This window comes from Parasteatoda tepidariorum, chromosome 2 (assembly GCF_043381705.1).
Source record: "Parasteatoda tepidariorum isolate YZ-2023 chromosome 2, CAS_Ptep_4.0, whole genome shotgun sequence".
In the NCBI taxonomy this organism is placed as follows: domain Eukaryota; kingdom Metazoa; phylum Arthropoda; class Arachnida; order Araneae; family Theridiidae; genus Parasteatoda; species Parasteatoda tepidariorum.
In genome coordinates this window covers 89,528,065-89,600,153 of record NC_092205.1, presented here as the reverse complement: position 1 = coordinate 89,600,153, position 72,089 = coordinate 89,528,065, and the positions used below count along the sequence as shown (strand labels likewise).

Here is a 72,089-nt window from a genome sequence, read left to right as displayed (position 1 = left end):
GGAGTTAATAAAATTCATTTGATTACTACAAAAACTTTATTTATTTAAGAGCCATTCTCTACATAGCATCAATTTTTTTCAGTGTGTTGAAATCTTAAAATTATTCTAAAACTTTTTGAGCCTGTTTTAATTAATTCTTTAATAAGTCTGTAAAACATGAAAAAAAATTTGCAATTTAGATAGATTGCTTGATTGCTTTCAATTTTAATAAGTGTGATTTGGATTTTGTACTCACTATAAATAAAATCTTAAAATGCATTATTTGTTCTGCACTTTTTTTAATCTCTGAACACTTAGTGTAAATTATAATTTGTTATTCATTATATAAAAATTTAATACACTGTTTTTTTTTTATTTGTTCTTGCACTTGTTTTGGTATTTCCATGCCGGCTAAGTCTTTATTTTTTAAAAGAGTTTTTATCTTAAAACGTGCCAGTTCTAATCGGAATAAACGAGAATTTTTCTTTAAATAAAAAAAAAAGACGTTTAGAAAGGATTCTTTTTTTTCTACTTTGTTTTTTACCTCTTTGCTTTTAATTTAAAAAAAAATGGCTGACCCTTTTTTTAATTGTTCAAGCCCTTTTCTTTATTTTCTCTAAGAATTAAAATGCTGTAAAAATTAAAACAAAAAGAGTGAAGTTGTTTTCAAAACCATTTTTAACAGGGATTTAAGATTAAAATCAATCGGCTTATTTGGGTGGAATAGTTATTGTTTGATGTTTTAGCTAATAGAAATAAAGCAATGCCTAAAACAGTGTATAATTTGATTTTACTTCAAGTTCTTGATCATTCTTATTTTTCATATCGTGCTTAATTAAAACATATAGGCTAATCGTAGGTAGTAATAATTTGATAAGATGAAAGATGATTTCACATTGTTAGTTTTCATTGCCTTTCGTTGTAGAATTTCAAATAAATGGAAATTTTTAAGCTATTTATAGTTATCTATTTATAAGTAACTATATACAAGTTTCACCACAAAAACTGGGAAAACCTTATTCATTGGCAACATTAAAGAGAAAAAACCTTGCTAGATCTAAAATATGCTTGCAACAATGTAGTTTTATTGAGAAACATTATATTAAGTATTTGTTAAAAATGAACAATTAACTAGATTCATTTACAATAAACTAGTTTAAATTTTTATTTTATTTTATAACCGTCGTTGAACAACCTACCCAATTTCTTGGTTTATGACTACTAATGCTCAACTCCATAGCTTTGATATTTGGACACAATCCAGAAGACATGGGAACTCCTGAACCAAGTTTCAGGAGAAATTTGCATTACATGGAGAAGAAAACCACGGAAACCTGCCATGGTTAATCTTTCAGCAAGGGGACTCGTCTTTGACCCATGATCCTTCTACCACTGAGGATATTTTATTTCAGTGCAAGCTGGATGCAGAATTCGTACCAACCAGCCATCGCTGGAATTCAAACCTAGTTCACCTCATTGGAAGGCTGTATCCCCTGAGTCATCACGGCTGAAACTAATTTAATTGTACAATATGTCCTCCTTATTACATGCGAACTTCACTTTAAATAATAGTTTGAAATTAAACTGAAGTTTAATTTTTTCTAAACAGCTGAAGCTTTTTTGAGCAATCAAGTGAAACAATGCTCATTTATATAAACTGTTTCCTTCGAGCAGTCTTAAGTTATTTAAACAATCAATTGAAACTGGAGTGTTTATTAAAATAGTGTCTGTTTAAATAATCTCATGTTTGTATAATGAGTTATTTCTTGTTTGTTTTAGTCATTTGAAGACCTTGATGAAATAATTGCGAGGCATGTGCAACCCATGGCCGGTTATGCAAGAGAATTGCTGAATTTTAAATATTATGTTGATGCTAATGGAGGTAAAAAAGAGGAAATGGAAAAAATATTAACTGCAGAGAAAAGCAAAGCACCTCAAAAAATACCTTATTATGTCTCTGCTTCTGCAGAATATCCAGCAAAGTTTCTACTTTCTTATCTTCCTAGGAATAAGGTAATAAAACCAGATTCTTTGTAAAATATTCTAACAGTTACAATAATTGCCCATAATTTGTTTAAAGAATTTTTTGACTAATTAAATAGATCAAAAATTAATTTTAATTTTACAGTCTATGGAAGAAATTAGTAATTTTTGATTGAATGCATTTCAATTAAGTAAATTCATTGATTTTTCTTATTAACAATTAGTAAAGAATCCAAAATTTTCTGACTCTAGGGACAAAAAAAAAATCTAGCAATTAATGGTTATTATATTGGATATTAGTTATTATAATCTGTATGTAAATATTATTTATATTGTTTACAAGTTCGTGCATGTATTTTTATTATTTCAGAAACTCTACTTGATCTGTTTGTTTTTGTTTTCGAAGCTATAGAAAAAGTTGACAAATTTAAAGAAAAAAATTACAAATAAATTAATTAAAATGTTTTATTTAAGGTTATTTTTTTTCACATTCTAGTTTCACTAGTCTTCCCCAATAAATTTGTCTCTGAAAGTTTCCAGCTGAAAAAGTTTGTTTAATATTGATTTATTTTTGTCTTCTAAATAATAATTTGTTTGGAATGTTTTAGGTTCGCCATGAATTTATAACAGTTATGCCAGAGGGTTTCAGTTATCGAGGTCATGAGTTCCGATCTGTAAATCAACTGTTTGGCTGGTTCAAAAGACACTTCAGAGATGCACCACCAGGTGCTACTCCAAGCTTACGAACACCTGCACGTACACCTATGGGACAGTCCTCTTATATTGGCAATACACCAAGCCGAAATATTGCTGGTACGTGTTCTTTCTTTTTTTTTTTTTCTTTTGATCGAGTTAAGTGCAGTCTATAAATGTTTTTTTTTTCCTCTTCTGATTTTTTTAAATAAAGTTGTTTGTTTTTTCATTCCCTATTTAAGAATTTGTGTATTAAGTTTTAAAATAAATTTTTAGAAATCTTGTGTATTTTCTGTTTGTTGTATTACTACAAAACCAATGTAAAAATTAGATTAATGAGGAAAATATTATGATTTATTTTTCACAAGACATCGCAATATTAAATTTTATTCTTATTAGTTATCTCTTTGATGCAGATGGGACACGGTTATCCCTTTTATGTATATATTTCTGGCGCTCTCATTACGAGCAAAAATATTTTTTGTTATTTTTTAATTATAAAACAATTCAATAGTAACTAACAAATATCTGTTAGATTAAGAGAATTATATTTGTACTAATATATAAAAACCAAGAAAGTAGTCAGAATTTTTTTTTTTTAGTTCATATTTAAAAATTCATTAATAATTTCAATTTTGTAAATTAAGGAAATTTCAATGAAGAATAGCTGTTCCTCTTGGATCTAATAACTGCAAATTTGAAAAATTATTGTTGAGAAGTGTTTACAAGCTTTTGCCTTAAGGCAGAAAAAAACAGGTGTTTCATGCTGTATTTAATAACCATAAATTATTAAAAAGCTAAATGTAACATTTTTCACTTTTTTTTTACCTAACTTAATATGGAATAATGAAAAAAAATCTGAAGAATATGTTTAATAAAAATTCTGTTATGACTTGATATGAAAAGGTGCACCAGCTGGTCGTCAGAGTATATATATTTGTTGTGTAATAAATATTATTATCAAAAGTCAAATCACATTTAATATCTTTCTTTTCTAGCCTTTGATATTCAGTCTATTCAAAGAGTTGCCGCAAACATGCCAAATCAGCTCTACAATACTTTGTCACAAGTTGCTGGTCAAACACCTGCTTTTCAAGGTGCAAGCAACTATACTGCGAATTTTGGTGGTGCTTATAGCTATCAAGTATGTATTTTGAAAATTCAGTCTTTAACCCATCTTTAGATTATCTCAAAAATACTTACAAAAAATATGTTTGTAACTAGTGCTATAATATTTCTAAAGTTGTTGTTCATATTTACTCTCAAATATTTCATTACAGTTGGGAGTGATATGTTGTCTGCATATGTAAACCCTAAAAGCTATTTATAAACGCCTCTGTTCTATTATATTTAATGTTCATATTTGTTAATTTTATATTTTTTTACTAAAGTACATTGTGTTTTTGTAATCTTCTTTCCTCTGTTATTACTGCTTGTGAAAGTGAATGAGTGTTAAATATCAAATAATAATTCTAAAATTCTCATTAGTCCAAACGTGTGAAATAAAATATTTAGGTATTAAGATAGGGTTGAAGCCTTTTTTTCCCAGCCTGTCTTGTAAAGTTTTTACAAACATAAATATTGAGTGAAAAGTTTGTTGGTTTGAGAATCAAAGCTTGAATGATTGAATAACTTTTTTTAATTTTTATTTTTTTAGAAATTGTTTAAAAAGGTGCCGTTTATTATTATTTTACAAATGTTTTTTTTTTATTTCCAATGGCAGACATGAAAGGCAAATTTGTAGCCAAGAACAATATAAAGAAAGAACAAAAAACGGAAACTAGAGCTACAAAAATAAAGAGTCTATAGGTCTGTAATAATGCATCTCGCTCGCCAATATCGTTCCCACAAGGGCCCAGGAGGAAGATTAGGGCAACGTCTTAGATGGTTATCGTCCATTTCTTCTTGTAGGTTACATAATGGACAAAAGGGGCTTGAAAAGATTTTGATTTTATACAGGTGTTTTGATAAACAGTCATGGCCAGTGGCGAGGCAAAAAAGGACCGCAGATTTTTCTCTTGGCCATGACGGAATATCTTTAATTCCTTCCANAGATTTTAATTTTATACAGGTGTTTTGATAAACAGTCATGGCCAGTGGCGAGGCGAAAAAGGGCCACAGATTTTTCTCTTCGCCATGACGGAATATCTTTAATTCCTTCCAACCAGTCCTTATTTTTATTTGCTTCTTAGAGTTTTGCCTCAAATGTTGTTCGAAGAGAGGTTTTTATTAGCCTTTTTGCGGTGTGGAAAGGAACTGGCTTAAGAGATATTTGTAGAATCTTGGCGGCTTTTATTTTTTTGTTTACAAATGTTTGGGTGCGCATAAATATTGCTTTGTTGGTAATTTAAAAATGTAACTAAGTTAAATGATTTTCTAAAATTAATTGTTCATGATACATTTTTTTCATAGCCCTATACTCCTTCTCAGCCTGTTGCTACACCCCTGGTCACCCCATCTTATCATGCTGTACCAACTCCTGCTCACTCTCAAGTACCCACTCCAAGGTACCCACAAACACCCCAACAGAACTGGGCATCTCAAACACCTTCCAGAACCACACCCAAGTAAGTTACGCTTTTTGAAGTATACAGTTTATCTACTGACATTCAATAACTGGGCTGTGCATGTCCTAGCCGTAAGGCTTAGTGTTTACAAATAGAATGTAGTTGACCATGACACTTATGGCGCAGGTGCACATTATTCTGTACCACTAACTCAGGGTACGTAGCATTTTTAAGAAGTTCCAAGTCTTCCCTTCTCCAAAATGAAATATTTTTTATCACATCGATTTTTGTCACGAATTATGCAAAAGCGTTGTTTTCATACTATTCAAAGTTTTCCCAATTCATTCAATCATGATTATATTATTAAGATATGGGCAATAATAAAAATTTTCTTATTGTTGAAAGTTCATACACATATATACATATGACCTTTCAATAATAGGAAGATTTCCGTATCGTGATCTGTGGCGGAATAATCGCTACGTCTTGGCAACTTCCGGGCAGCGGCAAGCGAGAAACTGAAAAAAAAAATCACAGGAAGTGACCAATTAATAGAATTTTGGATGATAGGTTCCACTGATGTAAATAATGCATTATGGAAATTGTAAAATTACCGAGTAACGTTACTAAGTCAGATTAGTGTAAATATTTGAGAATGTGTATGTTGAAATTGTATTTATGTGAACTACTCAAGAAAGTTATGTTGATATGAACTTCTATTAATTTTAAATATTCGCAAAAATTATTGAATATTTAAATATTCACAAAAATTATTGGCATTTTGGCTGGTGGGACACAAGTTAAAAAAGCGCAGTGCTTCAAATAGTTTGTCTTTGCAAAATGAATGCAAGTTTGAATTCCAAATCAAATGTTTTCTGTAACAGATATCTCTCAGCAATGATTTGACAGAGTTTGAAATGAGCTTCTTTAGTTTTTATAACAATAATCCCAGCTCTTTGTTAACTGTCAATATATACATGACTTGTTGAATTGCTTCTCGGTATTTTCAAATCAACTCGGCACTTTTTAAGCTTATTACAATGAGCCCAAATGTTTTTTAGCCTATTAAGCGAATATATCATTCATTACTCAATTCTTGCTGTTTACAGTGTGCTTAGCTAGAGCCTCGATGGCTCAGGGGATAGAGCGCTCGCCTTCCAATGAGACGAATCCCTGCAATAGCTGTTTGATTAGAATTCCGACCACAGTGCTGATGTAAAATATCCTCAGTGGTAGACGGATCATAGGTTAGAATCCCCTTGCCGTCAGGCTAAGTGTGGGAGGTTCTCGTGGTCTTCTTCTCCATGTAACGCAAATGCGGGTTAGTTCCATCAAAAAGTCCTCCACAAAGGAAAATTTCTCCCAATACTTGATCCAGGAGTTCGCTTGTCATCTGGATTAGGTTCAAAATTACAAGGCTACGGAGTTGAACATTAGTAGTCGTAAACCCAAAAATTGGGTCAGTTGTTCAACTACGATTAAAATTTAAAATGAGCTCAGCTATTTTAAAACTAATTAAAAATACATTTTCTTTATTGAACTAGTCTGGTGCACTAGACTTAACTCTTCAAAAGCTGAGCTAAGCAGAAAAAAATATATATTCCAATACTCATTACAATAATTTTAAGTGAATTAGGTAAATCTTTGTACATTTTTTTAATTAGACAAAATGCCCTAGCAACAATTTCACCATGGCTCCAACTGGGCTTAAAATTGGCTGAACATGGGTTCTATATGAACCAAGAGACTAATATTGAGATGTCTAGATTTTTTAATATTCGGCCTATATAGGGCCAATATCGGCTTATATACGGCCCATATTGGTTGTAAATTGGCTGTAAAATATCGAGTGAATCAGACAATCTTATATATGGCCCCAGTATCAGAAAATAATGGCCCTTTAAACCCGTATTGAGCCAAGATTCGTGATTGCTGCCAGAGTAGACTGGCTATAATAAGCCTAAACAAATCTGACATGGTGTATTGCTAAATGAGGTCAACATTTGCAAAGAGTAAGATTTTTTCCGTTATCCTTCAATACACTCACTCAAGTCCTCAAATGTGAGCTTAATGATGTTTTGGGAACTGAAAAACTTACATTTTAAATTTATTTTTAGGGCTCCGCCAGTGAATACAAATCCACCCTCTGTACAAGACTGGAAACGAATGGCAGAACAGTGGGCTAAAAATAGGCAAGAGTCACTTGTGCCTGGTCAAATAACTCCAAGAACTCCCATGCGAGGGTCACCAAGTCCAATGATGATTGAATCTACACCTGCTGATGCGACTCCTCTTATTGATGAATACTAAGAAGGAAAAATAAGTTAACACACTATGACTGTTGAACAGTATTTGTGCTCTACTTTTTTAATGTTTGTGAGAATATATTTTTACACTAAATAAATTTATTAGCACGACACACATGATGAGCAGGTGTAATATTATTGTTTTTACATTTGCAACAATATTGTTTTGTTAAACCCTTGACCGCTGAAGAAAAAACTTTTATGACTTGCTCAAAGATTTCAACTTGGATAATTTTGCCATTCAAGAGATTTTGTATATAGACATTTGTAAATAAATTTGTATTTTTCTTTTCACCTTTAAAACATCTAAATTAAATGTTATAGTACTCTTCTTCTTCATGTTAAACACTTTTCAAAACTTGAAACAATGTTTTGTTTCAGAAAAAAAAAACTATCTTATTATTTCTACTTAGAGCATGTTTATCTTTATTACTTAATTCAAATCGAATAATATCAATAAATTTTTAATTTAAAACCAGAATGGATTATTTTGACATGTATTATGATCACCAACAGCCATCAATTCTAGGGAGTATGTTTACTGATTACACACCATCGATCATCTTGGGGCCGTTCCAGAACAAAACGTTTCTAATGATAGAAAACACCTTTTGCATAACCTTGTCAGGAGTCTGTTCAGAAGAAATTTGGGTCCGTTAATGGACCCTTCACAAAATATTTATCGTTTAATTGGACCCTTCACAAATTTGTTTATCTTCGTTATCGTTCTGTTAATCGAATAAACCCTTTCCGTGGAGGAGAAAGACGGCTCGAAGCAAACTAAGTTTCCCTAAGTTTAAATTCCAAATGTAGTATTCCAAGAAAATATTTCTACTTTTGACTAACATCATGTGCACATTCTTATTAATATTAAATCATAATTTTTTTTGTAAATAAATAATTGATCAATTTATATTTATTCATAAAATTAATTACTAGTATATTATGTAAATAAAAATTAATTTCTGGCAATTTTTTAAATTAAATATTATAAATTTAAGAATTGTTTAAGTTTACTTAATGCGTAACACATTAAAAGTGATACATAACCAAGTTGAGTTAGTTAAAATATGCAATTGAAATTATTAGAAGCGTGAATGATTTTGAATTTTGTTTCCATTATTCGTCTGAAATTAATATTCTGTGTTGAGCAGTATAGGCTAAATACCAAATATTTGTATGTTGCATCTCTAATTTAGTAGTAGCAATTGTTGAGCAGAATCTTGTACCTATTTACAATTTAAAAACTTCTTGAAAAGGTTTTTAGCAATTTTTGCAATAACAGGACCCTATTTGCACAAATTCACAAAAGCAGGACCCTGGTTGAAAGAATGTGACTTAACGCTCATTTTATATTCACAAATTATGAGTAGTTTTTTCACAATTTAACAAAAACAGGACCTTTCACAAAATGTCTGGACAGACCCCTGCTTGAACCATCTCCTTTTTTATGCCAAGCAACATTCTGCTTACTTTTTATTAAATAGCTTTTGCAGAAGCTTCCATAAAATTATTCCGCACTAGCATTTTATTTTATTTGTTTTCTTTAATATAAATACTGTATAAGGATCCCTTTATACATTGATACATAATATTTAGACGAATAAAAGCATTAATTGAATATAGAGAAACCTGTAAAGCTGGATTACAAAGAACAGAATTTATCTTACATAAGGGAGCAAAAACTTCATAGCCTGACCACCTGTCTATCTTGTATGTTAACCACTAAAATAAATTAAATTAATCCAGCATTATAATATAATGCTTTTCTAAAATCTTCCTAAGTTGAAAAATGAAATATTTTTTTCCTAATTTTGTATAACTAATATATTGTTTTAAATTTCACTAAATTGGGGAAATAGTGTAGAAAGCTTGCACACGGGGAAACTAGAAAGGGCTTATCTATTCTTCTGAATGGCTTTTGAGACAGCTGTTTGGACACACTTTCTCCTTATTAAAAACAGATGTCAATTAAAAAGTTCAAGCTGCAATAAGCAAGAGCCATTTTGAACTGCAGACAATGTGAGATAGTTGTATTTTTTTATATTGAAGTAGGTTATGAAAAATGAATATTGTGCGCTGAGATTCAGCCACTTTGACTAGCTCTATATTTATTTTTCATAACCTACTTCTTCATAGAAAAAAAAATTACAACTATCAAAATTTCTGATTTTCAAAATAATGGCTCTTAATAAATGAATTTCTTAAAATATTCTTTAATCTTTTTTTTTTGAAAAGATTATGGTATTACAGTAAAGAATTACTGTTATGCAAGTTATTCGGAGAGCTAGGAAATTTTAAAGACATTTTGTGATAAATAGTTCCAAAAAAACTAGTTGAACTTTCAATTCATAAAAACCTCAAGATACATGAGATAATGGACAAGACAGTGGGGAAAGAAGCCATTGCTCATAACATCGAGAAGACATTTAATCTTTCCAGAAGCATCAAACTGTGTCCAGAATTTAATATGCTATGTGCCCCATAAATAACCCGATATTTCGGAATGTTTGAATTGCAACATAATTGGGTTGTTGTAAATTCAAAGTGACAAACAACAATAAGGAATTATATGTTTGTAAGTGTTACATAATAAATTTTAAAATGAGAAAATTAAATGTCTTTCATATGTTTATGTATACTGATAGATTAAGAAATTATTTATAAGAAACTGAAATTTATTATTCTAATTAATTTCTAAAAATATATGTTAGGATGTCATGTTGAAGTTAATCGCTGAAATAATATATTACAAGTTCCCCTGTATAAAAATACATTTGCTTATAATGTAGTGCAATTGAAAAAATAATGCCAGTGATTTGCAATAGATTTGAAGAAAAGTGGCTTAACTATTTTCTCTTACCTTTGCTGATGTTAACACTAAATTAAGCTTTTAGAAAACTGATTAAAAAAAAAACGATTTTTAAAGAAGAAGAAAATATTTATGTGCAACTTATCAAAGATGTCAAATATATAAAAAAAATTATTTTCTGTCACTTCAGTTGATTTTCTATAACACTGTTAGTATACTAATCATAATTCTATANGTGAAATTTAAAAAAATATATAAGAAAAAATTTCCAGCTTTTCTTTAAAATTTTCAGGTTTTCCAGATTTTTATCCATATTTCCCTGATTTTTCCAGGTTTTTTCCAGTATAAAAAAAATTCCCTGATAATTCCAGGTTTTCAAGGTTTTCCAGGTGGGTGGCCACCCTGGTATACTAATCATAATTCTATAAAAGGGTTGGAAAAAAGCAGATTTTTCATTTTTTAAACCGGGTTATTTTAATTTATTTAAAACATTAACCAAAATCTTTTTTAGCTATATAGAGTAATATTTTGATATGATAAAAAATATATACATAATATCTGAAGATTTTAAATACGCTTATTTATTATTTCACAAATTCACCTAGCATGTGAAAAAGCTTTTAATACCTAGTTACTTTTTCAGTGCTGTTTTATGAAAATTTTTTAATGCTTGAAAATTCGTTCTACAACTGCATGGTTTGGGCTCACAAAAATTAAGAATTAATAACAAAATTTATAAAAATCCTGTTTAAAAAAGTTAAAAATTTTAAATATTGAAAATATTTGTTTATTTTTAAGCCAAACTGTGATGGCATGGGATACCATCACATATGACACAAGACCACCCCTAATAATCCACTGCGCCATACGAGCCTAGCAGTATATTCATGACAGTCTTCATCCATTCATGTCTGGGCTTCCAGCAGCGGTGTGATGGCTCAGGAAATAGAGCGTTCGCCTTCCAGTGAGGTGTATTGGATTCGGATCCCACCGATGGCTGGTCGATACTAATTACATGTCTGGTTTGTACCGACAACAGTGCTGACGTAAAAATATCCTGGATGATAGACAGATCATAGGTTAGTCTCCTTGCCGTCAGGCTAACAGTGAGAGGTTATCCTCTCCATGTAATGCAAATGCGATTTAGTTCCATCAATAGTCCTCCACAAAGACAAATTTCTCCCAATATTTGACCCAGAGCCGCGATGGCTCAGAGGATAGAGCGTTCGCCTTCCAATGCGGCTAACCGGGTTCGAATCCCAGTCGATACGAATTTCGTATCCGGCTTGCACCCACCACAGTGCTGACGTGAAATATCCTCAATGGTAGACGGATCCTGGGTTAGAGTCCCCTTGCCGTCAGGCTAACCGTGGGAGGTTCTCGTAGTCTTCCTCTACATGTAACACAAATGCGGCTAGCTCCATCAAAAATTCCTCAACGAAGGGAAATTTCTCAAAATACTCGATCTAGGAGTTCCCTTGTCTTCTGAATTGGGTTCAAAATTACAAGGCTACGGAGTTGAACATAAGTAGTCGTAAACCCAAAAAAATGGGTCAATGAAGGGGATAAAATTAAATAAAACAAGAAAATTCTCGGACAGACACAAGTGTGTCACATTAATGCCTGTACCACATTACCACCCTTCCCTGGCCTACTTGATCCACAGATGAGCATGTCTAGGACAGCCAAATTGGACAGTTTAGTGGATTAAATGGTGTTTTTAACGCAAATGTGAAACGAGACACTGCAGGAAATCGAAACTTTTAATGACCATTTCACCTCCTGCATTCGCACTACAGGTAGCCCCAAGAGAGTACTATAACTTCCATTTATTTGTATTTTTTCCTTCAATAAATACTTATATCATCTCTGTACTTACATATTTAAAATTCCGTTTCATTCTCTCAACTCTTTCTCAGTGCGCTAACTTTTATGGCAATGAACGTAAATGATGAAATGTGTTATGCATACTGTACATAGTTTGTTTTATAGAAGTGTTGCATTAATTTAGTAAAATTTTTTTTGTTTTTTTTAATCACACACTTCATTTTGTTATTTAATTAGTTCTTTTGTTTTGCTTCAAAAAATTAGAGTAATAGGACTACTGAAATATATTCTACTTAACACATTTTTGTAGCTCTAGTTAAAGTTAAATTTATAATTTTCAGTTGATAAATTAAAAGATCAAATAGGTTTGAAAATTGTAAAGAAATGGATTGGACTAGCAAATTCAACTAGTAAAACGTGGGGAAAAAACTCACAACTAGATTTTTTTTAAGGGGACGAATCCTGATAATAGTTGAAATTACACTTATAACAATTATTTTTTAAATTTCAGGTGAATGTTGACAAATGATGGCCTTTTTTTAGAAGGGGTCCAACCCCAATCATCATAAAAGTAATTTTAATCTCTTTTTGTTTATTTTTTTTTTGCAATAAAACGGTCACCAAAAATCAGACAAGATCTGAAAAACCATACATCCATTAAAACATAAGACCCTACATCTTAAAATGAACCAAATTGGACTTGTGCACAATTCAAACTAGGCTTTCAAATATCATGAATTACTTTTGATTGATCAATTTCAAATGTTGAGTGTTAATATAAAATTGAAATGATATATTCAAGAAGATGAATCAAATAACAAATAGAAGAAATTTATTAACATATCAAGAGATATTTTTAAACTATGTTATTACCAAAACTCGTGAGGAATATTGTCATATTCGTCATAATCATCATAGTCACCGTATTCATCATACTCATCGTACAATTCGAATCCAGGGTAATCATCGATATCGTAATCGTTCTCATCAGCATCGTAGTCCACTTCATAATCACTATATGAAAAGTCACTCTCATCCGCGAAATTTATCAGAATTTTCCTGTTGGAAGCTTCTATGGTCTGATTGAGCATGCAAATGTCATCCAGGCTTATATTTTCGCAATTATCCAAAGACAGACTTTTGAGTGAGTTACAGTTCAAGATAAACTGCTGAAGAAGGTCGACTCCAACGTCAGAGAAGTCGAAGTGCAAGTGTGATAGATTACAATTCAGAGAGAATGTTGAGAGTTTTGCAACAATGTCGGATTCACTGAAATCGCAGTAGAGCAGCGAAAGGCTCTCTAAATTGGGACTAGAATTCAAAAGCATCATCACATTATCCGTGCAGTGATAATCCAAGAAAACAACACTCTCCAACTGCAGGCTCTTCAATCGGTGCAATACTTTGGTCGACTTTTTATCCTTCAGCCCTTGGTATTGAACAGTCTTTAAGGTAAGCGCTTCTAAATTTGGACAGTTCTCCACTAATATCGACACCGATAACGAAAAACTATCTACAGTTAGAATTTTCAGATTCTTTCCTTTACTTATCAGAAAGCTATTCAACTCCATCACATCGTAACATACAATAGTAAGATTTTCGACATTCGAAAAACGAGCAACAAGTTCTAAATCCTCCTCGCTCGAAATTGGCACCGAAAGCTTCTTTATCTTTGGGCATCTTTCGGCACACACAGTCAAAAGTCTAGTTATTTCCAAAGAATCCTCATACGGAATAAAATCAAGACACTGTAAATTGAATTTTTCTGACACAATATTATTATCAATATCTAATAAATGTATAGATTCTATGGCATTGGGCAATTTGGGATAAACAACGTCTTCAAGAGTTGGTAAATTCTTTAAGAGAAAGGCAACATCCTCGACTGACACGTCCTCTATATGAGCCAGATTCATATACTTCAGAGGACATTTAGCTTGAATTTGGCCGTCGGGATTCGAGCAGAGTGCTTTGATTCCTTCACCTGTGACCGTAACTGAATCTTCAATGCTCAGCTCAACGAGGCTCGGACATGAAGAACTTATCAGTTTCAGCAAATCGTTGTCGCAGATGTAAGGAACGTTTATTTTCTTAACATTATTGGAAAGAGGGATTAATTTGGAAAATATAGATATAGAATCATCTGCATTTCTGTGATCATAATCCCAAGACAGTTCAAGTAGGCTCTAAAACAAAATAAAATAAATAAAAAAACAGTTATTTTGTGTTTGGAATTAAACACCATTAACAATGACATTTAAATAATACAATTGGAGTTAAGTTGATTACTATGTTTTTAAAAAAAATCAATTTAACTCTGATGTTAGATCGGAGTTAAATTCTCAATCCATGACAGCGTAGTACTAAGTTGCGGATGCTGGTCAGAAGTCTGCTAAAATAAATCCTGGAGTCTAATACCAATTTTTCAGAACAATGCACTAGTACTAGTGATACGTGGCACCACTCAAAAATTGAGGGCAATTTAGGGCTAAAACTGTCGTGTGTTAAAGCAGTCTCGTAGAGCACAAATAGTGTCACATATCTCATCAAGGTTAATTAATTAAAATTATTTATTTCTCAGCTGTTTTTTTTTTTGCAATAGTGATAGCTAAGTGAATAAAATTATTTTTTTAATAAAAAAAATTTTTTTTTTAATTCTTGAACAGTATTTTTAAATAATGGTCAACTACACCGAAGAGCCATTACATTATGACCACCCTCCATCTATAATATGGGCTCGCCCAGGCTTCTATGGTTTCTCGTCCAGGAACAATGTTTTCATGGGGCACATTAGGACCCATAATCCTCATAGAACAATCCCTGACGTCTGTAAACTACTACTTGAACATAGTTGCAGACCAGGTTCACCCATTCAGGGCAACAGTTTTTCCTGCGGGGGATGGTGTTTACCAACAGGATAATGCACCATGTCATAAGGGTCGAATCATTATGGATTGGTTCGAGGAACATTCCAGTGACTTTCAAGTCATGTCTTGGCCCCCAAATTCACCTGACCTTAATCCAATAGAGCATTTGTGGTCATACTTGTAAAACCAAATTCGTGCTGCCACGCTACCCCCTCGTAATGTGAGGGAGCGCTTGGTGAGCGCTTGGTACCAGATACCTCAGACTACCTATCAGTACCTTGTGGAATCAATGCCACGGCAGGTGCTAGCAGTTTTGAGGGCTTAAGGTGGTCCTACACGTTTTTAGCAGGGTGATCATAATGTAATGACTCTTCGATATATATACAGTACAGAACCCGTTATCCGGAAATCAGAAAACCGGAAAACCAAAAAACCGGAACGAAATTCGAGGAATTTTCCTGCCATTTCATTTTAAAAAAAATTTTTTTTCCTCATAAGATTTTAGGATTTTTCTTTCTTTTTTGAAAGATTTTTACCTTACTCTCATTTTGGAAATAATCATTAGTGTATTACTTCATCGTTTTTATCTTCTTTTTAAGATTATTTCCAAAAAAAATTTTTTTAGTTGGGTTTAACAATAAAAAAAAATGGCTTTTTGTAGCAATTCAGAAAACCGGTAAAATCAGTTATCCGGAATAGCGATGGTTCCGGATAATCGGTTCCCTACTGTAGTAACAGAAAACATTTCCCCCAATTTTAGCTACTAAATCAATTACATAAAATGCAAAACATTTGTTTTAGGCGAAAAACATTTTAATTAATAAAATAAAAATATGCTGTTCTTAAACTACCCCACAGAAGAGGATTTGTATTCATTTAATGCCATAGAAATAACAAAAACTATTCAAGCACACCATGAAATATAATTCAATAGAGGATACGACACCAACCAACCAAAATATGCTGTGACAGACATGACAAAAAAAGGCGAAAATGAATACAGAGAGTCTTAACAATATGTATACGTCTTACAATGCGTGTACCTCTTAGCATTTGAGCTCAAAAGTAATTTTCTGAATGAACTGTTAATTAAAATAAAAAGATATTAGATCAACAAAAAAAATCCAAATCTTATGATAATTCAAACAGGCAATTTAAAAAATAAATAAATAAATTTAACAGGTATTGCAATTTCAATGATTTAAATAAAATGATCAAAAGTAGTAATTTAAATAATCCGATTTTCTGAAAAATAAAAATCATTTCAAAACAGCAATGTAAAAATCAATGTTTTAGATCATTTGTTATTCTTTAGATTTTTAATTGTGAGAACAAAAAATATAATCCTTCTAATGTAGTAAAAAAAGCTTTTAACTTTTTAAGCTAAAGCTTTCTTAAGCTTTTAAACGAACTTAGAAATTTCATGTATATAGCGATTACTAAAAAAGCGAAACTATTTAGAATGCACAAGGAACGGATATGCAAAATTTCTGAGTACTCAAACTTGGGTACCTTATTTGACCAATTATTTTTGTAAGAAGTAAACCTTTAAAAAAATTCTTACATTAAAAAAGGGAAAAAATTTTCAGTTACATTTTTTAAAAGATAAATAAATAACAAAATAAAATTAATAATTGCAGTTAGAAAAAAAAACGCAACGAAGTAACTCTTATCTCTAATAGTTAAAATACTCTCCTCTAAAACACAAAAAATCTTTGTTTTCCATATTAACTTGACACTTACTTATAAAAAGGCCGACGGAAGGAGCAAGCAATCTCCCAGAGCGCCGGATGACGAGAAGCTGAACGAGAGCTCTTAAATTAATTCCCTTCTTTTTAAAAAAAAAAAATATTGAGCTCTGGGAAAAGCGCTCGCCTCTTAATTAGGCGACCCAGGCTCGAATCCCGACATTGGCTGGTTGTTACAAATTTTGCTCCCCGGACAGACAAGATTGACATAAATATCTTCAGAGGTAGATGGATCATGAGTTTCAATCCCCTTGCCGTTGGACTAACCGTGAGAGGTTTTTGTAATTCTCCTCTCCATGTAAGGCAGAATACGGGTTAGTTCTGTTAAAAAGTTCTCCACGAAGGCTAGTTTGCCCCAAAGCCTAATCTAGGAGTGATTTTCTGAGAAACCAAAGACTTCTTTTTCTCTACAAATATTTACCAAAGACCGGGGATGCAATAACTTCTTTTATCGTCTGATTTATTTAAACATTTACTTTGTAATTTCCGTTGCACGTAAGTTTCTATTTATTTTTTGTATATAGTTTCATAAATCTATATTAGTCTGGGTAGAGAATATTCGAGGATAGTCAAATCAGTGAATGAGTTGATAAATGCATAAAAATTTTAACTTATAAATTGTGTTATTAGCAATTTACGCCAACACTTTTTCATTTTTTAACAATAACTTTTAACAAAATAGTGACACGGTATGGTCAAATGGTGACTGCTAAGTACCTTTAAAATAGTATTTAAGCACGTACGATACTTTAAAATTTTATGTTAAGCATTAATGCGATTTGAAACATCTCAAGTGCACCGGAAACCACCAAGTTGAATATAAAAATGCTATGAAATTACCTAAAACGAATAAAAATATATTAAATTATAGATCTTGGAAATGTTGTCTAAAAAGCACTTAAAATTTGTAAAAGCACATTAAATGCACATTTTGTAATGCAAATTAAAATGAGCTGATTTTTTCTCATTTATATGAATTATATTGCGACATGGAGGCACAAAAAATTAATCTGTCTTCGGAGACTGAAAACACGTTTACTTTATTAAATTTGAAAACAAGTATTTGAAAATATCAAAATAAATCTCATCTTAAATTTAAAAACTGCTCTTTTCATGTCAGACTATTTTAACTAGAGCTTCTTTTTTCTTCCAATGCAGGTACATTAATTGAGCTTTATTATTAAGTGAATTACGTTTTCTTTTTATTTAGGATGCTAAGTATTTAGTTTTAGTATATGAAAGTAAACAACTACTTTTATTTACATTTCATTAACATTTCTTATTTAATTTTTAAAAACTTTCAGAAAATAATCTAAAGCTAAGTAAATCTAAACTATTTGAATTTTTGGACTTCAGACTAGGGCTGAGAAATGATCTACTAACGATGAAAAAAATGCTTGGGGCACAAAATATTGAAAATTTCTGTACTAATTGTTATTCGCTTTGTTCATATCTATGTTTATTAAATCAACATTTAGATTTTATTATATTTTTGATAGAAATATTGCAATCAAAAATATCAAAAGTAATTTTCTACAGTGTTAAGACTACAACAGCGAGACAATTCAAAGAAGAAAAAATTTCCCTTTGAAATTTAGATTTATTTTCTAAGATTGAGTTAAGGGCGCCATTTTTTCTGTCTCGCCTGCGGCGTGAAAACGTCTTCAATCAGCACTGCTTATAAAAATAAGATGAATTAAGAAGAAAAGAAACACAAACATTAAATCACATAACATATGTAAATAAGTGAATAGTCCCCAGTTACATTCTTTTCAATAAAATTGTTAATTCAATACATTTATTAAATAGACTTAAATATGCAAAAATTACAAAGTGGGGAAATTTATTACGTACAAAAAAAAAAAAAAAACTTGAATCAAAAAATTTCTTTCCAATTTAAAAAAAAAAAAATCTATATTTTTAGAATAAATGATAGGGTTCAATATTTCATTATCGCTGTTCCTTGTCGCCAAAGAAATCAAAGAAAGGACACAGCTCAGTTACAAGCCGACCTTATACAGGGCACGTAGCCAAATCTGTCAACAAAAATAAGCACCTTTTAAGTATTTTTTAAGCACTCAAAAAATATTTTTAAGCACTATATACATTAAAAAAATGCAAAATAATTTTCAAAGACTTTAGATGATCATGATAAAATAACTATTTTATGACAAAGAACACTTTTCATGACTATATTAGCCACCATAAAAAATCGAGAGATTTTTCAGTTCGATTTCAGTTGGGTGGAAAATAAAGTCTGAAATTGAGAATATCTTGCAAAATGCAGCACATAAGAATGCAAGAATTTCACCAAACTCAGCTCAGTATATGCACATGCAGACCCGCAAGTATTTCTTTAAACATGTAAAATTATTGGCGCTTTCATGTGCCACAGACCCACGGTACGTCGAAATGCATCGTTTGAATGAATTGTAAAAGCGTTGAATGGAACTATGTGAAAACCACGCTTTTGCCTAATACGTGCCGAAAATCGACATGGTAAAGAAGAAAAAAATCTCATTTTCGAAAAGGGAAAATTAAGCATTTTTTAAAAATACTCAAGAAAAAAAGCAACTTTAAGGGCTTTTAAAAAACAAAAATCGAAAATAAGCACTATTTAAAAACGCTATGCACCATGTTATAACATAAAATTAATCAATGAAAACAAACATTCTAATTGATGTTTTTCACCTGTAACAACTTACATGAGCAATTGGAAGAACTTTATCAAGAATTGTTTCATTAGTAGAACAGCTGAGCAAAATCCCAAGATCTAATTTCTTCAGGTTTTCATTTAACAGGAAATCAAAATGCTCTTCCTTGAGTTCTTTATTTTGTTCCAAGTCAAAAAACAAACTGCGTGTATAGATACGTTCTGCAATGAAACAGTTTAGAAATATTAGTCAGATTATAATTGTTAATAAGATTTAGTAATAATGCAAAGTAAAAATCCTTTTTCTAATTTTTTGTTTCTTATTTAATCATTTTTCTAATTTTCTCTTAAAAGCATGAGTTGGGGGTTCATTCTAGGAAAAAAATATCAGAGTTTCTACAAGTTTTTCCATTGGTAATTCAGTAAATAGTTAGGTATGTGAAAAAAAATATTGGTAGTGAAAAAAACAGGGTTGCCACTTATATCTGAAAAAAAATTCCCTGTGTTTTCCCTGCACATATTAGAAACAATATCAGGATGAGTAGCCAAATTATTCAACAAAAAATAAGCACCTTTTAAGCACTTTTCAAGCACTCAAAAAATATTTTTAAGCACTTTAAAAAAATATCATAATTAGGCAGGGTTGGAAACATAAGCTACGTACTGACAATCAGGGTGTAAATGATTTTAATCAAATGATTAAAATCATGATTTAAATCAAATGATTTTTTTAAAAAAATCACTGATTTTAATCAAAAAAAAAAAATTTTGTGTATAGTCTTGAACATTTTTTGTATATTTTTCTAAGTTTCAAACATAAACAAGTAAGTAGACTGTTCTATATATTTCTCAGATCTCACTCATATAATTCAACATTTCTACTTTCAATGTGACTCATTTGCTTTTAAAAACAGTTTACATATTATATTTATAGTTCATTGAACAGTTTACATATGATTACAGCTATGATAGCAGCATGGAACATTACAAAACAAAAACAACAACAAATTATTATTAGAATCTGAAAGATTCTAATAATAATTGCTGCAAAAATTTTTTTACTAAACGATATGAAAAAACGTTAACACCAGCTCATTTCCTAGCTTACCTCTTGGATCCTAATTCTGAAGTACAATGTTTAACACTAAATGAAAAAGATCAAGCTGTAAACTTTGTTAAAGAAAAGTATGGAGAAACCTCCTTATTAAGTATTTTGCTAAAATTCATTGTACGCTCTCCTCCGTTTAATGGAACTTTGTTTGATAAAGAATCTCTAGAATCTTTAAACATCTTGGAATGGTGGAAATCAATTGCGCTTCTAAAGAACTGTGTAGGTCAAAAAGAGTTTGATGCAATACAGTTGTTATGTACTGCAAAAGGAACAACTGCAGGGATAGAGAGGATGTTTTCCACTTTTGGACTTGTACATACTAAACTACGGAATCAATTGGGTGTAGAAAAGGCAGCTAAATTAGTCCTTATGTTTAAATCTTTAAATAAAACTAATTAAATGATTGTTTAAATAATTTGATATTGTAGATGTAGAATTAATAATTATCACATATTGTTTGATAAACAATTTCTTTCTTGATTTGTAGTTTGAAATCACTTTGTTATTGTTTATTTCTTATTTCACCTTTTGCTTTTAAATTATTAAGAAATATTTTGTTGATAATGGTTAGTAATGTTTATTTCCAATGTATACCATAAGTAACAATAGTAATACAATACAACTTTAAATCTATGGTACACAAAATTGATTATATTCCATAGAATTGAAATTATAAAAAAATCATGATTAAAATCAAAAAAATCCGATTAAAATCAAAAAAATCCGATTAAAATCAAAAAAATCCGATTTTTTTGATTTTTTTAAAAAAATCATGATTTTTATACACCCTGCTGACAATACACTAAAATAGATTGGGATTGAATTAATTGTGAAAACGTTGAATAGAACAATGTGAACTGTGTCTAATTCAAAGTGAAAATCAATATAGCAAAGGAAAAATCTCATTTTTAAAAAGGGAAAATTAAGCACTTTTTAAAAACACTCAATGAGCGTGTAAGCTATATTGGGTAAACTATAGTTATCAGTTTTAATTGCTGTAAAAACAGCTAAACATACTTAAATAATGCTATAGTAAATGAAATAGTTAGTATAGCTGAAATATCATGGTTAAATATCCCATAAATTACGTTTTGAGTGGTCATCATTTTTTAAAAGACAAAAATAAGTAACAAAATTCCTTGTATTTTCCCAGTTTGTAAAGAAAAAATCAAAATTTCTTGCATTTTCCCTGATATTTTAGGTGATTTATAAATTCCCTGTCTTTTCCAAGTTTTTCTTGTTTTCCCTGTGGAGTGGCAACCCTGTTGTTTTAGAGGATGGAAAATCTTAAAGAAATAAAAAAAAAACAGCTGAAAACTTAGCTATATTATTGGTATGGAGTAAAGGGAAAAAACACTACAATAGTTATCCATCATAAATATTTTAGATAAATAAAACAACTATTAAAAAAAAAATACTAAACCAAACTAAAGTTGAAAAAAAAATGAAAAATAGAAGCAAAGAATTCTTAAAATGAATCTTTAATGCTAAAAATAATATTTTCTGAAAGAAAAAAAGTATCCATGAAACATTAAAAGAGATATAGTCTATTAGAAAACTCTTCTAAAAATGTCATGCTATTATAAAAATGCCCATAAAAAAATTTTTATACACAAAACAGTAAAAATAAAAATAGATAATTTTTGAATGAAAAGATTAAAATTGAGCATCTGGCTACAATAAAAACAAAATCTAGCATCTATCTACATTCGCAACAATCAAAACAGAAAACAGCTAAAAATTTTAAAAAAGGAAAACAAAAGTATTCTCAATATTTAAAACAAAAAGTGTTGAAAAAATAATGAAATTGGCTAGCATGAAAATAAGCTGTACAAAGAAAATAAGCTGTACAAAATGTGTGGTCCAGTATATAGTAATCTATTTGAAATTCTTCAAATTTCGTTTTTACCATTTGTCTTTCAGAACAAAATTGCAGAATTTCAGAACAATAAGCAAGTTTTAGAACTATTTTTATAATGCATAGTGAAAAATACGACTTCAGACAACTCTTTATTAAATCAATTCAAATTTCGAAAAAAAAAAAACACTGTTGAAAAATACTTTACCGAATATTTGGTCAAACATTCAGCCGAATATCAGGTCAAATATTCAGTCATTTTCAACAATTCATAGCAAAACACCGAATATTCAGCAAAAACACTGAATAGAGGACGAATATTCGTTACATCCCTAATAATTATGGCACAAGTTCGAATCGCTGATTCAAGAAATCACTTACACACTCAGTTTGTGCCAATATCCTCGTTAATCTATACAGTGTTTAAATCTTTCTTTAGACAGCTATTGCTACAAATTCTCCCAAATTTTAACGAAAAACATACCTGGATATTTATACAACTTTATAACACCCAAAAGTCAAATATCTTATTTGATAACTTATTTGATTATTTACTTTTAATGTGACGATTTCATCATTTTTTTAAAATTGCTTAATGCTACCTATTTCCATAGTTTTTAAAATTACGGTTAATTTCTAAGTTCATATTATTTCTACACGTAAAATATGAATCGCGCATTGAAATAATCACTTTTTCGACATGCCAAATTTATTCTGATAGTATCGTAAATACATGTTAATGCATTTTCGGCTTTTATTGATATTGGTTTTAGGGTTGGCACGGTATTTACCATGTGAAGTTTTTACCAGAATTTATCATGGTTTCTACCATCTAGGGAAAAACTTGTTTTTTTTTTCATGGTTAAAATAAAAATTGTTTTTCTCTAGAGTTTTAACTACGCCCGGTGGCTGAGAGGTACTGCTTTGTGCTGTCATACCACAGGTCCCTGGCTCGATCCTCGGGCCAGGCAAGGTTGACTCAGTCTTTCATCCCTTCAGTGGGTCAATAAATGAGTAACAAGCATGCTTGGGAACTAAACATTGAGGGTTCAGCGTTCGGCTGACCACCTGACCAGAACATCTGCTCCTGCACCCCAGAGCCCAAGGTCAAGAAAACTGAGATGGGCACAGTAGGCCTTGGCCCTCATGGGCTGTCGTGCCTCGGAGTTTAGTTTAGTTTAGAGTTTTAACTGTTTTTAAAAATAAACATATTTTTTCCCATCTTCAGAAAAATTTCTTATTGTTCCTGATACTTTTGTGAACATCTTAAAGCATACTGCAAAGCTTTTTGTGAACATTTAAGATAGCACGGAAACAATAGAAAAATAGTCTTGTAAGCATTGCAGTAGATTCTCTGATCATTTAAGGAACTAACGTTATAAAAAAATTTCCTGATATTCCTAATAAAAAGTATATCCTAATTTGTCCTTCATAACAATTTTTAACTTTTTTTTTCTGTCATAGAAATTTTTAATGACTCCTCTATATTACAGTGAAAGCTCAATTAAATGAGTATGGCAAATTATGATATCCCCCTCAAAATGATAATATTAAATGTACAAATAAATGCATGTTTATAACAAGTTAAAAATTACTAGGCATTTGCTAATACAACAATTTATATTTTCAGAGGAACCTTTTTCAATTTTTAAGTGAGCAATATTGCTCTAAATAAAGATAAATAAAAAGACTTTTTTTTTTATCAATAAAGAAAAATTAAAAACAAACATTATTTCACTTCAATCTTAACCGACATTTAGGTCGGCGACCACTGGTTGTTGTAATTCCTAAAACAATTCCTCTCTGTTTTATGGAAATTCAGCTGCACACTTCAAAAGTATATGCCCCTTTTGTCGATTAAAATCGATCATGTTGACTATTTGCCGCTTAAATAGCTAACTATTACATTCTATGTTATTAGTGTTGGTGAAGTTAAAAGCCATTGCACTTTATTTCATTTTTCCTTGCATCTTGCAAAGGCTGTTTTGGCAGTTCGTTATTAGTAACTAAATTGTTTTAGTTTTAATGAAGATTACTGAGGAAAAACATAACATCTGTGTATTAAAAATGTGCATTTGCTTATTACCACTTTTTTGACTATCGCCCTATTTCATATACGAGGAGACCATGAAGTATAACTTTTCAATTACAATTTAGCAGACAGCTTCCATCAAACATTTGTCCATTAAACACTTAATTGCAGAAATACAAGTATATAAATGTAAACGTAATATTTAATAATTCTTAATACAATTAGCTTTGGTATGGATATATTATATATTCCTATCAGTTCTAAGTAACTGGTATATCTGTAAATAAATAAAAAAGAGTTAATAGTATTTACCATGTTTTTTACAGGTAAGAACCTACTAGTTTTTACCATGTCCTGATAAAAACTGGTTTTTCCCTGGTAAAAACCCAACCCTGATTGATTTTCACATGATTTTAAAATATTCTGATATATTTCTGACTATATGGGAAATTGAAATAGAGCAATAGAATATTTAATTTTTAACACAACGATTCTATTGACTTTTTGGCAATTATTGCTATTGATTTCACTCAGTTGGTATACACAGTTTTTTTTGGTATACACAATCCCTTTGATATTTTTGATTAATAACATTTATATTTGTAATAAAAAGTACTTTGCAGAAAGATATTAGTGCTAAAAAGGTTTGTCGCAGAAAGCCAGAAAAAATTCTGCCACATGGGCTCCAGAGAAACTAAATATATATAAGAGAAGGGGACTAACTCCAAGGGTGTAAACTCATAACCAACCCTGGGCAAATCTCTTCATGTTTCTCTTTTCTTCAAATTGCAAGTTTAAAATCCAGTTTGCTCCTTGGGGATAGTAATTGGCATGACAAATCATGATCCGGAAATATCTCCTTTTTAAACATGTAACAAAGATTAAGTAATGTTTCATCAAAATAAACAAAACAAACTATAATAGACATGAAAAAACAAAAACAGACATGAGAAGATAGGGAACATTTCCGTGTTGTATAATCACCAGAATAATCCCAATTCCGCAGCAGAATAATCACCAAGACTAGGCAACTTGCAAGCGAGGAACTGAAAATAAAAACATCACAGAAGGGGAAAAAATTTAAAGTTTTTAATTCATTTGACGCCTTGGCGATTGAAGTTGGCACGACAGATCACGATACGGATCCCCAGAAGATATTTTAAAAAATGATATATAGTATCATAATAATATATAGTAGTTTATCAAGACAAGTGCATAATATATTTAAAGACTTACGCAAAAAAAATAAATTCTTTGTTAAAGTTTCATTTGTTGTATGCTTATAAGCTGCTGTATAACGGGAAAAATGCTTTCTAATATTTTCAAAGCTTAATTCTTGCAATGATTTAATATCAGAACTCATTTTAAAATTCAAGAGGTAGATATTTTGTTATTTACTTTACTTAACTAGCTAAAATATGATATACGCTTATGGCTACCTATTTTTGTGATTCTCTAACACTAACTGTTCCATGGATAAATAAAAATTTTAACGTGGCTTAGCAGCCACTGCTAAAAGCTAATTAAATTGATTCTATTGAATAAATTTATCATCGTCATCGCTTAATTATTGTTCATTTTTACTAAATTTGGCAGCTGCAGCCTTTTTTTTTTTTTCATTTAAAATTACATATTTAACAATGTTGAGTTTTTTTAATGGTTTTTGAGTTTTAATGAGTTTTTTAATGGTTAACAATCTCGAGCTCGGCACCTAGTCTAGTTCCGGTTAAAAAGTTTGCAGCTGCTTACTACATGTTATTCTGATAGGCGATGTTTTCAAACGGATAATTTTGTTTTCAATAAAAGAAATAAATTAGATGATTTCTGATCTCAATTCCGCTCCGTAGAAAGCCATGGATTTACGAAATACACGTGGTGTTTTTACTATAGACTCATGAAGCAGTAAACATAAAAGTGACGGATTTTACACGGATCTTAAAAAAGTTCATTAAAGAAGAAAACGTAAAATAAAATCCCTCTGATGTGGGTGCATGGGGAAACTGCTCCTGCCTTAGTCAGGCTCTGTGAACACATTGTGAGCCAAATGGCTCCAAAACACATTAAAAAGTGTAACCTGGAAGTATATGCAGTCAAGAGTTTGCAGCGCTTCCTAGTGTAGAAAACACTTTCCATAACTTTTCATTTAAGTACATTTTCTTTGACACATGAGCTGTAAGCCATTTAATGTCATAAATAGAAAGCTTTAGAAATAGTAATTTTATCAAGTCAGAGTTGAATTTAATTTCTAATTTTTAAATCTTTTCCGACTTTCCAAGTTACTTTTTTAAATAAGATTTTAAGTGCGAAAATCATTAAAACAAAATGTCTCATCTTATAAGGATTGCAAATCAGTAATTTTAATGTTCTTTACGCATATTGAGCATTTTAATTGTTTCATTAACTGTGACGTGATATGTACTTAAGGAGTTAATGCACAGTTTGAATTCTTTTATGTTGATTAAAATTTAAGCAAAAAATTTATTTAAAAGTATGGCTGCTATAAGTGTTTATATAATTAGCAAAGCGGGTGGAATGATATATCAATATGATCATAACCCTATTACTATTGAATACGAGAAAACTTTTAGCTTTCCTCTTGACTTAGTCCTAGAATTTGTAAACAATCGTTTGACTGTCACTTTTGGACAAATGGATAATATCAAAGGTTTGGAAATTAGTTTGATACTTTAATAATTTTTCTTATGTAGACCTTTAAAAATTAATGTCCCTAATTAAAGTGGATGTCTGTTCGTGCTGTTTAATTTGACAAGCTCACCAAATCTCTAAATTAGTATTAGAAATCTGATGCAGAATTAATTAAATTCCATTTTTGGGGAGATTTCTGTATCGTGATATGTGGCAGAATAATAGCCAAGGTCTTAGCAATTTCTGAGCAGCGGCCTGCGAGAAACTAAAAAAAAAAAAACATCGTAGAAAAGGACCGACTTGAAAGGTATAACTGGTAGCCACATCTGGGCAAACATCTGTTTTTTTCTTTTTTTAAATTTACAAGTTTAAAATCTCTATTACCCTGGCAATTGTAACTGTGACAGTAAGGAACTAGTCCCCCCTTTTTTTAACAATAATTATTAGAAAACATAAAATTATTTAGGTAAATAAAAGTACCTATTCAGAGACACTGGTAAACACAATTCTTAATAGGGAAGTGCTCCTAGCAGCGAGTGATAACATTTTCAATCAAGAGTTTAACACGCTCGTTACATCTTTAAATTAGTATGAAAATTTAATACTAAATTGATTTAAAGCCAATTACTGTAATATTTATAAGAAAACATAAAATTTAGATTAATGAAACTACCTTTTCAAATATACTTGTATAAACAGTTTATAATTCGAAAGTGCCCCTAGCAGCGAGCGCACGGTGACAATTTCAGTCATGGCTTTCTATGCAATTGTTAATCCTTATGATGTGCCCTATCTCTCCTAGAAGTTTGTGGGTATGGTGGTAATATGCCTTGTAAACTTGTAAAAAAAATGTTTGAAGATAAAGTTTAGAATATTAAAACCATTATTTGGCAGAAAACCATAATTTAGATTATCAGTTAAAAACTAAAAGATCTTTTCTAGTTACTCAAGTATTCACTGCTCCTCTTACAGAGTTCTCGCAATCTTTAAAAACTGCTTAATTTTTATTTGCGTAAATAAGGGCCCTTAAAAGTACTTAATATTGGTATAAGGTTTTTAAAAGTCCTTAATTTTCAGTATCCCTATAATTGATAGGAACAATTTTTCAGTCTTCCAAAAGTATTGGAAACAAAAAGTAGTTCTTTTACCACCTGGAATAAAACCATATATCAAGGGAAGAGCATTTTAGAGAGACAAGAAGGGATGGGGAAGAAATCATGTCCTTCTTTCATTAATATTTTGGTTCTGTTATTGTAAATTCTTTCTTCTGCTATAAATGGTACCCCACGAGGAAAGAAAATCTTTGTATAAGAAAACAAGAAGGATACTGCACATGGAAGAGATCTTGCTTTTTTTAGGGGAATAGACGGACANACAAGAAGGGATGGGGAAGAAATCATGTCCTTCTTTCATTAATATTTTGGTTCTGTTATTGTAAATTCTTTCTTTTGCTTAGAATGGTACCCCATGAGGAAAGAAAATCATTCTATAAGAAAACAATAGGGCATGGACAAGAAGGATACTGCACATAGAAGAGATCTTGCTTTTTTTAGGGGAGGGGGACAGTTTTAAGGTCATTCAGTTCTACTGGTAGCGCACATGGTTAAAGTAGCAAAGTTAAGTCCTAAGAAAAGTAACAGAAAAAATTTTATCTATAACAGAAACTATTTCTAAAAAACTTGAATTAAAAATTTAATATTTCATAATAGCTATAAGCTCATAAAAAGCAGTATCATTTTTTCAAATTCCTAATTGTACTAAAAAGTAAACAGTTTTGTAATAAAGAGGGTTTTAACAAAACAGCAATTTTTTTGAAAAATTCCAGCATACTTAGGTTTTTTTTTTTAAAACAAAAACTTGGGGTTTATCAGTTTTTTGATGAAAGTTTTTTCAGAAATAATTTAAATTTTTATTTCTGAGTACTTAATAAGAACACATGATTTGCCTCTAACATGAAAGTTTACTGGACTCCTACGAGTCAGAAAATTTTAACTCTAAAAAGCAGGGAAAGTTACAATTTTTACAAAAGACCTGGAATGTAGCCAGTCTCAGAATTGTCAATAACAGTAATCAGCTATCGAGATTCAAGATGAATAATTCTAACATCTATTGCTATTATTTTATAAAATTCTATTTAGTGAAACTTTTCTATGTTTCCATTATCATTCTAATATGTTTTTGGTCACAAAATGTAATATTTGATATTTCAAATAAAGAAAAAATCAATGTTTTTTGATGCAAAATTGCATGGTATGATAAAATATGGTTTTAATTTCCATTGAAATACCTGGAAAAGTCAGAGAATTTTTTTTTCTTTCTGAAATTGAGTGGGAGCCCTTAATTTTTTGGTGAATTTTTAAAGAATTGTTATGAAAACTTGGTGCAAATTTTAGCATTTAAAAAGAATTTTTTATTATGTATTGACAATTGTTCAGCCCGTCTTAAAGTGACTCAAACTTTGCAACGTATCAAGCTTGACTTTTTTCCACCCATCATTGAAACTTATATTTTATAGCAGTGTTTTCACTACAGCTCGAGAATCTCGCATATTTTTTTCTTTTCTCGCATTAAAAAATTATTACGGTGAGAAATTCGCGCATTCTATAAATCAATTTCAAAATTCGCGAATTTCTCGCATTTTGGAAAAAGCTTCGAATTACGCCATTTAGAATAAAATCCGTTTCACTTTTCTTCCTGGATCTTTCATTATTTTCAACATTTGCCCCATTATCTAACCTCCCTATTTACCAGTAACCAGTATTGTTCAGAACTTTTTCGAACAACAGAACACAACCCCTCCGAACCACGGTTCTCGGCAACCACGTGTTTACCGCGGGTAAGGTTTTTTCATGTAAGACGTTCAAATTTTTTATGCACTAATGTAAGATGGACAAATACCTAGTAAAGGAAAAATCTTCTATGATGATGCAGCAAAAATGCTCAATGCTTTAAAAAATAGAAGAATGAGAAAAATAGAAGAAATGATTTTTTTTCAAGTCCATTTGTGTTTTTTTAGTTTTTAGAAATCTCACTTAACTTTCTGAAATCTCACCCTGTTTTTGAGAAAGGGTGAAAAATTCTCACCCATTTTTTTTCTATGATGGAAACACTGTATAGACATAAGTGTTTGAAAGAAGAAAAAAAACATTTTCTACAGTTTCCGGTTAATTGAATTTTCTATATCTTGAAGAGTTTTTAATGATGCTTTAAACTATAGAAGTTCCTGTGTAATAATTATAATAAACTGATCTTAATTTTATATAGGAGAGAGAATCTTGTTATAAGCACAATTTCAATGTTTTGAACAAATATATTTTTATTCTTTATTTTTTTCAACTACTGTACTGAAATATATTATTTAAAATTAATGTTTATTTTGTAATAGTGTTAATAGTTTCTGAGGATTTGGTAAAAGCTTTTATAAAATATAAGTCTTAGTCAAACCAACTTCACAGTTCTAGTTAGAGCAATAACAATTTACTCAATTGAGTTCAGGATTCATGAAAGCACTATCATTGTTACCCTCTATAATCTCTCATTTTTATCATTTTCACCTAAGAAAAAATTTAAAACCAACAATTTAAAAAGGAAAATTACAACAAGTTAACTCAAATACGATGAATGAATCTAGTATATATATTGGCAAGCATTGAGGCTCTTTTTTCTTATCTTTCATAATGGTTAACATGTTGCTCTCTACTGCATTTTAGTGCCTGAAAATTTATAGACTTCCTCCAAAATAATATCTTGCCTATGCCTCAGCTTATTTGAACAAAAATAAATGTGACTAACAAAAGTAATAACATGAAGAAGGTAATTACTTTTCTTTTTTCAATTATAGTTGGCCATATAATTTTGTCTGTCAATGGCATTCCACTTTCTGGTCGTAAACTCACTGATAATCGTGATGTTATGGAAGTTTTGAAATCAGAAGAAAACTATCCTATAAGTATCAAATTTGGTAGGCCTAAATTGGGAACTAATGAGAAAATTGTATTAGCCAGCACATTTCATTCGTAAGTATTCATTTATTATTAAATCTGAAGTATTTATATACAATGTATAAGCATGCAGGGTATAAGCTAATGAATTTTTTCTTCTTAAAAAATTCCTTTAGCAAAAAGAAAAAAAATTGAAAATGTTCAAAAAGGTTTAGGCAAAATTTAATACTTAAATTTATATCTAATTAAATTACCCACCCAGAAAAAGTTAAATGAAGGGATAGATTTAGATTGCAAAACATAAAATGCATGAACTCAAGTCTGAACTTTTAATTAAAAAAAATAATAATGCATAATTTGAACTAATACCTATATCGTAGGGACTACAGAAACATACTTATCTTCGTATTGTGATATGATAATTCTATAAAACTGATACTTTTTAAACAAAGGATTTAAAAAAAGAAACTATATTGTAATGATTTAAATAAAATCATTTTTGCATTGTAAATATTTATAATTTATCATAAGATCAAAACCCAGGGAGATTATTGCTAATTAATTTAATAATATAGCATTGCAGGAGATTTATAATTAAGAAAATATGAAATTTAACAAATTTCTTTCCACCCAGGCATTTATTCCACCGGGGAATAAGTTTCTTAATTGAATTGAAAAAGGAACATTATTCCACTTGGCAGCAAGCCTTTTTTAGTCTTTTTACTTTGTAATTCCAGTCTACCTTTTTATAATTTATGTATATATATTGAGGCACAGTGTTAAAGAATTGAGACAGGTAATAAAAAAAGTAAGAATTGAGAAGAAAAAAAATGCCCTGTTATTCTCGTATGGGTTTTTTTTTTTAATGTAAAATTTTTTTCATTATAGCTATCATTCAATCTTTTAAAAAGTATGTAGTAGGTAGGTAATATATTTACGTTGCACTAGAGCAGTACAATGGGCTATTGGCGGCGGTCTGGGAAACATCCCTAAGGATGATCCAAAGACATACCATTGCAATTTTGATCTTCTGCTGAAGGGATAGCTCCCTTGCTTTGGTAGCCTGACAAAGTCAAGCAACTTTACGGTAGAACAGTTTTAACGAGAACCGATACCATGCACCCTTACTCCCTACACAGGGTTGATCCAAGTGGTCACTCAACCGCTTACTGACTGCAGTTTGTGATGCTTGAATTTGGTATTCTATTGGGAACCGTGTCTTTACGATCAGTCCACTGCGGGACCAAAAAGTATTTGAACTACAATTTAATTTTTTTCTTTTTCAGGTTATTTGCAATTGCTTCCCAATTATCTCCTGAACCCCATTGCTCTGGAATTGAAGTTTTGGAGGCTGATACATTCAAGCTGTATTGTTATCAAACTATTACAGGTAATATCGATATCATTACCATAACATAATATTCTAAAGTACAGGGTTGTGAGTGAGTCAGATTTAAAGCATTAATAATGGGATTAATACAATATTAAAATATTTTGAAATAGGCTTCTCACTTGCCATTGCCCGTTGTTGTTTACTCGTCAGTTTTCCCTAATATTCTTCATACCTTTGGTGCAAGCCTTTTTGTCTTTTTGATTATTTTGAAACACTATCCTTTCATAGTGCGTGAACAAGGGACTGGGGTGCCATATTAGAATTTTACTGCAGCTAGGAAACCATTAACATATTTCAATCAGATGGGAAGTGGATGGTAATAAAGTAAAGAAGAAATGGCATGTTGTTATGTTTGGAATCATCTGTGGTGTTCGCAGCAGCTTTTTGGAAAATTTAATGTATGAGTAATTCCCAAAAATTATGTTATTTTAAGGAGAAATTTTTTTTTTCAGTTTAACATTTTCAGAATAGTTTTATTTATTTATTTTAAATATTTATTTAGTAACTCTAATTAATATCTTATAGAGAACCGTGTATTTTACAAGCATTTACACAAGAAAATATTTAACTGGGTGAGTAGCATTTTTAAAAAGTACTTATAGGTTCTTATTTTTGATTTACGTTTTTTAAAGGCCCTTAAAGGTGCTTTTTTATATTGGGGGTTTGTAAAAAATGCTTAATTTTCTATCTTTTAAAAAAGAGATTTTTTTTCTTGCCGTGTCGATTGCCATTCTAAATTACAAAAAAATGCATGATTTTCGCAATTTTCTCTGCAATATTTATCAGGTACTAGTTATTTTATCATGATTATGTTAAGTTTGTGAAAATGTTTTTGATTCTTATTGATTTTATGTTATATATTTAAAAGATGGAAGAAAATAATTTTTATTACTGCACAGTTCCTAAATATGTTTTTTTTTTTTTTTTGGAAAGTAATTAAAAATATTTTTTAGTGTTAAAAAAGTACTTAAAAGGTGCTTAATTTTTGTTGAAAAATCTGGCTATGCACCCTGTTTAAAATAAAAATTTACTAAATTTTAAACACTAGGAAAATGACAGAAAAATTTAGAATTATTAGCAGATCCATGATCACAGCACATAAAACATGCATAATGAATAAGTGACTATGAAAATTATTTTTAAATAAAATAATAATCACTCGTATTTAAATATAAGATCTTTGTGAAGTTATAGCAATTTTGAAGAGAGTCATTGAACCAAAATTGGTATCCTCTTTTTCCATAGAAGTTTAAGGATAATATCTTCCACTGTATTTCAGACCTGTCATAGTCAAAAATGTCTTCCTTTCTTTTCTAAGCCACTTGAAAGGAGTGGCTTATCAGTGGGCACCATCATCCCACTTAAAATGTAAATATTCTGTCCTGAGTATAAGATTTAACTTCCCTCATAACTCCCTGATACTGATTTTTCCTACTTTAAAACTGTTGGTAGACATAAAAGGAGAGAAATAAAAATTATAAATTATTCTTGTCTTTTTAACAAATAAATGAGTTGTTTAAATTATGGTTTTTAAAATGTTGATTGCAGCAACAGCTAGTTAAAAGTATTCAAATGTTCTTATTTTAATTTCAAAACTGTTCGTGGTTTAATCCTCTTAATTCTATTTTTTTTTTTTTTATTATTATTCTTTTTTTTCCTGTTCCTTTTTTTTCAAGTAACCATTTGTGGAAAGTTTAAACACCAAAAACAAAATTAAATATTTCTACTTTTTTGTCATTTTTCTAGCATTTAAGTTAAAATGAGGTTTGTAATTTTAGAACTTTTTACTTGTATTTTCTTCTACTCTTGGGCCTAACTCTTTTACTTTGTGTTGTTAGTTTTCTACATGAGCCCGGACTGAATCATGGTTTTAAGAAAGCAGAAAATTACAACACAAGAACCTACTTGCTTTATAAAATCTCTTTAAATGGATTTTTATCGGAAACTTTCTTCTCTGTTCTTATTGGGAAGGCATACTATAACAAAATGGCTTAAAAATCAAACTTGAAAACAAAATAATTAAACACTAGCCACAGCTACTTAGGTTATTGAAAGTGACACATTTTTGTGTTTTAAAATTAGTCCTTGTGCACAGATTCCAGAAATGATTTTATGCATTTAGATGTAAAAAAAATTAGACAGAGAAAATGTATAGAGAGTTTTAAAGCGAATAATTATTGCAAATATTGTTTGTGACATGCCAGAAAAATGTCATTTTGAAACTCAACATACATCTTTAATTATTCGTAATTGTTGAAATTAGTGTAATATCAGTCTAAAAAGCTAACAATAATCCTTCGGTACAAGGATAAAAAACAAACTAAACTAGATAGAGAGACGGAATAATGTGCCACCTGTACAGATCTGTTTTTTTATTTTATTATTATTATTATTATTCCCACTCCTCCATACAAGACTAACAGCTGGGGCATGCACAGTTCGATTATTTAATTCTCACATCTCTTATACATATAAAATATATTAGTTTGTAAATTTCAATTTAGAGTAGATTACTTACATTTCTGAGTAAGGTTGGGCAGCTTTTTTTAGAAGTGCTTAAATGTGCTTATTTTTGATTTTTGTTTTTTAAACCACCAATCATTTTACATGTTAGATGAAATACTCGCACGTCTGCGTGTGCGTATTCTGTGGGAAGGTTTCTTGCATTCTCATGAGCAACTCTGCTGCATTTTGCAAAAGATTCTCAACTTCAGCCTTCATTTTCCGCCCTCTGAATGTGAACCAAAAAATCTCTTGAATTTTTGCTGATCACGGGAACCAATTAAACATTTCCAATTTTTTTTTCCTAAAGGCAAAGGAAAAGAAAGGCTTAGATGATCAAGAAAAGAATTCTTTGTCAGAAAGTAGTTATTTTATCATGATCATGTAAAGTCTTCGAAAATTATTTTGAATTTTGTTAACATATATATGAAGAACTTCCAACAATAGGAAGAAAAACAATTTTATTAGTGCACATATCCTAATTATGATATTTTTTGAGTGCTTAAAATGTACTTAAAAGGTGCTTATTTTTGTTGAAAATATTGGCAATGGTATAGTTATGCAGAGTCCAACATACATTAAGAAGATGGATATGCAATTAATAAAACTAGAAAATGGATTAAAAAGATTTACTGAAAGGTAAGCATAAAACAATTCTAATTGATCAATTTTAATTGATCAAAATAGCTTCCTGATTAACTTGAAGCTTGGTGATCAAACTTGTGATTGAATTGAAAATTTTTGGAATCAAGGAAAAAAATTACTAAAATATTTTTTATGTGTAAAGATTAGCAAATGAATTTTAACAAAAAAGCTATTTCTTCCTGAAGTGGATTTTTCCACTGTGGTTGAAACTTGTCAAACCATCCATGATTACTATAAATGAAAATTTTGCAATTCTTTTTTTACTTCTAATATTTTTGTTATACTATTTTGTTATTCTATTTTGAAAATTTGGCATACTATTTACAACCGCTACTTTTTTAGGTACAAAATTTATGGTTGTAGCAGATTTTAAGCAAAGTGGAATAGAAAGTCTCCTTAAGAAGATACATGAACTTTATGCAGATTATGCCTTGAAGAACCCATTCTATGCTTTAGAAATGCCCATCAGGTAAAACATTGTATAAGTAGCAAATTTTCAAATTCTTTAGTATTATAACACAAAGACTCTATGTTGTTGAAATTTAATTTAATTATTATGCAAATCATGCTTTAGGTTTGCCCAAAACTAAAATAAGCAGATGCTTAATGCTGTGTACGGTTAAAAAATCAGATTGAAACTACAGTCAAACCCCGCTATAGTGAACCTTCAAGGGACCGAAATTTTGGTTCACTATATCCGTTATGCGTATTAGTATTAGTATCCAACTCTTTGACCAATACTGAATAATTAATCATTCCCTCTGACAGAAAATACATATTGATCCCACTGACACCTTACAGGTGCATCATCTGCCTTGGTTGGAAATATCTATTTGATTTGTTTAGGGATGGGAATGTAAGATAAAAGAAGCAAACAAGAAAAAAATGCTTATCGCTACCTTCTCCACTATAGATGGTTTTAAAAATCGGTAAATGTATTTATTTTGAAGTAGAAATTTCAAAATTATTGCAAGAAAATAAAGAAAAAAATCCGTCAAAGACAGAAGAAAGTTCATTATATCCAACTTCATCACTTTTTTGGTTCACTATATCCACAAAAAATAACATTATACGGGTATAGCAAGACACGAGACCGAACATTTCGTTCACTATATCCGGGAGTTCACTATAGCGGGGTTTGACTGTATTAATAAAAAAGGATGAACTTGCAAAAATGATAATAGGTTAATAAAATAATATTTTCGTCCCAAATGAAAGAATTAAAAAGTTGTTTTATTTTTTATGATTGTACCTATTAAAAATTACTTCAAATGAAATTTATTACTATACTTTCACAGTTACTTTGTAGATATGATAGATAAAAACCAGTATAATGCAAATTAAGTAGATTGGTTTTTGAAGTGCCTGCTGCCGTGCTGGAAGGTTTGTTTCTGGCTCATAACCGTACATAACATTACTTTTAAAAAGTAATGAGTAAAATGTTTTAATTTTAAAAGGTACAAGTACAAAATGAAAATTTAACGATTTTAAAGTACATTTTGAGGAAATCGAAAATTCAAAGTAACTGCAAATTTCATTAAAAGTGTAAGAAATACTTATTTTAATGTATAAAACTTTAAAATGCAGAACTATAAATGTAAATGTTACGAAATTCTATTGAAATTGTTAGTGTTGAAAATATCTGGAAACCAAGAAATAAAAATTCAATGTTTGCATATTAAAAGGAGTTCTAAATTATGTTAATCTTAAATCTATTAAAACTTTAGAAATTTTGTTTTTACTTGCGAAATTTGTAGTAACAAATTATATTGTTAAGCAAATTCGATAACATCATAAATTTAAAAAAAAATATTTATTCATATATAGGTAACATCTTAAAATCATGAAAGTAAAAATTGTATTTCGTTTTTATAAAAGTTTCAAAAAATAATTTTGGAATTTTAAATATTGACAGCTTTTTAATTTGTTAATTTTTTAATTAATCAAAAATTAAGTACTGAAGTTTTTTTTTTTTTTAATTTATCCTTATGATGAACTAAATGTTTACATGGTGAAATTCAAAAAAGGAGGAAAAGTAACTTTCATTCAAAAGCAGAGAAATATCTAGAATTTTTTTAATGCTATCTATATTTTAATTAAATAAAGTGTAATGTTATATTTTAAAACTTAAATAACAAAAATATAATTTTTGTGCAAAAAATGTTTGCACATCATTTAACTATCTTTAAAACATCACCAATCTAAGTTCTTAATTTACAGAACTCTTGACAGGCGTGAAAGGATGTGTGTTTCTTCTCGCCAATTTACGATAGGGATGAAATCTATTCAACAGATTCCAAAAATGTTTTTGCAAGATTTTCACAGCTGATTAAATGGAAGTTAGACAAGCATATCTAAATATAAGTCTTCCAGCAGCTGGAAACTGGGCTGGGCGACTTCTTTCAGTTTCCACACCAAAATTGCTATCTTTTCCAGCCAGTGAAGGGGCTTCACGTTACCTCCCCCCAACTGCCGTCTCCCTTTTAAGAAATTTTAATCCTTAAAGATGTTTGAAAAAAGAAGTTAGCTGTTAAAGAATATATTATACATTAAATTTATTAATTAAGAAAAGAAATTTCAAAAAAAAAAAGTTTTTTAATAGGAAAATTTTTAAAAAATTTCTGAAGAAAGTAACGATTTCTCGTTATAAATCTTGTACTTTTTTCAAAAAAAGTAACAAAAATCAAGTAAAAGCACATACTTTTTACTTTCATTACAAGTGGCAAAAGTCAAAGAATTGCCATGTATGCTCATAACTAATAAATACTGAACTAATTTTGGCAAAAACATGCTATATTTTTAAAGGAATTTACTAACTGAAATAGTAATAGATAATTAATTAAAGAACTTGTCTTCTTTTATGTCAAAATATGTACATTTAAACATTAAAGTAAAAGTTCATGAAAAAAATACCAATTAGGAGCATTCAGTTATGCTAAAAGAAATACTTTACATCCAGAGAACAGAAACGTTTGTACAGGCATTCCTCATATTTACGATTTTACTCATTTTATTTTTCCCCTTTTTTTTTAATTGTGTACCTATTAATTATGTACCTTAATTATGTACCTAGAACAGTATTACACTCACTACCTTACAATTATTGAAGAAATACTTTCAGTTTTTGATATACAGTAGGGAACCGATTATCCGGAACGATCGCTATTCCGGATAACTGATTTTTCCGGTTTCCTGAATCGCTGCAAAGAGCCGGTTTTTTTTATTGTTAAACCCAACTTTAAAAAAAAAAAAAAAAAAATTTGGAAATAATCTTAAAAAGAAGAAAAAACGATGAAGTAATACACTAATGATTATTTCCAAAATGATGGTAAGGTGAACATCTTTCAAAAAAGAAAGAAAAATCCTATGAGGAAAAAAAAATGTTTTTTTAAAAAAAATAGCATGAAAATTTATCGAATTTCGTTCCGGTTTTTTGATTTTCTGATTTCCGGATAACAGGTTCTGTACTGTAGTTTATTATACTTATCAATAAAGTTTGAAGCTTTTAGGGTTTGAGAGACCAGTAATAAATTACAAATGAAAAAAAAGTTTTTGAATGCAATATGTCAGAAATTATAGCAATAAACTTCTCTAACATATATCAATTACATTCTTAATATGTAATAATTAAATAAAAAATTTTAAGCCTGCTTAAATATTCATGGAGATAACATTATTATAAAAAGAAACTACATTTTTTTGTTAGCTTAATAAGCATTCAATAAAATTAACCAAAATTTTCGGAGCAATTTTTAAGTAATGCATGGAAAATATAATATTTTTATTAATTTAATCATATCAAGCATCAAAAGTTTTCAAAAAAATATTACAGCTAACGCTGGACGTAATATTCTTCTCAATTGCTTTTCAAACAATTTTTTTTTATTATTTCACATGTTTATACCTCTATCTAAAGCAAAAAGGATGTGTAAACCACATTTTTGTCAAATACACTTAAGGTAGCAGATCATATCAATAGGTTATTCTATAATTTATAGTTAATATCAAAACGTTTCTGCAATGTATTTTACTATATCCACTTTCAGCCAATGATTATTCAGCCTATTTTGTCAGTATTGTGTCAGAATATTGAAAAAGCAAAACTGTGAAACAATTGGAAAGATAACGCATTTGGTTTAAAACAATATACAGTACAAATTTTAATGTTAGTTTATTTTTTGTTTGTGTAATACATTGTCTAATGTTTACAAGCTTTTATTTTCAGGTGTGAGCAGTTTGATGTGAATCTCCAAGCTGTGTTGGAACAAGTAGAAAAAACAGGAATGAGCAATATTTAACCTACTATAAAGAAATATGTTTATGTAATTACATTTTTTATATCAAACTCATTGATCGTGTTATGTCTAAAATTTAATTATGATCATAATTAACATGTTTATAATTTTTTTATTATTTTCCTGATTCTTTTTCATCACGTGTATGTAAAGTAATTATTTATTAAAATAGTGGTAGTTACTTAAAGGAGACATGTATTAACTTGATCATAAATTGTCTGGGGGAAAAAACCCAAACAAATATTGGAAAATGCATATATTATTAAAATTTCTTTATGATAATCATAGTGTCAATTATTTAATGAATTAAAATCAACCGAGTTTTTTTTTTTTTTTTTTAAAAAAACAAAGCAAATATTTAAAAAAAATGTTTAGGGATTTAAAGTAGCGAGAACTTACCGGCGCCATACAACAGAAGAAATTTTTTGTCACAAAATATTTTAAAATAAAGAAAAAGTAAGGCAAATTGAATTCAGGCAAATCTAGAGTAAGTCATGAAGTTTAGAGTGTTGAAAAAAATACTTCAAAATATTTAAATGCAAACAAATTATAGAAGAGAACTTCTCCATTGCATAATCTTAAGTTATCTCATAATTTATTTTCGTGTGTATATTTTAAAATTTTCTTTTCAGTATTTGAAACTTTATGGCTTACTCTAGGTTTGTCTGAACTCACTTTTTCTACAGTTTAAATTAGTAATAAAGGAAAAAGAAAATTTGCAACAAAAATTTTCTTCTGCAGTATGCCTTCCTCTTAAGCAAGACTCCATTTTAGAGAATTTTGCTCTCCCTTATAATCACTGCATAAAGTCCTGTTTGCTTATTCCATAAGCGCAATTATGATACACATCAGAATTTCCTATCTGAATTGTTTACAGATACTGAAATTTAATTCAGTTCCTTTTTTCATTACTTAATAAATCACTTCATAAATAAGTGTAAGTTCTTTGTGCTTTCAAAACAAAGTTCTTACATTAATAATGAGTTGTTTGATTTAGCGAAAGTGTCAAAGTAATTATTAAAACAAATATTTTTTTCTTCATGTTGCCACACATGGGATGTGAAACATTTTAATTCCCTTCAGAACTCCTTATGACTAGTTGGTCAATAGGAAAGTTCATTGTTTTCTCAATTACTATAAGCTCGAAAACTTAGTATTCACTATTTTTCAGCAGGTCTTTATAAATTGACTTTGCGCTTGCAATCAATTTTTTATTTTTCTAGTTTAGTGGATAATTTTTAAAAGTGTTTAAAACAACTCAATTTCTGACTGCATTTTATCAAGGAACTTTTAATGTTGCCTCCTTTGTATTTTTTTTTAAAAAAGATAAAAGTTTAAAGAAAAATATTGAAAAATTCATTTTTTAAAGAAAAAAATTTTTCTATACAGTTTTTTGTCAAATAAGTTTTTCAAATTCTAACCTTAGTCAATAGAGGGCTAGGGAGAAAATTTCTTATGCTTAAAAGAGAGATCATTGATATGATTGCCGTAAATTAAAGATTCCTTTAGAAGCTTTTTTCTTTGTTTAGGAGTATAAAAAGATGGCTATAAACTATAGTCCTCCACAAAAGCAAATTTTTCCCAATGCTTGATTCAAGAGTTCTGTTGTCTTCTGGATTGGCTTCAAAATTACAAGGCTACAGAGTTGAACATTAAAAGTTGTAAACCCAAAATCGAGTTGGCTATAATTCTCGTATAAAGTTGTCTATAAATTTCTGAAAAATTCTGCTAAATAAAGTTGGATCGTGTTAATTAGTCAAAATATAAGTTCAGTCTTGACATTTTCTTAGAGTGGCACCTATTCTGACTGTATAATCTCTTAAAATTTCTATGACAAACCTCATTTTTGTACATCTTTCTTGACTACTAATAAACAAAACATAGAAATATTTTAGACTTAGATATATTACTCATTATAGATAGTTAATACTGTGCAAATGATATTAAAACTAAATTAATGTAGAAGCAATCAATCAGCAAGTGAAACAATTATTGTCTATCTACACTTAAATGAATGAAGTCTCGCCATAACAAATTTGATTGATTCAGACTGAAAACTTCATTTTATAGTGATTTTTAATCAGTGATTAATAAATTCAAAAGTACATTAAGACTTTTAATTTAATTATTCCATTCAAGTAAGTACATAAAGGGTGGAAGTGTTGTTTATTTCTGCAGACAAAAAAAAGAGAAATGTGACTTTTAAAATCCCTTTATTTTTAATTTTTTTTTTAAACGAAAAATAAATAAAATTTGGAAACATTTGAAATAAAAGTGACACTTATAAAAATTGGAAAAAAAATTTTTTATAAAATAAATACAAACATTCATTTTATTATATACAAAGTTACATTAGATTTAATCCTGTAATTAAAATTGCAATTACTATAGTAAAAGTCAGAGGTGGGTTAGAACTTTCTCTTATGTAAGAATAGGAAGGTTCTTTTGTGCTTAGTTTGTTTTTGCTGAACAAATGAGGAGTTCACAATTGCCAAAAATTATGCTTATATAATATTTTGATGCACCTGAAATGTGAAAATTGAAGTGAAACGACATGCTTCTCAGTGGGAAAACTTCAATAGTTAAAGCTCGAATCCCGGCACTGGGTGGTTAATTGGAATTCCGCACCAGACTTGCACTGACCACACTGCCAAATCAATAAAAATATAAGATTATAAATGGAATTTACAGAAATAGGACAAAACTTGATGAAGTGAAAAGTAAAGATATGAATAGAGATTGGTGTACTGAAAAGATATGAAGTTAGCTGTTATATTTGTTTTGTTTTCAGTGAAAAATGAGTAAAAGAAAATAAATATATTTTTTAGAAAAAGTAACCAAGGCTCAGGATAGAGCGTTAGCCTTACAATGCTGTGACCAAGGTTTGAATCCCAGCAATGACTGATCAATACGAATTCCAAACCAATCTCACGTTACCCACAGTGCTGATGTAAAATATCCTCAGTGGTAGACAGATAATGGGTAAGAGTCCCCTTACTGCCATGCTAACCGTAGGAGGTTTTCCACTCAATGTAACACAAATGCAGTTCAGTTTCATCGAAAAGTCCTCCAGAAAGGCAAATTTCTCCTAATACTTGGTTCAGGATTGGGTTCAAAATTACAAGTTTACAAAGTTGAATATAAGTAGACTGTTCAACGACAGTTATAAAATAGAAGTCCATAGTCGAGACATGTGAATGAATGTAAAATATTAACCCTCTTGGTGGCGCTTACTTAAAATAGTTTTTCTCTTAGAAGGTCGAGCATATTGAACAGAGTTGTCCGTGAAACGGCAAGGGTCAGACAAAAGGAATGCCTCCCCCCTTTTTTTCCGTTCACTGTTAAGGGAATTATTTACGCTCTATGTGGTCAGCTTTTGGATGAGAGGGTCAGCCAAGGGAATGACAGTTTGATGGATGGAACTCGTTTTGTAGATCACTTTTCAACTATCTTTTTTGAATCCTCCTGCAATTCAGTGTTTGTTTCCAGAATGTTTTAATCTTTTTACAATTTATATTTAAAAGACATGACTGTATGGCCCTCGCCTTTCTTGTTGATAAAGATTGTTAGACAAATTTTATTCCAGTTTAAAATTAAAATAAAAAATTAATTATAAAAAAATATAATATGAATCTTGAAATAAAAAAAATAAACATTGAAAACAATATTATGCAGTTTAAGTTTCTTTCTTTTTTATTATTAAATTTATATTGATTTAGTGCTTATCATCACTATGCATATCGTTTATAATTACTTTTAAGATCCTTTAATTTTCTATAATATTTAATTTTGCAGAGTGGCAATCTTTTTCTTTTATTTAATCTAAACCATGATCATTATCTTCATTTTACGTTATGTATTTCTGAATAACATTATGGAATATTTAAATTAGTTTGAAAATAGTAATGCGTATCCTTTAAATCGATATATTTCTTGGGTCAATGCTAATATTAACCTATGAAAATTTTAAAAATTACTCGTAAATTTTTTTAATGCAAGCAAACTGTGTGTTGCATGGTTTGCTATTATTCATTTTCTTTTTCTGCTCAGAATTTTTTATTTTTCTGAATTTTTTAGAATTTAACAGATTTAATTNTTCAAAATGACAACAGTTAGATATTTCGTTAGTTGAAACATTCATATTTTATTTCGTTAGTTGAAACATTCATATTTTATTCCGTTAGTTGAAACATTCATATTTTATTCCGTTAGTTGAAACATTCATATTTTATTTCGTTCATTGCAGTTCACTTTCAGCTTAGAAGTGAAAAATAAGACTAAAATTGATTCATTTTGAAAATTATTATTAGATTAATGAATAAATATAACACATTTTTTTAAAAAAAATTTGAACAGTATCAGCAAAACTAATCATGTAATTAAAATAGATTGCAGCTTAACACGTTGAGTGACATGTCAATCATCAGAGACTAATGATGATGAGTTTCGGTTGAATGAATAGCTGCTTGGATATGACCACCAAACTAAAAAATCTTTCACAGGCTAAATTACTAGAGGGAAATGTCCAACATTACATGTGAAAGACTCTTATATTTCCAAAATGTTTGAAAGAAATTCAGCATGAATAGCACTAAAATACTGAAAATCTAAACATTTTGATTGTTTTTTTCAGAATAAGCCTAAAACAAAGAACGGTTTAATCTGAACAGTTGAAATTTATACAATTCACATAGTATTTTTAGGAGTTACTACAAAAATAATGACCAAATCTTCTGAAATGAAACAGAATTAGAAAATAACAAAAATAATGAATGATTATCAAATCTTTAATTTTTCATAAGCATTATCAGCCTGTTTTGATATGGATATAATCCATTAATTCATAAGTACTTTTGAAAAAAAATACAATTAGATTTGTAAGTTTTATACTTTTCTATTTCATGCAACAAAAAAATATAACTGGTTGTTAGAACTTTAAGGATTTGTAAATGATAAAAAAATTGCGGTAAACACACATTTGCCAGGCTACCAACTTTCTACCCTTTTTGTAAAAATTTATTCTAGTGGTACCTAAGTATATGTCTTAATTTCATATTTTTTATTCATTTCAACTTACTTTCCATACCACTACAAATAAATGATTTAAAAATTCTTATGTAACACCACTTTGTTCTAATTCTTTTGCGGTAAGGCTTTTAAAATGTTGGCAAAATTACCAAAGAATTTTTAAAATGTCTACCACTGTATAAAATATTTTGCAAAAAGCGTAGTAGTTGGCTGCTTCGGACTTTTTTTTATAAAAATATACCAATTTTGCAAAAAGCGTAGTAGTTGGCTGCTTCGGACTTTTTTTTATAAAAATATACCAAGGTAAAAAATATATAAATTTCAATCATATAACAAAAATTACTAGCTTCAATTTTAGTTAAGAAATACAAAAGTACAATTTTTATAAAAATTTTATTTTCACATATGTAAAAATGTCAATTTATTAATTGTTATCTACATGGAATGTTAATTTGAAAAATGCAGGTTGAACAAAAATTATTGTTCCAACTTTAATGCCTATATCCACATAATATAAATATAACAAATATAAGCAGTGTATGTGTGTACAAGACACATAATTAACTTAAAGAATTTATAACATATTTTTCAAATAAAGTATCACTAACAATGAGGGGAAAAAATGATATAGTAGTAAACAAATAAAAACATAGAACACAACTGTAAATGTAATAAATAATAACAAATATATAAAATAAGCTGTAATGAAATAACAATTTATCACAAGACTAGTATAAAATTGTTTAAATGCACCAAAATGATATGCAATAGAATTGAGAAAGCAGATACAATTTAATCTAAACATATTGTGCACTTCATATCAGTAGGTATGTGCTTAACAAGAGAGAATACATATGTATTTTTTATTTATATATTTTTTTTTATGGAATCCTGACTTAATAAAGTTTATTAGTGAACATATTAAAACTAGGGCAATTCTAACGCAAATTTTATTATTAGGTAATGAATATCATTTTCATTATTAATTCAATATATTGCCTTTTCTTTTCTAGCAATTTAAAATAATTTCATAAAAGTGATTAAGAAATATTAGATTATTAACTAGATATAAATATATTTGCAATTGGTTTCAAAAATCATAATTAGTAAAAGCAATTTTCAGTCTCCCCCGAACCCTCGTTTTTTTGAGGAACATTTTTTGTTTTGTTTGGATGATACAATAATAAAAGAATTTGCAATATGTATTGAAGTTTACATGAATTAAAAGCTTAAGTCTTTTTTTAAATTAGTAAAAAAAATAATCAGTAAACATCATATAAAACAAGTATTAAATTATGCTACAAAATTAACTTATAGTTCAGTTAAAAAATTGCAGTTTAAAAAGATTCAACATAGTAAGAACTCAAACTGGTTAGAGGCTAGAACTATGAACTAAAAAGATTGAGTTTATTATATTTTAATGCACAGTTAATGAATTATTCAAAAGTTTTTGATAAAATGGTGGCCACACTTCAGATAGAACTGAATTTCTTGTGCACAATTTTAAAATTTAGACATTTAAATTAGTGTGATTTCAACCTTTATTTAAAATTTTATCATATGCACCATAACTAAAAATTTTAATATAATTTACTAATTTAAAGAAATTAAAAATTTCCTTAAACCATTTTTTTTTTTTTTGCATTTATGGTAAAATTTTACCACAGATGCAGAAAATGGTTGTCATAGTTTTTGTTGGTCCTTTTTAAGGGCATTTCTACGTATTTCCATATTTTTATTATTGTTCTAAGATATTTTCCAAGCTGTCACATTTTTTCACAAAAAAATGGTTGTCATAGTTTTGTTGATTCTTTTTTAAGGGCATTTCTATGTTTCTCCATATTATTATTATTGTTTTAAGATAGATTTAGTTTCTTTTTTCCCTTCTCATCTAGATTTTCAAAGTTAGGATTTTTGAGATTATGCTGAATGATGATTCATCAGCACTTAAAATGTGACATACAAAAAAGTATTTTTGACTAAATCCATTTCACAGCAATATTTTCCAAGCTGTCATATTTTTTTCACAAAAAAATGGTTGTCATAGTTTTGTTGATCCTTTTTTAAGGGCATTTCCATATTATTATTATTGTTTTAAGATAGACTTAGTTATTTTTTCCCTTCTCATCTAGATCTAGACAAAGTTAGGATTTTTGAGATTATGCTGAATGATGATTCATCAGCCCTTAAAATGTCACATACAAAAAAGGATTTTTGACTAAATCCATTTCACAGCAACATTTTCCAAGCTGTCACATTTTTTCATTTGATTCAACTCCTGTGAAGAATTAACAGCCATAAAGGGTAAAGCGCTGTCTAAACTATCCAGAGGATGATAGTACTGAAAATAGCACAAATATGCAACACACAGTCCCAAAAGAGAACCAACCAAGACATCTAGGAGGAAGAAAAATGATAAATACATGTTATACAACTTTCAAAATGACAACAGTTATCAGTTTGACTACATTTTTAAAGATAATCAATTAAAATATTTAATTTTTGATATCACAGAGTGTCTACCTTACAGCTTGGGATACCCAGGTTTGACAGTGATTTTGAAAACTATGTGCAGATATGTGAATACATTAAAGATTAAAATTAATGAAATGAAAAATAAATAAAAAAATGAAGAGTTCAATAATATTTTATATGTTCAGTTGAATAAATTCTCTAAAAATAACAAACTAACTACTGCCAATGTCAAAAAAAATACTTATTTTCTTTCAAAAATGCTCAATTATTTATGAGTTTTGAATATTTACTTTTAAATATAAAACCTTGGTAAAGAAAGGCAACAATACAAATAACATTTATTTTAAACTTGAAGGTTTCTTCAGTTCAATTATGAGTATAAGAATCTTACCTTGCCAGTGATGGTGATAATCGCACGTCCTACTCAGAGCAATGGTTAAAGCAAGAAACAGAGGAAGCGAAGAAACAATCAACCTCCATGATTTTCCACGTCCGCGCACGCTAAACACTCCTAATTTCCCACACAAATATAAACTGCAGAATGTCATGCTGGCAAAAGCAACTATAAAACATATATAAGCAACTATAAAACATATATAAGCAACTATAAAACATATATATAAGCAACTATAAACCTTTCAATTTAAGCATACACTGATTTATTTACGTAATTTTGAACATATACAATTGTTTATTTATGTAACAAGATCTGATGTAACAAAGAATTGTTTTATTTAATGCCAAAAAATCTACATAATACTTCTGATGCATAATTTGAATCTATTGAAAGAATTCTAGAAAATTATTTATGAAAGTTGTCTAACTAAATGAATGAAGAAAAAAAAGAAATTTAGGTATGCAAAACAAATTCTGTAAATTTATGAGGATCTGATCTATACTGCTTTATTAGCATATCTAAGATCATCACATTAAGATTGTATATAAAGTGAATCGTAATTACATTAACATTAAGATAATAACATTAAGATTGTATATTATGATTGTATCGTAAGTGAAAATTCAACCATCAGAAAAGTTATAAATTTTTATTTATTATTATTATTATTAATCTGCTTCGTACAACTTGCTTTTTATTTTTTTGTCTTGACTATCTTAAAGAAGGAATATTTGGATGAGTTATTTAAAACATGTTCATTTTATTTTTTTCCTTATCAATTTAAATTGTTTACTTAATATGCAGATTATGAAAGAAAAAAGATTTAATGATGAAATGCTAAAAATGACGACTTCAAAATATTAAGGGATTAATGAAATGTAACAGATCAAAAATACAATCCTTGAAGTATTAACAGATATTTAAAAAAAAATCATTAGGATTAATATAATCACTACTAAACAAAATGAAACCACATAAAAATTAGGATCATTGTTATGTGTTAAATAAAATACAGTCAAACTTCCTTAACGTCAACTCGAAGGCCATAAAGAAATTTGTTCCCGTTATCAGTTCAGAAGGGTTTTTTTATAATTTTTTTTACACGTTTTCTATTACCTATTCGTTTTTTCTAATCTCATTTTTATCATGAATAAGTCAATCAATATCTATTTAACTTCAATAAATGTTTTTACTTTGTTCTTAAATTAAAAAGTTCTAGAAATGTCATAATAAATATAACTAATTACTTTTAAAAAAAATAAAGTTACAAATGATTCATAAGTAGAAAGTAAATCTAAGTATTCATTAGTGAAATTTTTAAAAATTTTTGTTCCTCAAATCTAGAAATGCAATTCAGTAATTTCAATTTCTTTAAACAACCTATGTTAGTGAGGTAGAAATGTCTAACCATGTTGAACAAAGAACTAATATTTGTGATCATTTCTCAGTCAAATATGTTTCTTTACATTTACACTCATGAGATGAAAGAAAACATTTCATATTTAAGTATAGTTTGTTTAAAGTAAGAACTCCCTTAGCCATTTGTCTAGACCAGTGGCAGTGACTCTGGTAACAAGGTATAACTATTTCAAGTAGGGATAACTGTTTAGGACAAGTTTTGGCTCGGGTCAACGAGAGAAAGGAAATTTTTTTCTCCAGTCTATTGTGTTAGCCTTAGAGTGAAGAGAAGCTACCCTCCCTGAAATGACCTGTTCTTGTTTCCATAGCAGCAGACAGCCTGAGATTTTGTGGTGAGGAGAGTTCTTACCATAGACATAGGGCTTATGTTGTTTCCTGTAACACCCACTCCCCCTCAACAGATTCAATTTACACAACTCTTTCAATTCACTGCAATAATGTAATGATTGTAATAATGTAATGATTGCAATAATGTAATGATTGCAATAATGTAATGATTCACAATAATGTAATGATTAAACAATGCATTCACAAAATCTACTCTTATAGATATAGATCTGTGAATGATCATTTTTCTTACCTGTCAAAAGGAAAATAAATTTTCTGTTTATACCCAAAGAAATTTTTTTTTTCAATGGTAATGAAATTAGTGTTCACTTTAAAAGATATTTAACGTTAGCTTAAAAGTACTTTAAAGTGTTATACCCGTATACGATTTGACGAGGAGTTCACGTTAAAATAAATTCACGTTAGGAATTTTGGGGTTGACAAGAGAAAAAAAATTAAACAGACATAAAATTGGCAGTGTTGAAGAATTGAAAAATTTAAACATACAAGAGGAATGACCACTTGGAAAACTTTTAAGACCTTCAATCGTGTCTTCTTTCTTTCCAGTACAAGGAAAATTTACATCTCCATTGCCATCTGGGAAACAACGGTAAAAGAAATCGGGCCTGGGTCTGGAAAATATAATGAATAATAAGATAAGTAAAAGATACTGTTGTAAAAGTTAAAAAGAGAAAGTGTGGCAAAACTAACCTGCCAACAATGAGCTTCACAGAATTTGTCAGAAGACCATTGATTCCAAAATTTAAAGTCAGAGCTATCAAAAACATTAAAAAACAAAAGAATTTAATATTATAATGTTTGAAGAAAACACATTCAACTCAGTTATCTGAAATCGCATGAAGACAGTACAAAATATGAAGAATTTACAAGTAACTAAATGCCCTGTGGCAGAATTTTTTCGGGCTTTCTGCGACAATTTTCCCTAGCATTAATATTTCTCTTTAAGATAATTTTAATTAAAACAGTTACTACTTTAAGTAACAGAAACGTTGTGTTTACAGATGAAAGTATAGAATAAAAATGTGTAAAAGTTATATTTTTCAAATTCTAATATTATAGATGCTTTCTCGCATTTTGTAGGCAGAAAAATAAACTAATTATTTCCTGTTATTTTGAAAATCATTACAAAAATTAAAATTCTTAGACTTTTACAAATTAAAAATTGTAAAATCCATGCAGTTACTCTAAAATAAAGATCAATGACAAAATAATGCAAATAGGACTCTTTAAAAAAAAAGAGATACTCAAATAAGGGTTTGTAAAACATGATGTTCTTTAAAGAAGAAAAAAATGAAAGAAGGAACATCATTTCTAAAGCAAACTATCTTTTAAACTTTCACGATTTCTGAATTTTTTATTTTGTATTATTAATTTGAAATTCTAGCTGAAGCCAGTTATTACATACTTTTTTTCAAATCCCAAATGAGAATCGAAAAATCAGGATTATTTCTTTCCTCTCTGATGTGCAAGAAAAACCAGAGTTGCCACTCAAATCTGGAAAAAAAATTCCCCGTGTCTTCCCTGTACCCATAAGAGGAAACAACAATTACTGTGCTCTTGTGTGAACTATATTGGGCCAACTATATTTATTAGTTTTAATTGCTGAAAAACAGCTGAACACACTTAAATAATGCTGTAGTAGGTAAATAAAATAGCTTAGTATAGATGAAATATCATGGTTAAATATCCCATAGATTATGCTTTTAGTGGTCACCATTTTTTAAAAGACAAAAATAAGAAACAAAATTCCCTGTACTTTCTCAGTTTGTAAGGAAAAAATCAAAATTCCCTGTTATTTTAGATCAGTTGTGACCAACTGGTTTTGCATCCAAGAAAATATTTATTCAAATACAAAAGTAATCCTGTATGTTGCTTAAAAATCTACTTCTTATTTTAATTTGTAATTCAATACTTTTCTTTTGTGCAACTTGTGCAATCTACCAGCAATATTTAATGTTCCTTCAAACATTAAAGAGTCCTATATAAAATTTTGATACAGTTGTGGCCCGCCATTTGGCTGGTGTTTTTATTGCGGCCCCAGGCCTCAAGTAAGTTGGAAACTCCTGTTTTAGGTGATTTTTAAATTCCCCGTATTTTCCATGTTTTTCCTGTTCTCTCTGTGGAGTGGCAACCCTGAAGACATCTTTTAAAAAAAATTCTGCAGGAAAAAAAAAGAAGAAAAAAACTTTTTTCGAAAAAATGGTGCAGAAAGGTAAAACCAAAATATTTTCTTTCCCAAATGAATAATCTTTCTGAAAAAACTCTGAAACGTTCTGTGTCAGTGTCGCCGCAATTCTGCCACAGAGACTAAATGATATTTTGATTAGGTCATACTAACACAAATTATTTTGTGGTTTCAGTGAGAACAGTTTATATATGTATTTTTAAGACAACTTTTGAAGAACAATTATCAGCCATCCATATCATTACACTGTCAAAATTGCTTCTCTAGGATTATGTAGGCAATTTTTTAAGGTTTACATGAAATATAGGTAGACCATAACTTGGGAACCAAAAAAACATTAATTCTCAATTTTACAACACAATTTTTTAAATTGTATTGGTAAAACCTTCCGTAATTGTACCTGCAAACTGTACTTTTAACAATATGGAACAGGTATGGTACTAGTTATGATAAAAAAGCTAACATTACAAATATGATTTTATAATTAGTTATGAGTATTTTCTAAACTTGTTACTTATTTTTAGATAAAACAAATAAATTTATAATAATTAAGACTTGAACAAAATATCTTATAATTCTGTTCATGTTATGATTACAACCAGTGTTCCTGCTCTTTCACAGAGGTAAACACAACCTCCTTAAAATTTTTATCTAGAGAAAAAAAATAAAAAATTATTTTAAGAAAAGAGATAGCGGTAGCAGAAACCAGGAACTTAAGTAAAAAATTTATTTTCAGACTAAATCAATATAGAATATTATTCCTCATATTTATTTGAGTATTTTTAATTCTGTTTTTAAAGGCACTAATCTAGCCAAATATAATTAAAGTAGCAAGATTAGAATGCTCTTCAGTTTTGAAGAAGCATTCGGAAAAGCACCCGGTTTTTTGTTACTTTTGGAGAGATCTCTGTAACAACATTACAGTTAAGATACTAATAGTATGTTATTTCTAAAAATAAATCTTTGTTATATTACCCAAAAATGCTTGCAGAGCATCCAGTTTGCATTTTACGATTAAATTAGAGATGACTATTATACAGAATGGAACAACGCAGATAAAAACCTAAAAATAAAAATAGAACACATTTGTTTATGCTACATAAAAATAAATACAGCATAAGTTTGAAAATCTGAACAGTTAGTAGCTCTAAAAAAAAAACAAAAAAAACCACAACAACAGTTTAAAAATTATTTTACTATTAGACTTAAGGTTGGAAAAAAAATGGATTTTTGTAGGTTTAAACAAGGTTAATGTTTTTTGGTTTGTTTAAAACAAAAGGTTAAATAACATGCTAAGCCCCAAATAAAAAGTAATTAAACCATTAAAAAGTATTTTGCAAAAATATTTTCAATTACTAATAAATATTTTGACAAAGAAAACTAAAAAAAAATTCACTTTTGTTCACATAAATAAGAAATAGGAGAAACAACAGGACTAGGCCCCAACAGAAGAAGAAAGGTTTAGATAACGCATTTCTCCAATGCAATTGAATCATATGCGTGGGTGATATCGATCGACAAACATACAGTAAAAAAGCTGTTAGCGTACCGAAGATGATGGTCAAAAATGGACAGTAGACTATTACATCCCTGACAAGGAAAGAAACCATGAAGATACAATTGAATGGAATTTTTTTGTACAAGGTAGATGTGAGGCTGAAGAGATATAATTATCGACTATGTTAACCTTCATCTATCAAAAGGTACCACTGGTGGAATCAAGTTAACGTGTCTTATATACTAGTGAATTGGTATTTAATATTTATAGTGGTAGTTACACCACAAGATTACTCACTAAAACACCATGTTTTTGTATAGTGCTCTGGTAAGTGTTATCGGCCTATATGGGAAAATAAGATGTCTTGACTTCCTATGTTTGACTAATGGTTTGAAGAACACTGGTGAATATGTTTCCATGCTTGTGTAAAAATTTAACGATTTTAGTGTTGTAGATTTAAGATTTTCATGCTTTTGCACGTGCACTCTCACACGTGCTATTTTGTGGAAGAGCCACATTTATCTCTTGAACCAAGGTTTGCTGACTACTGGTCTAGTAAGCTGTCTTTTTGACAGTTGTTGGGACTGATTTTTACTTTGTGTTTGAAAATCCGATATTTTTAACAGGATATTACTGCAACAAGTTAATCCTAAATTCACCTGATCTTGTTGACTCTTTTCCAAGTAGTTAGTGCTAGATTTCTTAAAATTTTGGCATTACAATTGTTATGGTGTTATAATTGTTGTACAAATTTTAGTTTTAAAAAAAATAGCAAAATTTTGTAACTTATATTTGCATAACAAAATATAAATTTGTAGTTTACCCATAGTATACGTGTAGGAAAATAACTTTCAGTTCTTGGATTTTTATACAACCACAGTTCATCAGGGTGAATTTTTCTATGAAAAGGTTCAGCATACTCCAAAACTCTGCAACAAAAAAAATGTAAATAAATAAAATACATTAAAAGAGAACAGTAATTTAGACTAAAATAAAATCATTAAAAATAAAATTTTGTAAATAAAATTTCAATAATATTAAAAAAAGATTAACAGAAAGAACTTTATTTACATAAATTGTGAAAAAATACTGCACAGGTAAGTAATACCACCTACAAATAATGCAGAGTTCAATTGAATTAAATTTTTAGAATTGAGAACTTTTTAAGAACTTGGAGAGCTAGAGCAAAATCCTGAAAAATATTGTTCAAAGGCTAGTTCAAGATGGAAATAAAATAAAAGAGGCATAAAATAATTTTTTTTTAAAAAAGTACTTACATAAAAATAATCAGTAGAATAAATCTAATAAAAAGTTCCACTCCAAGCCATTTTCGATTTTTTGAGTCATTCATATTATCAATGCAGCTCCTAAAACATTTAAAGGTCATCTATATTTAAAATTACATTTTAAAGGTACATTTTATTCATTTTAGAAAACTTTTTATTTACCTTTTGTAACTTTTACTTCAATTTAAAAAAACTTTTTTATATATAGTAAGAATAGAATAGGGACAATAGCAGAGAGCCACATTCATAGATATTAAGTACAACATATGTGTGAATATTTCATAATATATAATTACCAATTTAGAAGATTTTCAGAACGCATACTTTGAAGCTTGGTTATATAGATAATCACAAACAACCTTACCAAATAAACAAGGCACTACACATCAGGAATAAATTAATATTGATGTTTTAAACTAATGATTAAATACAAATAGCAAAGATAAGAGAAATATATGCACTCAAATATTGTGTATTTACAAAAAAAAAAAATATTGTTAAGTTAATTTTATCCTTGGAAAATTGCAATTTATAAAATTACATTAAACAGGTCTTTAACTATACATAAATAAATTAATAATAATATAGAAATCCCAGTTTTGCTTGAAAGAAAAAAATTTCTATTTTGTGTTTATATTTTTTTTAATCACTTTGTATTTGAAAAGTTTCAGCTTCCCTGAGAATTTTTTGATAGCTTCAAAGAAATCATTAACATAGTGTAATAATCATTTCAGTTTTCATGCTATTGAAATAGAAATCTTTTGTCCAGATGCAAAATATTTACGAAATTGATTATTCACAAAATATAAATTAATACAACAATTTGGCTTCTTCAAACATGAAATTCAAATTCATTTATATAAGAAAGAGAAGGAAAAAAAGCATATTATAGTCCAGTAAAATGCTCCTTCTTTCTTCTTCTATTGGCATGACAGCCCTTTGTGGGCCAGAGCCTTCTTTAGAACCTTTCTCCATTCTGCTCTTTTCTTTGCGATTGTTCTCCAGTTAGTAATTCTTAGGATTTTGAAATCCTCTTCTACACAGCCAAGCCATCTGATCTTAGGTCTAACTTTAGTTCCCTTTGGTTTGTTATTGAAGATCTTAAATGTCAAGAAAGAAGGGTTCATTCGTCAGATGTGACTCGCAAGCTAGGCTCTTTCTTTGGAAACATTATTAAACAGATTTTTTTTTGAAGAAAACTTTGTTATTAGAAAAGATACCTGAAAACTTTCCTACTCTCTGCTGCACGTTTCCTCATTTTTGAGGAAAATGGGGGTGATTTGAGGTGGAAAATTAAATTTCTTTTAGACAGGCAAGAGAGGCATTGTTTCCTACATATCTATTCACCTGAAACCAGCTCGGCATGCGCGCACGACCATCCTCGAGTAATTCATCCAACATGTAAAATGATTGAAGGAGATGACTGCATTGTCAAAATAGATTTCGGCTTAATGAGTTGTGAAGAAGTGTAATGGAACAGTGAGAAAGCCATGATTCTTTGAGCCATTCTTGGTGACATGCTTCTTGATGATTCTTGGGGACAACTGACAATACAAAGATAAAAATTTCATTTTGGAAAAAAGAAAATTAAGTACTTTTCACAAACACCCAATAAAAAGTTATCTTTAAAGTCTTTAAAAACAAAAATAAGCCCTTTGAAGCATTTCTTTCAAAAAGCTTAGCACCCCGCACTAGTTCAATACTAATAGCAACAAACTTATAAAACAAATATAAATTTCTATTACCTTTAATTATAGAGCAAAATTGAGTACAGACTGACAATATTTTATATTATAATTATACCTAGAAATTATTAATAATATAATTACTATACATGATTATAATTATATATAGTAATGTGTATGATATGTACCAATGTGTACCAAGACTAATGTGTATAAAAATAATATTCACAACATATATTGTTACAGGCCAAATTACGGCTAATTATTCGGGCCAGGTACTTTTATATAAATGTATTTAAGTTGATTAAGATTTTGTACTTAAACTGAAGTTAAAATTAAAAAAATTTCAAAATTGCTGAAACCATGCTTCAGTACTTGGGTATATGGCCCTACATTAGTCAATCTGCCCTTCAATCAAAAAGGTTCTGTACCCTTAATTTTAAGTATATTTCTAAAATAAAAGAGAGTCATCTTTTTCTCTTCCAAGAGGTTATCTTTTCAAAATATATTACATCATATAAGAAAAGGCCTATGTAATATTTCACTTAAAGCACTAACTGCAATGGTCTATTTTAAGTAGGAATTATATATATAAAAAAAAAAAAAGTTTGTCAATCCTGCTTTTTTAAAAAAAAAAAAAATACTGTAAAGAAAAACGCTAAGTTTTAAAAGCATGATCAGTTTCATCTTCATGTTGAATTCAAAAATATAAATGAAAGAAATCACTAGAAATATTAAATGAAAAGAAACTTAAATCTATTTTGTCCATTAACAGAGCAAAAGAATTAATAAGTGCAATAAACTCTTCAAAGTGTATTCTAACAATGATGTAATAAATTTAAAAACTTTAACAATTTACACGCAATGATTCAAAATAGGTATAAAAATCAAAAGATTTATTTTATTAAAAAAAACTAATTTACATTTTAAACAAAATTCATTTTTAAGGATTGTTTGGGTGCAGAAAAAACGATTAAAGTACTTTATCCAAAAATGTATTTTGAAATAGGTAAAAAAACGTAAGGTAAATTGATCATCAGATCAAGATCTTAAGTAATTGAATAATAATTTAATTGTTTTGTTTGGACAGATTTTAAAATACCTTTAGTACCTTTTAAACACTGGAGTGCAAAAAATAGGAGACCATCTGTTTGATGACTAGTGACTAGAGCAGGGATGTCAAAGTTCACATTCACCGTGACGTCCGTTTGGTCGAAGGCATGGACTAATAGAGGGGATGCTACATATCTACACTGCTCTGCCGAGTTTTGACAACAGCGCCACTTTACAGAAACTAATCTAAGCATGAGGTCGGTCCAGATTGCGGTATGGATTAATACAGGGGGTAAGGAATTCTCACCTTTCCCGGGGGTGGATTTTAAAACGTAACATGCAATAGAAAAAACGAGACTGTGCTCCCTTCTCCAGCAACATTATTTTCTGTCATCCCCGCCGTACGTAAGCAGTGCCGACAGGAAAACGTTTTCGTGCTCGAGTGATACTAAAAACAGACACTTCTTAGTACCGTTGGTTTGGAAACGTATGTTAGATTGAAAAATTTTTGACTGCTCATAATGATGCTGCTATCTAGTGAAATATATGAGGCATAAAGGTTCCTCGCTTTTTCTCCAAACAGTACCGTAAATAAATGTCCCTTTTATGTGGCTCACACTTCGTTAAAAGGTTTTTAATTTTTCTTCATTAGGAAAAACTGAGCAAAATATACACATATATAAAAAAAAATTTTGAAATTGAAAATCCGAAGATCACCGAAGTCAAGCGTCATTGGCTGCGGTCAGTGTGCTGGTGGGAGACCACTTGGACCAGTCTGCACAGGGACCGAGGGTGTGCGGTATTGGTCCTCGTTAAACTGTTCTACCGTAAAGTGCTCGACTTCACGTGCAAGTCGTCGGGCTACCGAAGCGGGGGCGCCATCCCTTCTGCAGAGGATCAAAATTGTGATGGCTTCGGCTCATCCTCAAGGATATTTTCCAGACCGTCGCCAATTGCCCATTGTGCAGCTCTAGTGTGACATAAATGTTTTTTCTTTCTTTTTTTTTTTAACTGAAGATCAGATATGAACGAGTTTAGTGTTGGCGATTGAAATGGGCTGTAGGTGGCGTAGAGCAGAACTCTCTACCTGTGGCAACACTTCCCATGCTTTCCTCATTAGCGTGTGGAAAGTCATAGAGGAAGGAAGTGCGTTAGTTTCTCTCTTAATTTTCATATAAATTAAAATCTTTTTTAAGTAGGAAAACTATATGGAACTGAAAATTACATGAAGCATAGTTCTAAAGAAAAGTATCACGGAAATTTTAAAAAATACTTTTATTAAATAAAAAGGAAAAATTTTAAGAAAAGGCAAAATATCGTAGTACATTCCTATGGATGGTGTTTTCAATAGAAATGTAAACAATCTCGAGCTCGGCACCTACTCCAGTTCCGGTTATAAAGTTTACAGCTGCTTATACTACATGTTATTCTGATAGGCGATAGTTTCAAACGGATAATTTTGTTTTCAATGAAAGAAAGAAATTAGATAATTTCTGAGCTTAAATCTGCCATATATCATAAGATATTATAATGTTAATATGTAATTCTGGTGAGTTTGAAGTGAAAATTTGTTTTAGTTTTTTAGAGATATATTGTTAAAAAAGGTGACATGGTTGCTAGATTTCGAATAACGCTTTTTTGGCAGTCTTGATATGGCCTCTTTCCATAGGTTACTGTTTGTTCTTGTTGCAAGCTGTGCACCGTCTTACGTTAGTGTTAACCCTTTTAGCATTGTAAACACAAGTAATAAGTAATCAAATACATTGTCTGCGAGAATCTCAAAACACAATGATGCCAAATGGCTTTGAAGTACAACGGAAACAGTAACCCGGAATTTCAGGCGGTACCGAGCTTGCAGCGTTCCCTAGTGTAGAAAACACCATCCATACAACTCTCCCCAGATGGCGTATTCGAGTGTTGTGATCGTCAATTCTGAAATCTATTGATCATATTCTTTAAGAGGTGATATGAGTATTCGTTCTAAACATTATTTGAATATAAAAATTAGTAAGCTATTTATAATTGTACATTTCATGTTTGATTTGAATTACAAGCCTGTATATATTGTAGTATCTGATTAACAAAATTTGATTGTGATAGTTCATTATAATTATAAAATTAGATTTTACCTTAGATCCTTAACAAATTTTATATATATATATATATATATATTGAGTCAAAATAAATGTCTTTAAATTTTTATTATTAGATTATCAGATCTTAATTTATTGAATTATTATTATTAATTTTCAGTTGTGAAGCATTCAATACAGTGATTCCAGAAACACTACAACTTACAAAAAAGATACTCCAGAAATCTATCATTTAAACAAATTTCAATGTTTAAAAAATAATTTCATTTAATATCACTTAAATGTTATAAAGAGCTAAAACTTTAAAATTTGCGTAACAACCAATTTAAAATTGGCATTATATTATAAATATATAGAACATTAAAATGCTTCATATTTCTTGCAATTAATCATTAGCTTAACTACAATCTAAGCGAGAAATAATTCAGTTAATCAAAAAAATGTTTGCTTTAGTTAGATGTAATGATCCGACAATAATACTACATAAATTAATGAAGGCATAATACATAACATATAATACATACTACGTAAGATAATACAAAATTAATTATCATGCATAAGATATTAAAATAGATACAAATAAAAAATATGCATACCGCATTACGGATGTCAGCAGTGAAGTGAGGCTGGAATTAAAGGTTAGCGAGTAAAAGCGTCATACTAAAGTGATATTTATAATAATTCATCAAGCAAATGCACCACTAAATATCCAGCATAGACATAAATGCCTTCGATCAGTAATGTTTTCTAAGCAGTATCTCACAAATAATAGGAAATGTAAACACGAAATCTAGAACTTTAATGTATGTAATGCATTTTATTCAAAATTGATATTATATTAAAATAAAATGTGATACATTCAAATTCTTCATATTTCTTGCAATTGATCATTTGTTTCAATACAAACTAAGTAAAGAACAATTTGGTTTATTAACAAAGAAAAGTTTGCTCTCAATAAAAATATCCATCTAAAAATAATGCCACATAAATTATAGAAAGAGCTACTAAATTAATTACCATGCAAAAGATATTAAAAAAAGATATGCAAATAATAAATGTCTGTGAGGAAAATATGCCTACTAAATAAAAGATTTCAGCTGTGAGGTAGCTGCAATTAATGGGTAGCTAGCAAAAGCGTCACACTTAGAGTCATTTTATATTAATTCAGCAACCAATGCATCACTAATATCTAGCATAGCTGTACATGCCTTTGGTATTTTTCCATTTCACAGACTCGGGCGATAAAATTGCCAGTGCAAACTTAAAATTTCTAATTTAGTCAGTAATTATTCAGTGCTAGGAAATTTTTAATAAATAAATTTTAATAAATAATAAACTTTTTCAATAAATAATAAGATAAAATATCCGAAATTACTTGCTCATGCAAAAGTAAAATCTCTTTGAATCAAAAAAAATATTGCAGACATTCTTGCAAATTTACTTCCACGAATATATGTGTTTCTTTGCTCATTCGTTTAATCACTCTGGCTCAAACTTCTCCACTATTTCTTACTCCTAAAATTCCGTCAACCAAGCTCTTGGTGATAGAATTTGGTTAGCAATCACCCATTTCAGCTGATTACCAAAGTAAAGCAATATTATTAAGTCCGGCAATCAAGACAAGAAAGGCGTTAAGGAAGCCTGAAGAAATACAAAAAGTGAAGAAATTTACTGCGCCCTCTATAAACTATTTAATGCGCTGAATCTACGCTTTTAAAATCAATACTAATATAACTGTAACTGCGATGCTGCTTCAATGAGACTAGGAAAATAAGAGTGCGTGATATTTATTAAAGAAAGAATGTTTTTGCATTAAGAGTGATTTATAGCAAGTATTAAACGCTTAATTATTATTTTCAATATCACTCTCACATGATTTTTTTTATTTGTTAAATTTTCCTTTGTTTTTGAGTTTTCGCTCCGAGTTATTTTTGCCATTTCATTATGGAGACAGTACCACATGGCATAGGTGTACAAAATAGGTACGCCTTATTCTACGACGAGTGTTTGGACCCGCTAGAAATTTTAAAGCAGACTGAAGAACAGAAGTCTAAGAAAAAGACCGAAAAACCTGTAAAGAAAGCAGCTAAGACGTCGCCACCTGCCCCCCTAAAAAAGCCAACGGAGACTGTTGCTACCAAAGCTGTGAAAATACAAGACCAGGATAGTGCATCTAAACCGAGAGGTAAACCTGCTCTACAGTCAAAAGTGTCAAATCAAAATGATTTTAGAGAAAATGTCAGAAACAGAGATGATAATTATTTCGGTGCTGAGACCAGGGAGAGAGAAGGAGGCAACAGCGAATTTCGACGAGGTCGTGGAGGATTTCGAGGAGCACGCGGCGGGGATGCAGGAGGTGGACGCAGAGGAAGAGGATTTTTTCCAAATTCTGATAACAGGAACCGACGTGTTTTCGATCGGAAAAGTGGAAGCGACAAATCTGGAGTGAAATCCGTTGAGAAACGTGATGGTGCTGGCTCTAACAACTGGGGTGACATCAGGAGTGATATCAATCAGAGAAGAGATGGTGGTTGGGATGATGAATTTGAAGGTGAACCACCTCGTCAAGAGTTAGGAGGCAACGTAGGAGAGGATACTGAATTTGGAAAAGTTGAAGAAGGGCTCAAAAATGATTCTCTTGATAACTCAGAAACAAAAGAAAATGATCAAATTACTGAAGAAGAACAACAAATTCAAGATGCCATGAAGGAGATGACTTTGGACGAGTGGAAGAAAGAGCAGGAAGCCAAGCGTGTCGTACCAAAGTACAACTTGCGTAAACCAGGAGAAGGTGAAGATGAAAAGCAATGGAAGAAAGGATATGTCTTGAAGAAGAAGCCTAAAGAAGATGATGAGGAAGAAGAAGAGGATGACGAAGATGATGAGTATGCTCGCCGTGGCCCTCAGAAGGTTCTTTTGGATATTCAGTTCAACTACGCTGATTCAAGACGTGGTAATAGAGGAAGAGGTCGCGGTGGCAGAGGAGGCCCGAGAAGTGGCCCACGTGATAATGCCAACAGAGATTCTCCACGTGAGGATCGTCCTCCTCGTGATGGTAGAGGTGGTCGCGGCGGTGGTGGTCCAAAAGTGAGAGGTGGACAACAAGCTGCACCACGTGTTGATGATTTCAACGACTTTCCATCATTAGTCAATGCTTAAGGCAAGGATGTTGATTTAATTAGCATTCCTTGCTGGCATTTGTTTCAATTATGGCACCAGTCATGGAATGTTTCTACGTAAAAGATCATGCAGTTGACTGTACACTGTTGTGTATGGCTTATTAGGTATTTGAACTCTCATGCTGGTTTTTGGAATTTTACTGTGGACATTTTTAAGCTTTTTTTGGACAATTTACTGAACAGTTTTGAAAATCTAGATTTTTTTTCCTGTTTATTCAAGTTTTATTAATATTCACATTGCCTGTATCCTTATGTACTTAACCAAATTAACAATAATGAATTTTTCGTCATGTGTTAATTTTTTGTTGTTGCATATATTATAAATTGCTACTGTTAATTATTAATTTTGACTTTTGTTGACTAACCTATTCTAGTTGAGTTTACTTTATAGAATCCACTGATAAAAGAAATTCTGTGCCTAATGGAAAATTAAAGGTATGATTAGCTATTAAGATTATATATTTTTTTAATAAAAATTAACTATCTTCTGTTAACTGTACCAATATATTCTGACTATTTTCATGTATCTTCAGAAAAGTAATATTTTCTTGAAAGAATGTATAATATTTTCTTCATTTAGTTTAATAACTTTTTGTACTTGCTCAGTAAGATATAATTTTTGGTAGTTTGGTCCAAGTAAATTTTGGACTATTTTTTATTGATAGCCATTTTCTTTTGTGTTCAGAGGAAAAAAAGTTAATAGACTGTTGAATTTATTTGAGTCTGGTTATCTAAGGGTACTTATTTTTGCTTAATTTCAAGATATAAACTTATTTTTTTCATGGAGTTTAATAATCTATTATTTTTTTTATTCTTAGTAAAAGTGCTGATAATTTTTTCATATTCATTTAAACTAGAATGGTGCTTATCCTGTCAATTATAAGTATTAAGTTTTGATGTATTTAAGAATTAACTTGGTTGTAATTAGTAATATTTCTTTTTTATTTCAAACTATACATTTTTCTTATGTATAACGACTTGAAATTCTATGGTAGAAGTTTTGTGGGCGTTTAAAGAAATTATATGTTCATAAAGTTGCACTTGTCTCATATTTTTTAATAACAGATCAAGTTTATTGTGTACTCGATCAACAAAATAATTTTGTTTTATAATTTGCTTCACAGTTGTTTATTACCTGATCATATTTATGCTGTAGGATTTCTTCATTGGCTTGTCAATTCATTGTTTTGTGTCAAAAATAGCTTTAATTGTTCTTTTAATAAAGATATTCCAAAACCCAGTATATCTGTTATATTATTCCAATATATTTTTTTTTTTAATTAAGTCTTTTGCAATTTCTTAGCTTTTCAAAAATTCCATCCAATTTAAATATGTTTCTTATAACTACTATCTAAGGCAGAGATGCATGAGCCTTTTAAATAATATAAGATTTAAAAAAAAGTACTAGTTTAGTCTCAAAGTATCAGGTTGTGATAAGTTCAATTTATTTATAGGTTCAGAGTTTGCAGTGAAATGTAATTATTTGTAGATAAACTATTGGTGAATGAGGAAATTCGCTTGTGGATAACATTGAAAGAGAAAATTCTAAAATTTTAGCAACAGTAATCACGCTAATGTAATACTGTATGTTATTGAAAGTTTGCTTTTAAGATAAATGTAAAATTATGTTCCCTTACATATGAATTGATACAATTTGCTTAATATCTATATTTCTCTTATGTGTCACCATAAACTGTCTAGGTTTTTTTGAGAGATACCTATTTTGTGAAAATTTAGGCATAATTTGTGAAATTTAAATATATTTAAAAAAAAACACAAATATGCTAAAATAAGAAGATATTTAATTATTTTTCGAAAATATGTTAAAAGTAATTTGTGAAACTACCGTTTTTCCTAAAATTTAATTTGTGAAAGTACCACTAAGCTGCAGTAAATTTGCCCTGGACAGGCCCCTGAATAATGAATAATTATATGTCAAGTAGTCCTTAGGATAATTTTGTATTTTTCTTTTATAGAAATAAATCTTAGCTGCAAAGTAATTATAGTGGCACCCTGATTTAATGTATTTGTCAGATTAACTTAAAAAAGAAAACTTAGCAGAATGATGTAAAATCCGGATAAAAAAAAATTTAGGTACATTTTTTACAAATTGACAGTAATATGAACTACAAGAAAAAATGTGTAAACTTTACAGGTATTCTGTTATTAAATACAATTATAATTATATCCTTTAAGACTTACTATTGTTTGCAAATTTACTTTATTGTTTGCATTCACAAATGTTTTAGAGATTTTATGCTTTCAAACTCTTGATTAGTAGAATTAGAATATTAAAATACAGTTGTGCTGTGCTTTCGACTTTTTATGTGAAAGGTAACCAAGTTTGTTGCCAAATTTAGCTAGTAATGTGGTAAGTATATTTGTTTAGATTTATTCACATTAATTATTTTCATCTACATGGGAGCAAAGGATTAATTATTGACTTGTAACTTATTCGAATTACTTTCAAACAATTTATGAGGTTCCCACATTTCTAAGATTACAGCATTATGTTAAAACTTCTACTGAGACAGATGCACAATCAGAGATACTGCATTGCCTTGGTCAAAGATGCCCGAAAATTCTTGCTCATCTCTGATGCAAGGTATATCTGATTTTGTTTATTTCTGAAAATTTTTCTTCTATTTGGTTGAGATTTATTTAGTTAGTATATTTATTTATTTTTTCATGTGTGATGCTTATAATTTTCGTTTCTAGATAGGTCATTTTGAGTAAGTAATGTAGCATAGCTGCAATTTTTTTAGCTTTTTATTGACATATAACTGCTATATATATATTTAATATTTTTGCACTTAGTTTTTCATGTTAGGTTAAATAATTTGATAGTTAAACCAGTGTTTTTAGAAGGACGTCCTGCCCTTTCTTTTTTATTTTATAACCCTCCTTTTTTTAGTAAAAAGGAATCTTTAAATGTTCAAACTACAAGCTTTTCTATTTTAAAAATAAGTGATTGTTTGAAATACGTTAAATAGTCTAAGAGGTTAATTTAAAAATTGTTGAGGATCAAATTCATTTAACATTACAAATTTTGCCAATTTTTACAGTGTTCTAAGTGAGTGTCTTTTTTTGAGAGGAAGCACTCTGCCCTTTTTTATTTCTAGGCAGAACTCTAAACAGTGCACAGTTGAAATAATTTCATTGTTGAAATTTCACATTCCTGAACTTGAAGAATTATAAGTAACAAAATCGGACTTTAAAAGTACTTTTCTTTTTTTCCTTTCAATTATATTGATGGCTTTTTAAGTGAAATCAAAAAAATTTGTGCATAATTTTAGAATTAAGCTAGTTCCATGTAAAATTTAACAATTTCTTCTATTTGTTAATAGTTTAAACATTTTTGAATTGTAAGTTGTGCAATTTTAAAAACAAATGCAAAATTTGAACGTAATTGTTTGAATACCAGTGGAGTTATTCAATTTCGAAATTAGAGAGCTATTGGGTTGATTTCCTTTAAATTTTGTTACATAAAATTGCCTTTTTTGAAGTGCTATAAACATTTCTGTGCCTTACAATTTAATGTTTTTCAACTGTTATTCAGTAATAAATATTTGTTTAAAAAAAAATAATTCATCAACTGTTTTCATTCTATTGGGACCCTGTTTTCCAGAGTATGGCTACCCCTTTTTATTTGAGTGTCAAAAATTTAGACCTTTTAAGTAAACAGGTTTCCCTCTTTTTCTTTCGCTTTAGATCAAGGATATAAATCTTTGGATCAGAAAGTGTAGATAGATTCCCTTTAGTTTTTTAAACTTGGAAATGTTATGAACGAGATTTAACTTAACAAGTTACTGTTTTATATGACTATCAAAATTGGCAATTTATCCTAAACCGTACAACTAATTAAGCCTAATGAGTTACCTATTTTGTTTCTAGTTATTCTTAATGAATATAATTTACCTATTTCCATTTGTAGTGTATAAAATCATTGAAAAACAGGCTTCAGAGATGAAAATCAATTAAGTCTGCTTTATTATTATTATTTCTTGTTATATACTCAGTGGGTAATTTTAGGAAAATCTTGTTTAAAGAGCTTCAATATTTGTTAAGGAAATTAAGCTAAGATTTCTTAGCCTAAACTTGCCTTGCAGAAGTTTCTTTTTAAATTGTTGAATATTTTAATTTGAGCATATAGTAAAAAGTGAAAAGAGTTGCTTCAAGCTATCTTTAATGTGCAGTGCTCAAAGTCATCCTGAATAACTTTTGATCTAATGATCAGATCTTCACAATCTAGGCTTGTACTTAATGGTTCAAGGGGGTGACTTTAAATATGAGAATTAATTAGTGCAATGTAAATGATATTTTATGTTACGAAATCAGACAATTCTTTGAATTAAACTATGTTTTTGTTTGACGGATTTAGATTTTCGACCTCCAAAATATGGTTCGAATAGTTTGGTTAGAGAGGCTATCCAAAGTTTGGACTTATTGACGTTAATTTTTCTTTTTTGGTATTTCGCCATGTCTCTAGTACTTTTAAGTGAATAGAAAACTTTTTACACACGATAATAAAATTCTTTTATCTAAAGGTAATTCCATGCAAAAATTAAATTTTAGTAAATATTTATTATATTATTTAATAATAGTTGGGAAAAAAGATTAAGGTATACAATTTTTTTACTTCATTTGAAAGTATGTAAGTTTGCATGGCAAATTCCAAAAATCGGAAGCGAAATCGGTTTAATAGTTAATGAGAAATCAAATTTTTAATTAATAACTTCCTTAAAATTTGATTTCTCAGGAGCTGTTAAACTAATTTCGCTCAAACGTAGTATGCCCTGTAAAATTAGATACTTTAAAATGATTTTAAAAATTGTATGCCTTACAATTTAAATTTTTTGATTATTATTTAGAAAAATATTAATAAATAGTTACGATAATTTGTTTTTTCATGGAATTTTCTTGGAATAAGCGAATTTTATAAATGTGTCCAAACATTCTTCAATTAACTTAGAACGTTATCGAGATATGGCGAAATACGCAAAAGGTAAAATTTACATAAATGAGTCCCAAACTTTGGATTGTTCTCCTGACTAATTAATTAGCATCACCCCCCCCCCCCCCCNCCCCCCCCCCCCCCCCCAGAACCATTTAAAATTTTTAAGGTGGTCTTGTTTTTTCCCCCCTGCTCTGTAACAGTCTTATTAATATAGATATTTTTCTTCCATTTTATAGATATTTCTTTTACTTAATCATTTGATTAGTTAGATTTTTTATTATTGTTTATCAACTTAGCTTTTTTCGAAAAACATAAAAGAATTCGTGCACATAATAATTTGTACAATGAAATTATAATAAATGTTAATGATCAACCAGTAAAGTTGGAATGTTTTCTCCTACAATAGAAAAAAACATCATGCAAGAAATGAGTTTCAATTAGAAATTTCAAATATATCAGGTTTTAAACAGCTAACATTTGCTCTCCAGTTCTCTAATTGACCCCAAATAAAGTGTATTTTACTTCCCATTTTTTCTTTACATATACAATTACATCTTTGTTGGGTAATGTCATTGTTGATTAAATTTTGTTTTATAATACAAAATAAAAATTTGTGGACAGACTCTTATCATTAAGAGTTTTTTTTTTTTAAAGGGTACAAAAACTATTTAGAAAATTTCTTTAAAATTCTCGATATCCAAATGTCAATGAACATTTTTAATCTTGAAGTTTTATACAACTTTTGCATATCATGATCATAGTAGTTTATACAGGTTACTAGCTTATTGCTATGCATTAATCAAAGGCACTTTTTTGTCCATAATATATTGCCTGTCTCTCGAACTTCTGGTAAATTTTATTCATAAGTATGAGAAATCTCGCATGACTGAAATTATGAAATATTTCTGAAGTATTCTTTGAGAAATTTGAAAAAATGTCAAAAACTCAAACTCTTCCTTCCGTTATTTTAGGACATTGTAAATTTTACAATTAATTATATATTTTTCTACAATTCTTCGGCATATTGTTTAAATTTTATTGAATATTACCTTTTAATTAATATTACCTTTTAAATTAATTTTTTTTAATTTATTTTCATAATTTGTTCACAAATTATTTGCAAAAGTTTTTTTAATCGCCCTTTTTTTTTATTAATAATTTCATGATAACTACAGAATTTTGAAGTAGACACTCTTCTTGTGATTTATAAATTTTTTTTTAATCAAAGTACTCAAGATTCAAAAAACTCGAAATATTTTCCGTTTGGAGGTAAGTAAATTAGTGTTAAAATTGGACTAAATTTCAAGTATCAATTTTTTAAAGAAGTTAGTATTTTTTTTTATTTTTATTATTACTATATTGTTCAATTTATTTTAAAATGATATTTTATGAAGAAAAAAAAAGGACATAAATTCTACAGAAGAAAAAAAAGTTGCTCTGAACCAGGCTTCGTAGTTGTCCTGATGATTTTTCTGATAAAAAATAAATTGTCCTTAATTGTATTGGTTTTTAGCTTTTTGTCCTAATATTTGTGTATGTTCAGAACATCCTAGTTTATAAAAATACAATATATATGTATAAATATTTTTATGTAGAAGAGTTAGAGAATCGAAAGATTTGGATTTTTGATCCAACATCTTTCAATTTTAATTAATAATTTTAGTAGAAATTTCAAAAAGAAACTCGATTAACAAATTTTTATTTGTTATTTTCTGCAAATGCAGGAAAAAATCTTTGATGGAGTTTTGTAGGTGTACAATTTCAGATTCGACTCTATCATGTGATTTTTTTTAAGAAAAAAGATCGATTCCAATTAACATTCCAGTAATCATATCAAATTGTTTAATTATAGATTGAGGGATTGTCTATTAAAATTCTAAAATTATTATTACACAAGAATGCTTTCTAAAACTATTATAAGCTATCATCAGTATTGATAAAATTGTGCTGGACACTTTAAACTTTCCGTTCTTTCCAAAGTAGTAATGGAATTAAAAATAGCATGATTTATTATTCTTTAGCCATAAAATTTTCTTTTCTAACAATTAAAGTAGAGCAAATTATACTTTTTAGTTTGCCGTTTTTTTAAAAGGCATGGTATATATTAGGAGAGGGCAATTTTTTTTCTTTTCTTTTTCCTGATATTTTTTCTTTTCTTTTTTGAAAAATGAAGAAAAAAAATCGAAATTTGTGGGTACAATTATTTTGTGTTATCACTTTATGAACACTCTCAATCTCGCAGATTCCATCCTAAAATTTTATTTCGTGTCTCGCCAAATCTTAAGCTATCAACTTTTCTATTGGCACTTACCTGATAATAGGTTCCTATGCAGCCTGGTATGAAGAAAGCTTTTTTTTTTTTCTTAGCAAAAAAGATTTTTATCAATAAAATCTTTTCGAAAAATATTTTATTTTTATCCATTTTTTTTATTTTGGTATCAAAGAATTTTTTAATCAGGCCTTTTAATGATTATGCCTCTTTTAAATATAGAGGAAACCTGATTTTGCGTTTTAAGTCGGACAAGCGCATGCACAAATGAGTGAAGCGAGAAAACGTAAAAAATCGGAATATTTTAAAATCTTTTATCTTAACTAAAGTTTTTACTGAAAAAAAAAAGTAAAATTATATTACGTGTGTTGCTGAGAAATTGGATTATCTTTATTAATCAACTCTTAATCAGTCAAAAAAATATATTAATATAAATCAGGATATATAGTACTAAAAACTATTTTATTGCCCTTCAATATTTTCAGATCTCCATGATAAGATCAAATAACGAGGTACAGAACCTGTGTTAAAGTTCATTGTGTTCCACTTTTTGTTACAATTTAACTAAACATTTTTTATAATTTCATAAAACAAGCATTGGAAAATGACTCCATTTTTAATTTTACGATAATTTTGAATATATAATCACTCGGGGGCCTCTTTTGGTGGAATCACCCTGCAGGATTACAATAATTAAGTGCACAATTAAAGAAAGAGTAACATCTTAAAAATTATTGTATGCAATTTTCCAAACTCAGCTATTAAATATCAATTTTTTTTTATTAATTTTTTTTTGAAAGAATTTTAAAAAAATCAAAACTTTATTAATTTTGAATTTTTAGATTACAGATTGTCTAAAAATCAGTATTTACTAAATAGCAGGTTCAGAGATTACTATTCCATACATAAATTAACAAACATAAATGGTTTTATTAATCGATCCATTGATGATTTTTAATAATGATCAAATAATAATTTGTGTACCTTCACATGGGTAAAATAAATCTTTATTTTTTTGAAAAATAGATGATTCTGTTGATATTTTTTTAATTTAACTTTATAATGAATTGTAAGTTATTATCAACGCTTTTTATTATTTGAATTTTGAAACAGAGCTTCAAAAAAATTCCAAATGCAAATATAACTAAATAATAAAAAAAAGACAATTTTAATAATTTTAAATTGTAGAAATTCACTCAAAACAATAAAACTTAATAACAGTATAGACCTTTATAAAGTCCTTGATATGTTATTAATTAAAATGTTATAAAAATAAAGAATGAGAATAAATCAAAATAGTACGAGGAAAGATCGACCGAAAATGTAAATCGAAATGCAAACAGATAAATTGTTCCAGATCGTTCGTAATGTCATTTTATCAATTGAACTCAAAACTTGACGAACTTTTCCTTAGAAATACAACCGAACCTTATTTTTATCAGTAATTTTCTATTTAAAATTTTCCTAAGGCTCTTTCTCTTCTCTAAGAAAAAAAAAATTCTCACTTCAATTTTGGGGTTTACAAGCAGGGACAAAGCTTTTTTTTTAATTGATCTGATTTGAAAATTTGTTTCCTCAATATCGTCTATTTTCTGGCTGGAATATGTGCCCTTCCTAGTACACCCTAACAAAACATTTCAAATTAAAAGTTATGTTTTGAATCTTATAAATCCGAATGACTCATAATCTTAAATCTGTTTTATGAGAAGTTTCATTTCACTTTTCCTCCATTTTTTTTCTTCCAAACCTTCAGTCACGCTACGGATTGGTAGATAGTGACGCAATCGTGATCAAGTGGAAACCTGTTCCCTCATTGAAATCGGGTTCTTTCACACTATTTGTATTGCAGAATAAGTCCGAAGGTTTTGTTGACTCGATTTTATTTTTACGATCATTGTTATTATTGTAATTTTGAAAGTTTCAGAGAACTTAAATTGTAAATAAATAATGTCCGTTAATAGTGGTGATTGGAAATTTGTGGTATGGGAGCGAAACAATAAAACTGGGAAGTGGGTTCCTTTTTCGGCGGAAATCTCACAATTTTTAGAGACGAGTTATAAAAAAAAGTTAAATACTGTATCATTAGGAGATATAGATGAAGCTTTAAAAATATATACAGTCGATTTAGAAGATATGATTCAAGTTTCTGAAAAAACAGGTTAGATTTTTTTGTGTATTGTCTTAGCGGGACAAATTTGTTTTTATCTCTTTAAAAGATACAATTTGTAGTAATAATATAAGTAACTAATTAGATTAGTTTTAAAATAACTAAATTAATTTTAAAACGAAATAAAAAAGCAAGTAGAAGAATAGAAAACGAGAATGCATATATTATTTCTTATATTCTGGCAATCGTAAAATATTAATAACTGAATTTCTTGAATCGAATATGTTTGTGCTAATACAGGATATCTAAATT

At 29.3% G+C, this 72,089-nt stretch overlaps 6 protein-coding genes across 7 annotated transcripts in view; 4 read left to right on the top strand and 2 right to left on the bottom strand.

Annotated features, from left to right (window-relative positions):
- The window catches only part of LOC107438800 (transcription elongation factor Spt6), a 57,490-nt gene extending 49,541 nt beyond the window's left edge, over positions 1 to 7,949 (top strand). Inside the window, exons 33-37 of the mRNA XM_043046268.2 lie at positions 1,759 to 1,992; positions 2,571 to 2,775; positions 3,654 to 3,799; positions 5,068 to 5,222; positions 7,280 to 7,949. Coding sequence (XP_042902202.1) covers positions 1,759 to 1,992; positions 2,571 to 2,775; positions 3,654 to 3,799; positions 5,068 to 5,222; positions 7,280 to 7,472 — 933 coding nt within the window. The 3' untranslated portion in view covers positions 7,473 to 7,949. The remainder of the gene's footprint in view (positions 1 to 1,758; positions 1,993 to 2,570; positions 2,776 to 3,653; positions 3,800 to 5,067; positions 5,223 to 7,279) is intronic.
- A 4,973-nt stretch (positions 7,950 to 12,922) lies between these two features.
- LOC107438799 (uncharacterized) lies at positions 12,923 to 25,895 on the bottom strand. The gene is made up of 3 exons (XM_016051181.3): positions 25,613 to 25,895; positions 19,428 to 19,597; positions 12,923 to 14,293 (listed from the first exon to the last, which is right to left on the bottom strand). The coding sequence occupies exons 1-3, from the start codon at positions 25,737 to 25,739 to the stop codon at positions 12,977 to 12,979; spliced, it is 1,614 nt and encodes a 537-aa protein (XP_015906667.2). The 5' UTR covers positions 25,740 to 25,895; the 3' UTR covers positions 12,923 to 12,976.
- A 569-nt stretch (positions 25,896 to 26,464) lies between these two features.
- LOC107438798 (trafficking protein particle complex subunit 4-like protein Trs23) lies at positions 26,465 to 40,080 on the top strand. The gene is made up of 5 exons (XM_043046267.2): positions 26,465 to 27,041; positions 30,864 to 31,038; positions 32,250 to 32,353; positions 35,846 to 35,972; positions 39,729 to 40,080. The coding sequence occupies exons 1-5, from the start codon at positions 26,867 to 26,869 to the stop codon at positions 39,799 to 39,801; spliced, it is 654 nt and encodes a 217-aa protein (XP_042902201.1). The 5' UTR covers positions 26,465 to 26,866; the 3' UTR covers positions 39,802 to 40,080.
- Positions 40,081 to 45,200: 5,120 nt separating this feature from the next.
- Positions 45,201 to 57,368, bottom strand: LOC107438797 (phospholipid phosphatase 5). 2 transcript variants are annotated; one of them, XM_043046265.2, is made up of 8 exons: positions 57,231 to 57,368; positions 54,426 to 54,515; positions 53,972 to 54,077; positions 52,626 to 52,713; positions 50,156 to 50,219; positions 49,952 to 50,076; positions 47,693 to 47,863; positions 45,201 to 47,223 (listed from the first exon to the last, which is right to left on the bottom strand). In XM_043046265.2, the coding sequence occupies exons 2-8, from the start codon at positions 54,497 to 54,499 to the stop codon at positions 47,045 to 47,047; spliced, it is 807 nt and encodes a 268-aa protein (XP_042902199.1). In that variant the 5' UTR covers positions 54,500 to 54,515; positions 57,231 to 57,368; the 3' UTR covers positions 45,201 to 47,044. The 2 variants fall into 2 exon arrangements, with proteins under 2 accessions (XP_042902199.1, XP_071033983.1); XM_071177882.1 differs by lacking the exon at positions 57,231 to 57,368 and adding an exon at positions 54,731 to 54,771.
- A 3,617-nt stretch (positions 57,369 to 60,985) lies between these two features.
- Positions 60,986 to 63,687, top strand: LOC107438795 (SERPINE1 mRNA-binding protein 1). The gene has a single exon (XM_016051178.3). It carries the CDS (start codon positions 61,210 to 61,212, stop codon positions 62,422 to 62,424), a length of 1,215 nt encoding a protein of 404 aa, XP_015906664.1. The 5' UTR covers positions 60,986 to 61,209; the 3' UTR covers positions 62,425 to 63,687.
- Positions 63,688 to 71,202: 7,515 nt separating this feature from the next.
- LOC107438794 (deltex E3 ubiquitin ligase) overlaps positions 71,203 to 72,089 on the top strand; it is a gene marked incomplete at its 3' end in the record, with an annotated part of 18,307 nt that continues 17,420 nt past the window's right edge. Inside the window, 1 exon segment of the mRNA XM_043046258.2 lies at positions 71,203 to 71,828. Coding sequence (XP_042902192.2) covers positions 71,618 to 71,828 — 211 coding nt within the window.

Excerpts from the sequence above, each read along its gene's own strand:
- LOC107438799 (XM_016051181.3), bottom strand. The coding sequence starts at position 25,739 with ATGAGTTCTGATATTAAATCATTGCAAGAATTAAGCTTTGAAAATATT. Across the intron at positions 19,598-25,612 it reads AAAGAATTTATTTTTTTTGC|AACGTATCTATACACGCAGT; the intron begins GTAAGTCTTTAA and ends GTTTCATTGCAG. Across the intron at positions 14,294-19,427 it reads AAGTTCTTCCAATTGCTCAT|AGCCTACTTGAACTGTCTTG; the intron begins GTAAGTTGTTAC and ends ATTTTGTTTTAG.
- LOC107438798 (XM_043046267.2), top strand. The coding sequence starts at position 26,867 with ATGGCTGCTATAAGTGTTTATATAATTAGCAAAGCGGGTGGAATGATA. Across the intron at positions 32,354-35,845 it reads TTGTTATCAAACTATTACAG|GTACAAAATTTATGGTTGTA; the intron begins GTAATATCGATA and ends CTACTTTTTTAG. Across the intron at positions 35,973-39,728 it reads GCTTTAGAAATGCCCATCAG|GTGTGAGCAGTTTGATGTGA; the intron begins GTAAAACATTGT and ends TTTTATTTTCAG.
- LOC107438797 (XM_071177882.1), bottom strand. The coding sequence starts at position 54,756 with ATGCGTTCTGAAAATCTTCTAAATTG. Across the intron at positions 52,714-53,971 it reads TTCCTACACGTATACTATGG|GTTTTTATCTGCGTTGTTCC; the intron begins GTAAACTACAAA and ends TTTTATTTTTAG. Across the intron at positions 47,224-47,692 it reads TTATCACCATCACTGGCAAG|ATGTCTTGGTTGGTTCTCTT; the intron begins GTAAGATTCTTA and ends TCTTCCTCCTAG.
- LOC107438795 (XM_016051178.3), top strand. The coding sequence starts at position 61,210 with ATGGAGACAGTACCACATGGCATAGGTGTACAAAATAGGTACGCCTTA.